This window comes from Mytilus galloprovincialis, chromosome 14 (genome assembly GCF_965363235.1).
Source record: "Mytilus galloprovincialis chromosome 14, xbMytGall1.hap1.1, whole genome shotgun sequence".
Taxonomy (NCBI): Eukaryota; Metazoa; Mollusca; class Bivalvia; order Mytilida; family Mytilidae; genus Mytilus; species Mytilus galloprovincialis.
The window spans coordinates 22,077,576-22,149,664 of record NC_134851.1 but is presented as its reverse complement, the minus strand read 5'-3'; the positions used below and the strand labels follow the sequence as shown (position 1 = coordinate 22,149,664).

At 31.6% G+C, this 72,089-nt stretch overlaps 3 protein-coding genes across 3 annotated transcripts; all 3 read right to left on the bottom strand.

The window, feature by feature from the left end:
• Positions 1 to 13,472: 13,472 nt before the first annotated feature.
• On the bottom strand, positions 13,473 to 19,186 carry LOC143059727 (uncharacterized). Its single transcript, XM_076233273.1, has 4 exons — positions 19,036 to 19,186; positions 18,318 to 18,562; positions 15,746 to 15,871; positions 13,473 to 13,905 (listed from the first exon to the last, which is right to left on the bottom strand). Exons 1-4 carry the CDS (start codon positions 19,104 to 19,106, stop codon positions 13,736 to 13,738), a joined length of 612 nt encoding a protein of 203 aa, XP_076089388.1. The 5' UTR covers positions 19,107 to 19,186; the 3' UTR covers positions 13,473 to 13,735.
• A 24,230-nt stretch (positions 19,187 to 43,416) lies between these two features.
• LOC143059505 (uncharacterized) lies at positions 43,417 to 44,244 on the bottom strand. The gene has a single exon (XM_076233015.1). The coding sequence runs from the start codon at positions 44,122 to 44,124 to the stop codon at positions 43,417 to 43,419; it is 708 nt and encodes a 235-aa protein (XP_076089130.1). The 5' UTR covers positions 44,125 to 44,244.
• LOC143059504 (uncharacterized) lies at positions 44,240 to 64,823 on the bottom strand. Its single transcript, XM_076233013.1, has 16 exons — positions 64,768 to 64,823; positions 62,831 to 62,986; positions 61,216 to 61,624; positions 58,144 to 59,534; positions 55,946 to 56,048; positions 54,972 to 55,078; positions 54,300 to 54,376; positions 53,594 to 53,705; positions 52,652 to 52,805; positions 50,982 to 51,348; positions 49,333 to 49,533; positions 47,490 to 47,887; positions 47,166 to 47,330; positions 46,373 to 46,587; positions 45,359 to 45,423; positions 44,240 to 44,412 (listed from the first exon to the last, which is right to left on the bottom strand). The coding sequence occupies exons 2-16, from the start codon at positions 62,893 to 62,895 to the stop codon at positions 44,240 to 44,242; spliced, it is 4,002 nt and encodes a 1,333-aa protein (XP_076089128.1). The 5' UTR covers positions 62,896 to 62,986; positions 64,768 to 64,823.
• Between the last annotated feature and the right edge of the window lie 7,266 nt (positions 64,824 to 72,089).

The following is a 72,089-nucleotide window of genomic DNA, read 5'->3' as shown; positions in this document are numbered from 1 at the left end:
TGGACCACGTGTTATTATGAATGATAAGTTTTATTGAGTAATACAATTGCGTGAAGAATAACACGTGATGTGTAGTTAGCCAATCAGAATAAAGTATCATAATGAAACATACATCTAATGTAATTATATGTATATACATAAAGATTGATACAAGGAGAGTTATCTTCAGATGCATGGCATTTATTGAACATGTTTTTGGTTTTTTTTTTTGTAAAGCATTATATTAATCTTTTTCTTTTTCTTTTTTTTTTAACTTTAAATGACAATACATGTATTTAACTAGTGTTGAAAAATAAGATTTATAAATGTCTATGGATAACATTAACTTATACAGGAAAATAACATTCATTGGTGGTAAACTATCTCAAATAATGTTTAGACAATTACACAATCATTTGTCTTTTTATTGCATAATTTGTAATAAATGTTCCTCAGCTATATTTGAAATGATATAATTGTTTTGCTTTATGTTCAATCGTTAAGATTATTACATTGGATCTAGATTTATCATGTTTATATTGGCTTTCATTGGCTTTCGTTTTTTTGTAAGGTCAGAATTGATGGCTTTTAGTATTTTCTTGATGAATGCATCAGGAAATGGAAGCAAATATTCTGACAGATGATTAGTGAATGTACTGTCATATTTCAGGCCGACTTTAATACAACCACTTTGGCTTGATTAAAAACCCATAAGATATCCAGCAGAGATACAAAATCATGAATAGATATCAGTAGCATGTTGAATCATTTGTAATTGATCATACCATGAAAAAATACAATGTAGTTAATATACATACATTTGAAAACTAAAGTGTTGTCATAGCATTTTCATTATTTTAATTCTTTTTACGACATGTTTTTAGAATGTATGCTGAGATTTGTAGTCAAAAAATCGTTTGTTACGAGTTATTTAAGTTTTAACATGATTTTTATAAGAAATGTAAAATCTCAAATCTAAATTTGAAGTATTAAACATGCATCATGTATCACTTTTCATATCTGACTATGGGGTATGAGTTTTGTTCATTTTTATGGCCATATGGTTGCACATGACTGTTAAAATCAGTGATATGTTGTCTCCTATGAATAGAGAGTTGTCTCCTTGGAAGTTATACCACAACTTCTTTCTTATTATAATCCCCACGGATGTTTGTTTAGCTCGTGCTGCTACGTCTTTAGTTTCGTCAATAAAGTGGTTTACACTGTTGGTTGCATTTTGGTATATGTTGCCATGGTATTTTCGGTTTTCTTCGAAAAATTATTTTGTATTATACCTTTCTTGTCTTCTCCTATTTCAAAATGTTAAGAAGATTTCGTATTTATTAAGCCTCGAAAATTTTTGAAGTAAAATGTAAGATTTGTGACATAATTGCCCTCATATTGTTATCAATATTAATATTTAAGAAATATTTTTCTATATATTGCATGTGATCTAAAACCCATTTTGCATAACTATTGTCATAAAACTTTCTTGCCGGCCAACATTTAAACATTATGCACAAATAAACGAGCGTACTTATTTAGGGGGATTTTACTGTCTGATGGAAGCTACTAGTGAATATATATCTGTGCCAAAAACATTATGTTAGGTAAAAAAAAAACATAACAGTGAACAAGTCAATACACAACAACCCAACAATAAAATGCAAACACAAGATGTCTCTCGTTATATCAATATTTTAATGGTGTCTAAGAAGACACAATGGTTGTTTCTCTCTTTCTTTAAATCAATATTTTAATATTTCGTTCTTATGTTGTACTGTTATACAAATGCCCCAGGTAAGTGGAGGGGTGGGATCCCTCTAACATGTTAAACCCCGCCACATTATGTATGTATGTGCCTGTCCTAAGTCTGTAGCCTGTAATTCAGTGGTTGTCGTTTGTTTATGTCGTCCTGAATATGCATGAAATATTTGCCACAGGACGTTAAGCAACCAACAATCAATCAATCGTTTGTTGATGTGTTACATATTTGTTTTTCGTTCATTTGTTGTACATAAATAAGGCCGTTAGTTTTCTCGTTTGAATTTTTTTACCTTGTTATTTCGAGGCCTTTTATAGCTGACTATTTGGAATGGGTTTTGCTCATTATTTAAGGCTGTTAAGTGACCTACATGTATAGTTGTTAATTTCTGGATCATTTTTGTCTCTTGTTGATAGTTGTCTCATTGGCAATCTTATCACATTTTCTTTTTTTATAAGAAAATTATTTCTTATTTGTTTGTGCATTACTTTTGAATTAATACATAGTGTTGTGCTTACACAGAAAAACATCAATCAGAAATACAATATCTTATACAAACACAAAACTCTCTAACTCTGCATGTCAATATTTTGAGAGTGTCTCCTTCTGATTTACAAATAGAAATAATTAATGTCGTAGCAACACAAGAGAACATTTATTAATTAATTAATTTGACAAAGTTTATCAATCTCTATTTGAATTCACCATCAGATATAAAAGCTTTTGTTGACATGTTCGATCTTTCCATTTTGTAACATCATAATCTTCTAAAAAATAAAGTATCGTTATTGGTTCTCAAAGTTAACAATGTTATAGTCGTTGTGCAGCTGAGAATAAGATGTATTTGTTAGAGTCGAGTACAGTTAAGTACAGTTTATTACTTCTGTAATCATGTCAGGTAAAATGTGAGTTCGTCCTTAGTGTTACATACAGTCTTTCATGTTGTAGTATAAATAATAAGCTAAACCTAAGTAGGATGTACACCAAAATATAAAACCGACATAGTAACAGGTATTTGAGTTAGATAAGTACATAACATGGTAGCTGGTTCATGTAAAGGTAACTTTTGTTTTGCAGGTCGGTACATCTCGGTTTTTTTTTTGTTATATTTCATAATGGAATAACCCCGTTAGCATTTTCTAATTGTTGATCATTGATTTTTATATCGGTCACATCCTCTTAACATAAAGTCAAATAAATATTGATCAAGTTTTGTTTATTGTCCATCAAACATTCAGGTTAACGTTGACATGTCTGATCTCTCCATTAAAGTTTGTCATAATGTATGTAAAACATATATATAATGTGCTGTATAATGTCTTTGTCTAAGTTAACAATCATGCTATCTCTGTTAATCACGGAATGTATTATAACTGCGTAGTTGATCTCACATAAAATGTATATACTTGAAACGCGTTTTGTATAATTTTATTTACAATATATGCGACATTATTTGTTGTAACTTTATTGTAATTCTATTATTTAATATCAATGGTTTCTTAGACGTTCAAAGTCATCCCTAAAATGTTTGCAATACAGCAGCTTAATATGTGTTTTGTCTTTTTTCCTATTGTTTGTGATGAATATAAACTCATCATAGATACCAGGACTAAAATTGTACATTTATGCCAGACGCGCGTTTCGTCTACAAAAGACTCATCAGTGACGCTGGAATCATAAAATGTTTAAAAATCCAAATTAATTACGCAGTTGAAGAGCATTGAGGACCAAAAATTCCTAAACGTTTTGCCAAATACTGCTTTTTGAAAGACTTTCAATGTTTTAACTCTCGATTATCTTCTCCAAAAAGCTTTTTCTTTAGTGTACCTTCAAGCCAGCTATATCATGTATATTTAAAAAACAAGTGATCGAAAGGAACAAAATACGAAATAAACCTTTTATTGAGATAGTGTAATAATTGTATTAACGCCTATAGAAAATTATGTTTCAAATTTTTTAAACGTAGAACTAAAAGTGCTACATGTACATGTATCATATTCAACAGCTAACTTAGAACTTGATATTCACACTAAATATATCTATTTCCGTTCAAGCTTTTATTACTTGCATTTTCCCTACAAGACACTTTATTAATGTTTATTGATTAGGTTAGGCTATTTCTATTGACAAAACATATGTCTGTAATTCTGTATTTTTTTCCCTTTTTATGCATCTGCATAGCTTTCTTGGTGACCAAAAAAAATCAACAAATACTGTTGGAAGACCGTTTTTAGATTGATTTGATTGATTTGATTGAATTTCAATAAAAAAAAATTCAGGTATTATAAGGTAATATTACGTATACGTCAAGTATTTTGTAAACGAAATCTTTCTTTTATATGCATTTTGTAAAATGGATTTTCGATCTACCATTGTCTTTAATTAGTTTTGTTTAATACTAATATCTTGTGGTTGTTAATAGTACACGTGCGAAATAAAATGAAAGGCATTCAATATCAGAATGAAAAATTTAACTATACTATATGTAAAGCAGGATCTGCTTAATCGTCCAGGGCACCTGAGATAATCCCATGGGGATTCATGTTGCTTTGTATTAAGGGAGTTCGTGTCTCGTTTTAAAAGTAATTAACTTTTGAAAACACTAGTTTATATTGATAGGGGATTCATAAAGGAATCCAAAAAGCAAAAAAATATATAGGTCACCGTGCTTGTTTTCAAGATATTAGCGATTGAAATTTTGGCGGTAAAATATTCTCTCTTGACTTTTCATAGCTTTATCATTTACAAGTTTAAGTTCTCAAAAACTATTAAAAAATAATTAAAATTTGATAAGACTTTTACAGATGCCTTATCATTATACATGTAAAAGATTTACAAATTGAAAAATGGGGGTCACCGGGCAAATTTTTTCAAGGCATTCAAATTGATAAAACCAGAGGATTCCGAAAATCTGACAAAAAATCCAAAACATGACAAGCCAGTTTCCTTAAGTTTTCTATGTTGTGTCTTGTAGACTATTATTTGTCTTTTTTTATTTTATCTTTAATTTTTAGCCATGGCGCTGTCAGTTTATTTTTACCCATCTTCTATATCAACTATGATTGTACTTTTTGACTGATTTTTACATTAACATAATCATCAAAATGATATGAAATTACAATAAAATATCAGTACTAATCGAATATACTTATTACAGTGATGAAATTTATATCTTTGGTTTCATAAGTTATGACATGTTTTACCCTTACGTTACTGTTCATTATTTGCATAGTGAAATGTACAGCATTTCAATACCTCGAAACACAGTTTCAAAATAAAAAGTTGCTGTTTTAACCAGACGAGATGGACTAACGTGTGTTTTTGTGCTAAAATATTTAAATGGTTCATTTAAACTATTTTCTTAATATGGGTATATTTTCATTGAACGACAGTATATTTTGTCTCTAGTGATTTTTCACAAAATCTCCCCAATACGACACGTTCATGGAAATGAATTTATCAAATGGTAACCGTAACCAAAACAAAACTGACATAAATCCAGTTTTTAACAATCTAATCACATCGATTTTTTGTAGGTAGAATTGTATCAGATACTGTTAAACTTTCAAACTGTGATGATTCGATAGTCATTCATGAGTTTCATGTAGGCTTAAAGTACGGCGTAGGTTGTCCTTAATTAGAATCATGGCATCTATGACTACCTTATGTTATATAACAGCATCGTATAAGCCTCAAAATGTTCTGTCGCTTTTATCATCACATATAAAAGTGATTTTAGCACGATTATGTAATATAGTAACTGATACATTTTCGCTACAGTCCATTATTGAAGTGAGATTTATATTATTAGAAGTGCGCTAAAAATAAATTAATCAAAATTACAGGATTGTACTATTAATAACATGTTATTACATCATTGAAATGATACCGTGTCAGAAACAACTGTCAGCAGAATATAACAGGAAGACAAATAAGAGTTAAAATCAAGACAAACAAAAGTGTATGAAGAAGTACATCAATTTTGACAATAGTTTAATGATGTTCAAAATAACATATTTATAAGTCGATAACCAATGTTTAGTTGACTAAATAGATACATGTAAATTGCATGCCAATGGTTCAAACCCTGTTTATGAAAATCATGTGCAAACAATTACACAAAAAAGGTTTTTTATTGCATATTCTATTATGAATGTTCCGAATTGAAATAGTATAAATGCTTTGCAATATGTTCAATCGTTAAAAGCATACTCCATTGGATCTGCATCTATATTGACTTTAATTCCTACTCACGGAACATATAACAGGTAAACAATTAAGAAAAATCAAATGAAACTAAGACGAAAATTGTAATATGTGGGAGTACATTTTTTAAGGGTATAAATTACCACAGAATCAAAACAAAGTAATTAGATAGAATGCGAGATAATTTTGTTTTCATAGTTATCAAAGGTACCAGGACTGTAATTTAGTACGCCAGACGCGCGTTTCGTCTACATTAACATTTGGTAAATCCATTATTATCTAACATTAAGCCTAATTATAAAACAATTTTATCGCATTATCCATGATATTAAATTAGTAACTTTTTTCACGAGTAACTGTGGGTTTAGAAGTAGCACTTCTTTTATCAACCTAAGTATTAAGTGTAGATTAAGTCCTTTCTTAACCAAAAAGTACTTGTAAAAACAAACAATATTAATGTGTGAGCAACAGAATTGTACTTGTATAAAATGGTCGACTAAATTTGGCGTACAATAGGATTGCAAAGCATTGGTATTTGAATTTCTGTGTCACATACTACTTAATTTACCATTAAAATGTTGAACTATTCGAATAACGGACTCGTCCCCCCCTCATAAAGCAAAAATTATTAATCTGAGACTTTTATCATTTCATCATGCAATAGTATCGATACATTTGACTGTTTTACTCTTTCTTTAAGTATTCCCGATTCCAAACTAAATAACCAACGTAAGTTCACATATTTTTTGTCTTAAGAGGGACAAATTATTCTTTGTAAAAAAACACCTCTGCTTTATACATGTATCTCGACTTACATCTTGAAATTTACAATAAGGATCGGTTAAAAACTAAACTTATGAAAAACGAGGTGATTGAGCCTCCCAATTATGATTTTTCTATTACCGAATTAGCAATGTTGACTGGTTTATACTCACATGTGCAATCAGACAGAAGTCACATGACGAGAAGGGTTTGCTTACCCTTTTGGAGTACCAGAGAGTACTCACATATTTTGATGGTGTTGTAGTTCTCTTATTTGATACGTTTTCCTCAGTTTTAGTTTTTAACCTGGATTTGTTTTTTCTCTATCGATTTGTGAATTTTGAACAGCGATATACTCCTGCTGTCTATATTTATGTTGATTAGTATTTAATTTTCTATGTTGTGTTTTGTGAATTTTTGTTTGCATAGTATTTATGTCTTCTTGTTTTGCCATGGCGATGTCAATTTATTTTTGACATGTTAGTTTAAATATTAACACGATGATAATATATGCGCTGTGGCTGTACCACAAATAAAACCACTAAAAATCAACGTTATCAATTGTATTTGAGTGACCGATACGACGGGTTTCAATAGTGAAAAAGAGATTTGCTGAACATACGTGATCCCTTAATTTTATCTCGATTTTAACTGATTCGGTAGGCTTAATATTAAAGTTACTTAAGGGTGCCACGAAATGCTGATCATTAATCCTATTATTGAATAAAGGTAGGAAGCATATGTATGATATTTAATTAGTTATCAAAGGTACTAGTATTATAAGTTAGTACGCCAGACGCGCGTTTCGTCTACATAAGACTCATCAGTAACGCTCAGATCAAAATATGTATAAAGCCAAATAAGTACAAAGTTGAAAGCATTGAGGATCCAATATTCCAAAAAGTTGTGCCAAATACGTTTAGATGATTAACTTTCAGATATTTCGACGTAATTTACAGTCATCAGCATAAAAAAAGAGAGTTTTAGTTTAGTAAATTGGATTCTCATATAATGTCTAATCAATAGAATATGTGTGATAAACCTTGACTCTTATACCGTATAATGGGGTGCAAATTTTCGCTTATTTTCACAAATATAACAAAATCGCCAAAATAAATTCCACCAATTATAAACGGAATATGCAAAGAAATTGATAAAAGTTTTGAATATCCACCAAAATAATAGCCGCCAAAATATTTCCCATACCTTATTCAATGAAAATCGCGACATTTTACTCCCGCGAAAATATCCCGATATACGGTATTACATGAATATCGAAATGAAATCAAATAAGATACAGTCTGACAATTCTTACAGAATTGCATTCAAGACTCAATAGTCTGATCTATATAATATGTGATAACCTTTGACTTTTATATTGCATGATTATCGAAATCAAATCAATTAATATACACTCTCATGCACTCTGTAAATGCTTACAGAATTGTATTCAAAATCCAATAGTCTGATCAATCGAATATGTGTGATGAACATTGACTCTTATATTGCGTGATTATCAAAATGATTTCAAATAAGACACAGTCTGCCAATTCTTTCAGAATTGCATTCTAGATTCAATAGTCTGATCAATATAATATGTGTGACCTTGACTCTTTTAGTTAATGATTATCGAAATAATATAAAGAAAAAAGATACAGTCTGGCAATTCATACATAATTCATTGCAGGATTCAATAGTCTGATGTCATAACCTCTAGACAAGGTGCAAGATTGTAGACTCCGTGTCATTTCAGTCTTGAAGTCTTGTGCAGACAGTGGAAGACTATTTTAACCTCAAAATGTCCTTTCTTTCAGTTTACTTTACGAGAGGATGTTGACATTGTAATAACTGTCGTCCAGGTATAGTCTCATTGACGGATATCCATACTTTTAGATAGAGAAAGTACACATTTGAGAGACCAATTTAAGTGCACTACAATACTGTTTCTTGCTTTATATTTGTGAGGTTCATCCAAGATTAACAAGTTTAGGTTGATGAGTACATATCCAAATATATACCATTGAGATGATGAAATCCAAAACAAACGCTTTAAAAACATTTTCAAAATTGTTAAAGAATACCGTAAATTAATTTTGATTATTACAGTAAAATATGTTAACCTCTTTTAAAAAGGGGGTTTATAAGATAAAAGATTAAAATTGAAATGTGTATATGTTCAGTTATTAAGCGATGAGTATACGTAGATCGTAACCTCATCAATTGTTCATCATTTCCACCCTATCAATGAAGTAGAATAATTTAAGAATATGGTTCTCCGTGCACCGCATAAAAATTTAAAATATAATGTTGGGCAATCGTCATACGCTTCACTTCATTTGAGAGAGGGAGAACTATAACCAAAATTAAGTTCGGACTACATGTTTGATAAAGCAAAGGCATACAACGAGAAAGAGTTTAAAAGGACCCAAATGGTACATGTAAACGCGTTTATGGTCAGCTGTGCATCAGTGACAATCTTAGTTTTCTTTTATGCAAGTGTATTGTCTTTTACAATGAAATTTGATAAGTTTTATAAAGTAAAAAAGCAGCAAAGTATATTTTATATCGATAAGAAACTGACATGCAATGGCATTAAAAGACCAATATATAAATAATGTCCAAAAATGCCTGCATCTTAATAGAAAACTTGAGACCAACACTTATCAAATAAACAACTAGGAATGAATCCTCTTGATACTGAAATTGTTATCAAAGGTACCAGGATTATAATTTAGTACGCCAGACGCGCGTTTCGTCTACATAAGACTCATCAGTGACGCTCATATCAAAATATTTATAAAGCCAAACAAGTACAAAGTTGAAGAACATTGAGGATCCAAAATTCCCAAAAGTTGTGCCAAATACGTCTAAGGTAATCTATTCCTGAAATAAGAAAATCCTTAGTTTTTTGAAAATTTTAAAGTTTTTTTAAATAGGAAGTTCATACAAATGACCACATTACTGATATTCATGTCAACACCGAAGTGTAAACTACTGGGTTGGTGATACCCTCGGGGACGAAACGTCCACCAGCAGTGGTATCGACCCAGTGGTGTAAATAGGTATCAAAGATACACTTCTTATTTGGAGAAGAGTAAAGTTATGGAATTAATTAAGTGTAGGAATAGAAAATAGACGATTACACTGTAGTGTTTTATGATTGAATTGTTTTCGACTTGGAAGGTTTTATCATGGTTCTCATATCCTTGATAATTTAAATGTATGGAGTAAATGAAACACTCAGAACTGACTTATTTTATCACTCAAGATAAGTGCTGCTGAAAGTTGTTCGGAGACAAAATTTAATAGTACTTAAACAAATACTTTGAATATGGATACTGTACCAAAATAAATTGCAATATATATTTCATATACAGTAATGAATATAAGCATCAGCACTAAAATGTTTTCGGTACTAGATTTATTATGTAACACTGACATATGTAAATGTAATTATGGATTACGGAGTTCCAATGATAATATAAGATTTAGTTGTAGACCAACTGTCTCCAAATATGTTGCTGATACGCAAAAACCATCTTGCATCTAAGCTTAAAGTTAATAAATAATTAAGAATTTTTCTCTATGTCTTAATACGATTTTTGACGCATGTTCCCTAGGTGTCATGTTCTGTTTTAAATTCAATACCTACTCCAGTGTAATTACACCTACAACGAAGCTGCTTGTCATTGAGTTGTCAGTTATTGTCTCCAAGTAATACTTATAACAAATTTAAGAGACATATGTAATACTTGTTATTGGGATAATAGTTGATTTTGCTAATTAGAATTGTGTCATTAAAGAGTAACATTTCAATCTAGCAGTCGTGAAAATACTATTTTGATGGAAAGGTTATTTCCTTAAGCCGTTAAATCGATAAGAATTAAATTGTCAATGTATTTTTAGAACCTTTATGCTTTGCCTGTAGCAACTAATATCCTGAAATTAGACTCAACAGAAATAACTTTTGTAGATTCCACAAAATTACAAAAAAAATAAATGACTCTTTCAACGGGAAACATCGACTTTATATTTGATAGACAAATTCACTAAAAGAGCATTTTTTGCAAAATAATAAAACAACAAATCAACTATATAAATTGTAATACAGAATAATCTATTAAATACTTCAATGGGATAGCTTACGAGACATTTTTTAGTGGGATTATCTTACTTTTGTGTTTTGTTCAATGTTTTATGTCAAAACGTTCTATTTTTGGTAAAGGCGTCGTCGACTTAAACTCATGGGTTTAAATATGGTTTTGAAAAATATTGCCTCTCTTTTGCACAGTTTTGAAAGAAGTATTTGACAAACTTTTCGTCAAAATTAACGTTGAGGTACACGACACATGTTTGGGAGATTTGAGGTGTTGTTCTTGAGTTGCAATGGAGTTTACAATTGTTTTAGGTTCAATATTTTGCAATTGGTTTTGATAATGAACACCAAGAATAGATTGACATTTTTGTTGGGTTTTTTTTTTGCGTACAGGTATTTGGTGTCATCAATTAAAAAGAACTATATCATGTACTCCAATGTATCCAGCTTGTTACCAATCTAGAAGATTACTTGTTTAATAAAACAAAATCCTGTGGACTTTTTATAGCCTTAAATCAACATGGAACACTAGATAAAACAAGAAAAGTTATTTTTTCATTTATCTAGTAGAATTTATTACTGGTGAGAGGTTGAGCTATAAAACCAGGTTTAATCCATCATTTTCTACATAAGAAAATGTATGTACCAAGTCAGGAATATGACAGTTGTTATCCATTCGTTTGGTGTGTTTGCTCTTTTGGTTTTGTCATTTAGTTAGGGAATTTCCGTTTTGGATTTTCATGGTAGTTTCGTATTTTTTCGATGTTACTTTTTCCGATATAATTTTTAAATCTTCTTTATCATAAAGACCGACCGTGCGAGGGCTGAAAAGCCAGTCAAGGTCGTTAAACACTTCCATATATATTTATCATAAACGTAAAAAACAACATAAAAATATGCTTATTTTAACTTTCATTTTGAAACTGCTCTCAAAAAATATATTATTTTGCGGACATATATTTGGTCCACTGGGCAGTTGTGTTCTACCATAAAACATATCTTAAGTAAGCAAACACTTTCAAGTTTGATATTTGTATTTTGTCTCATACCTAGAGGTCCAAGTATGCATGCAAGTATTTTTACCATGCATTATGTTTATAGAGTTGTAAACGAAAAATTTACTTCATAATAATCACGAGCTTTTTTTAAAACATCACAGTAACAGGAATGTGTGCATATTGATGCCCCATCCTCACTATTATTTTCTCTGTTCAGTGGACCGTGAAATTGGGTTAACAACTGTAATTTGGAATATAATAAGTGATCATATCATAGGGAACATGTGTACTGAGTTTCAAGTTGATGAAACTTCATAAAAAACTACCTCGTCAAAAAACTTTAACCTGAAGCAGGACATACGGAAGAACAAAATCTACTAATTGTGTTTGACGAACTGTGCTTACAATTATTATTTTGTGTTGTATTAGATTGTTGAATCTTTAAAGAGGGACAAAAGATACCTGAGGGACAGTCAAATTCATAGATCAAAAATAAACTGATAACGCATGCATTGCTTTAAAACAAAAAATGACATCTCATGTCGTGTGTACATAAGGTTTTCTTGATATTGACACCTTTATTTTAAAAACACCGTTCATTCCTTAAAACTCAATGCTTTAATCAAGAAGTCAGCATTTAGAATTCTTGAATGTGATGCGCAGGTACAGTTAATGAATTGATAATAGTGCATTCAACTTTTAGACAAGGAAACATTTTTTATCGTTTCAGAGCTCAAAAGATATAAATCAAGGAAGAAATTTAAATGGCAAAATATAATGAACTTTTTGAAAACAGACACATTGTTATTTTATTTATTATTGTTTGTTTATTTGAAGTAAAAATAAAAATATACAGAAATAAGCAAAGTCAATGCATTTGAAGTCAGCTGCTTACTAACAACGAAAAACAAAACAAAAAGTTGTCAATTTCAAAGAAAAAAATATTTTATAATATACATGAACAGTATACAAAATATCAATTTTTCGCATTAGCAAACTTGCGATCAAGGACAACAATGCCCTACGGTTCGATAAAATGGGTTTGTTGTCGGCTAATGTTTCCATAACTTTATCATGTTTATAATTAATATTGTAGTAAGCCTTTATATATAAAGACCTTGCATTAATGATCCACATCTTGAGCTTATCACCGATTCTTTAGGCAATAAAACAAATAATATAGAACTTATCAGATGCATGGTTAGTATCTATTTTGGTTTTGCTATCCTTTCGTTTTTGTTTTCAAATTTATAACTCAACGTGTAGCCTATTTTTTCAGTTTTTATTCTGTAAAAAAATCGGGAAGATACGAGACTTTCTTTAAAATTAACCATCAATGATGAAGTAGAGCAAGATGTTTTGTTGATTCTTTTACTCTCGTTAATGTTCTTAAAATATTCGATATGAAAAGAAGGATAACTCATGTAAACATAGTGAAACTTAAATGATTGATTATTAATGCTGTGATAGCAAGGTGTAAGAATGCAAAGATGTTCTTTGTAAAATGCAAAGCCTTTTTTCCACATGAAATTAAAATATCAAGCAATTAATTATATCTTTTTAACTATAGAGTATATGTTCGTTCTATTCAAGACCTCATTGAAAACATATACAAAATTGTGATTATAAAAATATCACTTGGTGCCATTCATCTTAACGTTCCCAGAAAAATAGAAAATAAATTTAAGTACACCAGATATGCGCCTTTAATGTCTCTAGTTAAGCTTAGGGCAACATTTTTGGAATCCAAAAGCTTAAACAAACGCTGTATAGTTGCTCGAACTAATTACGAATAGCAAATAACACATATATTGACTAATGCATGTTTGCTTTTGTTCTTAGTACATTTGTATGTAAAAGGCGTAAATGTATATGGGTTTATCCCTTTTCTGAAAAGACATCTAGTGTTTTCAAAAATATAATATATTTTTAAGTGTAAAGAATACAAATTTGTTCGCTGACCACTATAACTTCATTACATTGAGCATGGGTTGTACATAAAACAATACAGTCTTGGAATGACGTCACTTCCTGTGCGTCTAATCGTTGTGTCAGAGCGTAGACTTTGTCATCCTTTGTAAACATCCCATTCGTTCCAGCTGAAAAAGGTATAAATAAACTCATCATAGATACCAGGATTAAAATGTGCATATTCTCCAGACGCGCTTTTCGTCTACAAAAGACTCATCAGTGACGCTCGAATCCAAAAAAAGACTCATCAGTGTCGCTCGAATCCAAAAAAAGTTTTAAAAAAAAAGCAAAATAAAGTACGATTGAAGAGCATTGAGGACCAAAATTCCTAACAGTTTTGTCAAATACAGCTAAGGTCATCTATTCCTGAGGTAGATAAGCCTTAGTACTTCAAAAATTCAAAAGTTTCCACAGAATAACCAGGCATAAATAAATACAGATTGTTTTAACATGTAAGACCATAATAAATTGGAGGTTACATTTTTTGGAATACATACATGGTCTAATTCAGTAAAGTCCAATCATTAAGTATACGTTCGATTGCAAACTGTTTTTACTACGCTTGATTTTATGTTTTACATGGGTAAATGTACTTTCATGATCTAACTGACATTCACATAAATTCTGAGGCCTTTAAAAAACAGGCTTACTTCATACAGGAACTTCGTGGGAAGAAAAAAAGAAATAAGCAATATCTTTAAACTCTACTTGATGATACTTTATCACTATGTTATTTCAAATTTGGTAACTATTACGAATCTATCCAAGCAAATTGAAATTCACAAGACAGCATATACATGTACATTAAAGTCTGCCTCATATCTTGACTTACGTCTATTACTTGACAGTAAGTGTCAGTTGAAAACTAAAATGTTACGACAACAGAAATGATTACAGTTTCCAATTGTGAAATTTTCATTTTTATTTTTATGTAGCAACATTCCATCCAACATACGAAGTACATGCATCCCCTATTGATACGATATTCCAGGGTTTGTATTTTCGATAATGATTTCCTCGATAGAGAAAGGCTGCTCATATGGAGACTATTAAACCAAATGTTCTAAATGGTGAAATTGAAATCATCCTTTCGGAGATTTTACGAACGCCATCACGAGTTGGTTGACCGTTTTGTAATATTTATTTCACAGATGGTAGTGGATTTGTTCTTGATGTTGTAACTACAATCTCGGTCCGTTTTAATGAATGTGACCTACCGGATTAGACTTGTTACCGGGTTTGTACAAATTTGAGCAAAACGACGGGTGCTACATGTGGAAAAGTATCTGCTTACTTTTCCGAAGCATCCGAGAACACCCAAGTTGTAGGTAGGGTTCGTGTTGCTGGGTCTTTATTTTTCTATTTTACGTGTTATGTATTACTGTTTGTCTGTTTGTTTGTTCCTTTTTTAGCCATGGCGTTGTCGGTTTATTTTTTTACTCATAAGTGTGAATGTCCCTCTGGTATCTATTGCATCCCCTTTATATTATATTACCTTCATTATTCTGTTAGATGTAACAATATAATTCATACCAAGAAAATATTTGAATGCTAGGTTCCCACTGGTGGTAAATTGATAAACGCTTGTAATTTCTTACTGGTTTTATAATACGTAATGTGTTTGTATAATATTTAACCTACGCTACCATTGGTGATACAATTTTACAGTCAATCGTCAAAATGTTGGCATGAATAGAAAAACGTTTTTTTTTTCTTAGATGTATGTTTTAAAAGCTAATGGAACAGTTACATGTTTTCAGAGTGTATCTTTTATCAAAAATTCGGTGGTAAATCAATACATACCGTCGTCTTGTTGGAAGACAAAAAGACACATTTACACATGTTACAATATCTCACTAAATGCAAAGATGACATGCTTGTCATATTCTGATTCAAGATCACAAGTGTAATTTTAAGTTGTATTATGTTTTATCTAAAATGTAAGTCTTCTAATAACTAATTGCTTACAATAAACAGAACCATTCCTTTTTACATTGCCACCTCTTGATAAATTTGAAGATCTGTATTTAAGTACTTCCGGACAGGACACGTGATTGTGGTGTCCCACATCAACAGCTTCTGTTACAGCTTCGTCTAAATAAAATACGGTTTACAGTGAATTCATTATAATTTGTTGAATACTAATTTTCGTGGGTTTCGTGGGTAGAGATGAACCACGAATTAAAATGTTCAACGAATAACATATTTTCAATAAGATTTGTATTCAGAGATTGGCAAAACCACGAAATAAAAATCTAGGAAAAATGCATGATGTCAGCAATCCACGAAAACTAATACCCACGAAAATAAATGAATCCACAGTATATGGCAATTATTATCCTTGTTCGTTTCTGTGTGTGTTGCATTGTCGTTTGGTTTTTGTTGCACCTAAGTGTTTCTGTTGTTTCCTTGTTTTCTTCTTATATTTAATGTGTTTTCCTCAGTTTAAGAAACCCGGATTTGTTTTCTCTCAATCGATTTATGACTTTCGAACAGTTGTATACTACTGTTGCCTTTATTTATATATAATTGACTATAGCTGTTTTGTTTTTGTTTAATTTAAAAAATGCAATCAGATAGACCTAATTGGTATTTTGATCAAGTTTCACAACGCTAGAAATAATTAATATTGATGTCGATTGTCTGCTATTATGCAATCAGGTAAATTTATAACAAGAAATATAAGGAATTGATCAATTATCAATATACCTCTTCAGTAAAGGGTTTCTCGTCCGGAATGATTCATAGACAAATTCCATATGTTAACCACCGCTTATATTCGTGTATTCACATAAAATATATTTTACGGATATTATAAATCGAGACCCTGGCATATGTACTTAGTTCATACTTGACCATAGCTATGGCTTTTTCATGTTTAGGGTTTGTCAATTTGTACGCCTGATGTACTCATTTTAACAATTCTAACCTAATTTAAATAATCATTAATCCTATAAAGGATAACACGTAATGTGTTAATGCGATACGTATCAATACTAACGTGTTTTACGTTTGACAATTAATACGTTCGATAGAATGTAATACAATCTGTTTCAATGTGTGGTGATTGCAATTTGATTGATTTGTTTAAAGGCCATGATGACCCGAGTAATTCAGTTCCACGCGAGTAATGAAGTCATGCATCGAAAAACAGCAAATTATAAGGATGCTTAACAATTTTATGTACATTAAGTTAATGTCCTATGATTTCAACATACACAACTATTATCAAACAGCATGTCAATAAGTTGATATTCACCTGAATATACCGTGATTACTGTCGGGCGATCGTCATAATCCTGACTTAATTACATGTTATCATTGAATTATTTGCATGGCGACATTAATGCTTATACTGTTAAATCGTAATTATAGAGAACTATCGCATTTCTTATTAAAATACTTTAAATATCAAGATTCGGCTCAATATTGCTACCCGTACTTCATAGCTTTGTGAAAATATAATAAGCTTAGATTTATTTTTGAAAATTGAACTATAACAATAACTGTGACAATGTTACATTGGACGTAAACATTCGACTTTAAAATGCGGAAGGATGCTAACCTCAAACAGGTTTAACTTTCACAATGTTATTATAATTTAAAGGTCTGTTGAGGATGTATTCTTCTGACGTTTCAGTCTCGTTAAAATCTCGTTCTAGAATCATTTCCAAAACATGGGATACGAGAGGAAAATATCATAATCAAACATCACTCTTGGAAAAAAATATGTATTTACAATTAATACTTTTTGAGTAATCCAGTTTTCAAATTTTACGACCAATCAAGTCAGTCTTTTTAGCCAAAATCTTTAGAAAATGGGTAAGGGGTACAAAAAATGATTATACAACAATCATGTACATCTCATATCATTTGTGTCTTTTCAAATTTCGTAGATATGTATTTTGTCAATCATTTATAACAAAAACAGTTGATATAATATGCATTTTGTTCTTAAAACTGAGAAAAATCACAAATTTGACAGCATTGTAAATTTGACACAAAAAAGCAACAAAATATGATAAAACTTTCTTATATTAACAACTACCTATAGTTTTTTTTAAGTAAAATTTATTCATATTGGACCACTTTATCTTTATTCAAAGTATGAAAAATAGTTTAATTGTGGAACTGTGATTTTTTTCACGATAATAGGCCAAAAAGAGGTAAAAATTGATGAAAATTGGAAAAATCATCAAAATTGGGTATTTTCAAAGGGTCGTAGCAAAAAAAGTGCACCACCTTATGATTTTGTCTTCATCAATGATTTTTTACAGTCATTAAAACCCAAAGATCAGGTGAAGAAAAAATGTTTAATTTTAGAAATGTTTGGCTCCTCAGAGGTGTACATTCTTAATGTGTTTCTTTAATTGTGTAATTTCAACAACTCGGCTGTAAACATCTTATTGATAGCATAGGATGACAATTCAACATTTACCTTTCATTGGTACAACAATGTATGTTCTGCCGATTGTAATCCTGTTTTCAATAAAAACAACGTCAACATATATTTAACCGGGTAAAGATATTGAATACGTACCAAAGGTTTGACAGACATAAGGGTGACGCTCGTCACAGTTTGTTACCACCCACTTTAAGGTCTGACTCAGATCTCCTGTTACACATACTGTTGAGTTAAATTGAACAGATCCATTGGTGCCATTATTCTCTAACGATAAACTAGACTCGTCCCAGTTTGACCACGTGTATACGTGCTTACTAGCATCATATATGTCTGTTGTAGAATCATCACTGAATACACCAATCCAAAATGTTCCAGATTCACTAAAAATAAGGGAAAATGTCAAATAAAAGGTTATTTTCTAGGACTCATACTATTAATTGTTGTAAATGATTTGTGTATCTGGAATAACAGAACGATATCACTAATGTAGTAGAAACTGATAATACCACCCTTTCGGTTGATCCTCGACTCCATGGAGCTTAATTTGTTCGTAATTATATGTAGCAAACAAACAAGAAAACGAACCTTAGTTTTCAATTTTTAATGATATAGAACTATCTTGAAAACTCATACAGATACAATTGAAAAATCTATTATTTGATAATAAAGCTTCATATTGAATTTTGCAGTTGGCTCATTCAGAGTTTGACCCATTCAGAGTATCAATACATTATACGATGAGAGCCTAATTGTTGTTATAGATAATAATTATATGTTCGTTTAAAATGGTATTAAGTGAATGTATAAGACCGAAAAGAAATTTCTACGTCTTTAAGTCCAAAATGAAACCTACCCTAAAACTGGAAGAAATTTGTCCTCCATCCACTTTTGTTCATTTTCATTCTTTACCGCCATTAAAGTCATTCCATGCTTGTGACAACAATGCTGTGCTTCGTTACGTTTTAGGAAAACATTGGTAAATGCCAATAGACTACCACTTACTTCTGTAAGTATGAGTAAAATGAGATACATGATAAACGTCAATATAAAAGAATGAAACATTCAACAATCTGATCTTTCGGTAAAAAGCCGGAATGTGTTTTTATCCTTATTATTCATTGGTTTTCTCAATCTTGTAAGTTTATGACACAAATTGTAAAAAAAACAGGAAACAGACTCGTGAGACAAAAATGAGTGCCATCCGTTCTGAGGTCATGAAATGGGTAAGACTTTGAAACAAACATACCATATTAAAAAAAACTAATTCATTTAACCTAGCAGGTTGTATCCATGATTAACCGGTATACCATAAATTCTGTTATAGAATTATTCACAATCTGTAATGATTTCAAAATGTCCAGGTTCAGATGGTGCATTCGAATGCATCGTCCTCTTAAGTACTCAGCGAGAGTATCAGATTTACAGTTTCCCCAATGATATCACGAGACGTTGTATATTGTATACAGTTGAGTGTTGTTTTGTTGTAAAATTGCTCCTACTTATTGGGGCTCAATGAGAGAATAACGCATTGATGATAAGCTATAAATATCCAATAATTATATATATATTTACTGATTCGTACTGAATAAAAAATTATTTTTTAGCGTTAACATATCTGATTAAAAATTAACGAATCCCTAATATTAATTAACAAAATATATCATGAGAAGCATACCTGCACATGTAAAGGTAATGTTCTTATGTCAATATAAAAAAGCAGATTTGTTATGATTGCCAATGAGACAACTCTCATCAAGACACCAAATGACACAGAAATCAACAAATATCGGTCACCGTACGGCCTGCGACAGTATATATAATTAATCAATTTTCCTAACTTTTAAAATGAATTACAAACTAAACATGAAAAGTGATGAGGCATCACAAAATAGCAGATTGGTCTATTATCTATCCTTTATAAGACATCACCAAATTCAGAAATAATCGTTCGTTAAATATTCATTATCTTAATCTTTGACTGAGAGTGAAACTTTTTTTTTTGCATGCAAAAGGCAGAAAAAAAGTTACAGGTATAAACATTACAGACTCTGCCGGCGTTTAAAAATTAAACAGCACAAAAAACAATACTAAAATCTATAGCAAGAGAAACCACAGCAAAGCTATGGTGGCTGAATATGCTAATAAACAGCATAAGATAAAATAAAAAGTAGCAATTAGCATTATCAGCACTTATCTAGCATTTGACTAGCAATATGTATTCGAAGTGGCTAATATAATGTATGAAACTTTAATATCTTCCATTATTTGTGTTGAGCGACAAATTAAAACGAAATACTTCGATCAAATAATAAAGCTTGTTAATTAATTGGTAAAATTGAATATTAAGTCTGAGAAAATTCCCCCCTTTTTGCCCCGAATCGAAGTATTGTCTAACTAAATTAAAACACTTACCATTTATGAATAACACACAAAAAATAAGTATATATCTTTGAAGCTGCATATTATTAATACATGTTTCCCTTTTGTGTATTATCTTATGTGAATGATGATATTCAATGTTCAGTAGCACTTTAAAACACGCGAAATCCCTTTTTGTTTAGCATCTGTATACAGTTGTGATACGATCTATATCATCCGAGGTTTGTAATATACTTTTACATTTTAAGCCTATTAAGTTTGGTGTTATAATTCTAATTAATCACATTGAAAATCCCTGTTTTGTACCTGATTCAAACCAATGAAGTTGAAATGTGCTTTCAATTTATCACTCATGCTTTTTTTTCTCTAACAACGCCAGACTACACGTCCATAGCTGCTTTATATAATAAAAATCGCCTGGTTTAGCAGACCAAGAACCGAAACAACATTTATGCAATGTATTATAAAAACATCTTTTAATTTCTTTATTAAATATGGATAGATCCTACTTATTATTCTGTAAATAGAAATTATGCATTGCTGGTAAAAGTATTTTCATGTATATTTCTAAAAATGACAGTCTGACTAATACCGTGTATCATGTATACATTTTTGTAACTGCCAAACCTTTTTACTGCAGATTATACATAAATTGTTGACTTTTCATGCATATCAGTGATACAAGTAAGCGAAGTACTACAGTGATGAAGTAAGTACATATTAATTAATAACTAGAATAACTTAAACAGGATTTAAATGTTATGTCGTTTTTGTATGATATAAACAATAAAATATTATAATTACAGTTTAAGAATCAGAGTACTGATGTCCTGAACATCGGAATACTGAAAGTGCTTTCGGATGGTCACAAACACTTTTTTCTCAGAAACATAATCACATTCCTATTCCTGAAAGTGAGGTTAATTATAAGGTACATAATTTGTTTTATATATATTATATTGATATTTGAATATAACAGATACATTTATATAGAATTTTCATCCATGTGTGTATCATTCTATTCTACTATTCTTATAATATTGCAGTGCAAGTGCATGATGGACACTTTAAGGAAAGTAATTTTGCGTTCGGTTATCACTCAAAAACGAAGTCACGTGGATAGAAATGTCTGTGGCAACAATACACCGGAGTGTCCTCATGGTCATCCGATGTAAAAATCATTACGAAACTATGGTTTATGGATTCCGCTGCACCCTTGTAGTCCCGACGGGTTCCATTAATAACGGAGGAATATACTAGTATATACACACATACATATATAATAGCTCCTTACGTGTTCACGTATTCGCCCGTTTTGTCTTTAGGGTAAGATAATGAATGACCTGTGCTTTCTACGACCACAAACTATTGAATGTAATTTTATTTTTTTAAAGTACCACTAACTATAGTTGTACTTACATTGCATTTGAAATAGTTATGTCTGAACGGTTGTCTATTTTTTTCCCCAAATTTCGATTATTTTTTTTCACCATTTTATGGAAGGGCAGACTAGAATTTTTCAGAGAATGGAAACGAGATAACATAGATAACACTAACAGAAATAATATTTTTAAAGTTTTGCAATTTATAATTCCAAAATAAAGTTTGTCGTCAAGTATATTTGATAAAGAATTAAGGGAGAGGGAGTGAATAAATGAATAAAAATAAAGTATGTCTTAATTTTAATTGAAAATGAGTGAAAAAAAGAGTGAACGGAAAAAAATACCAGACTAAGATATACACTGTTATTTAGATATTGGTAATATGACGACCTTTTTAAGTTTTTTTTTTTTTGTCTCAAACATACCGTCTCTGTAGCAATGACTCGTTACTAAGGTATTTCACTTCAACCATTTATTTCAATTTTTGGTACGTAAAGTTCTGTGATTTCTTAATATTATTATATTAACATGTAGCCTTTCAATATACTTAAAATAAATCGATTCTAAAGCCAGATATATGCATATTAAAAAAATCAAGAAGAATTTTCACCTACTGAAATCGGTTGTTTTGTTAAATGTGCCTTTAATTCAAAAACTTCTTGCTTCATATAAACAATTGAGTATAAACAAGTATATAAGATGCAGAAATATCTTAAATTATACACTTACATTTAACTTTTAAAAGCCATAAAAGAAAAAAAAATCAATCCAAATCTACACACTTTACAAAACTGGTATGACCACTGTCTGTTAAAATGTATTCGAGTTTTTGGTTTTTATCGCAAAAGTTCAAGCAGTTAGAGCAAAACTTACCGAGTGAAACATTAAAAATGTCAATGCCTATCTATCTTGCACTTTTCAGAAAATTCAGATCAGATAACGAAACTTGGTCCAACAACATTTATAAGCAATACAAGATTTTGACCCTCACTGTTTCCATTCAGCACAAATATTCTAGTTAATAATTTTAAAATGCAAAAATACCAGTTGCAGCCTTTAGTTTGTTTATTTATTATATATATGTACATATGAATATAATCATGAAAGAAAGCAGGGTCACCAGGGTGTCAAGTCCATGTCATCAGAATAAATCGACAGATAATCATTACATTAAAAAAAATCTCTTGTATTCGAAGTTTTTTGCAGTTTTCTTTGGCCTGAACAAATTGACACACACAATGAATATAGTATTGTGGAATTTTTTAAATAATCATGTGCAATTTACCGGTAACACCAGTAACCAGGATAATAATCCTGTAGAGTATGAATTTGGTAAAATGTAAATAATTTCAGAAAAGAAGATTGAAATGTGAAAGTTTACGTACGGTAGGTGCAACATGATACCGACAGCTTACATGGCTCGTCAGTGTGGAAGGTAAAAAGTGGATCAAAGTCCACGAAAATTGGATTTAAAACGTTTATTCGTTCCAACAAAGTTGTTGAGGATTTAACCATTAACGAATTTTTAGAATTTAATGCAAAGAAGGTTTAAATATATATAGAAAGATGTGGTATGAGATAACTCTCCATCCAAGTAATAATTTATAAAAGTAAACCAATATAGATCAAGGTACGGCCTTCAACACGGGGCACACCGAACAGCAAGCAATAAAGGGCCCCAAAAATTACTATTGTAAAACCATTCAAACAGGAAAACCAACGATCTAATATATAAAAAACGTGAAACGAGAAACACGTTGTATGAACTACATAAACAAACGACAATACGGGGCGCCGAATGGGACTCTTGTGGTTTTGTACAAAATTCAATTCTGTCATAACAAAACCATTTTTGTCTTACAAAACTATGTAATACAGACTTGTTTTATGAGAACTTCAATTTTGTGATGACAAAATTCATTTTTGACAAATGTCTATTTTGTCAAAGAGGTATGCAAATACTAATTTATTTGCATACAAAATTGACTTTTGTTACCTGATATTGAAATTACAACACAAAATTGACTTTTGTGAGACAAAATTGACTTTTGTGAGACAAAATTGACTTTTGTGAGACAAAATTCAATTTTGTGAGACAAAAGTCAATTTTGTGAGACAAAAGTCAATTTTGTCAGACAAAAGTCAATTTTGTCAGACAAAAGTCAATTTTGTCAGACAAAAGTAAATTTTGTCTCACAAAAGTAAATTTTGTATGCAAATTTGTTTAGTTTGGATTCTGTGAACTAATTTGCATACAAAATCGACTTTCCGACACAAAATTGACTTTTGTGCGACAAAATTGACTTTTGTGAGACAAAATTGACTTTTGTGAGACAAAATTGACTTTTGTGAGACAAAATTGACATTTGAGAGACAAAATTGACAAAATTGAATTTTGTAAATTCAACAGTCAATTTTGTCAAAAAGGTGTGCAAATATTAACTTATTTGCATACAAAATTGACTTTTGTTACCTGATATGGAAATAACTACACAAAATTGACTTTTGTGAGACAAAGTTGACTTTTGTGAGACAAAATTGACAAAATTGAATTTTGTAAATTTTGTCTCACAAAGGTCAATTTTGTCTCACAAATGTCAATTTTGTCTCACAAAAGTCAATTTTGTGTCACAAAAGTCGATTTTGTATGCAAATTAGTTAACAGAATCCAAACTAAACAAATTTGCATACAAAATTGACTTTTGTCGCCCAATTTTCAAATTAGGTAACAAAAGTAAAGTCTGTGTTACAAAAATGAATTTTGTCATGACAAAAGTAAACAGTAACTTTTGTCCACTGAAAGATAATTTTGTATGACAAAATTTTAAATTTGTAATATGCTACAAATTTTGTTAAACTGAACTCATTTTTGTTGAACAAAACTCACTTTTGTCCGTACAAAATCACAAGAGTCCCATTCGGCGCCCCGTAGACAACTATTGAATACAATTGAGAATGAAGTCTTCCGCCAAAAAATACTATCAATTTCTTTTTATGTTATGTTAACTTCCACGAAATCTCCATCCCTTCGTGATCATTATGAATTGAACTGTGAAATACTTCTTGGTATCTTCAAAATGCCTTTATAATGTCTGATGTATATATTTTTATGACAATAACTGTTGTTAACACCAGATTCACTGCACACTTTTAAAGTTCTGCTTTATCAAACATTAAAATGTGAACTGAAGTTTTGAGAATTTTTTTATCTGTTCGATTGAGATTTTTTTCTAAGCGAGCATGGTTTGTCTATTGGTTGAAAATCCGGCTTTGTACTACTGCAAAATCAGCGTTCAGTAGCTGCGAGTATTTGTTGTTCAATAATTTGTGTCTTTAAGTTATTATTGTATGTGCTAAATTGTTGTGTTGTTACATCACTATACCAATAAAGGAAGAAAGGTGGAGGGGTTGGTAGCGTGGAGGTGGTGAGGGGTGTGTGGAGCGCAAACATACATGTTAATGAGTATGCGGTATGGACTTTGTTCATTAGTGCAGGCCGAAGGGCGCCTATAATTGTTAATTTCTGTGTCATTTGGTCTTTTGTTGAGAATTGTCTTATTGGCAATCATACCACATCTTCTTTTTTATATGTTAAGCCCTGTCAAGAGTGACCAAAACAACTGTCAAGTGGTTGTCCATGGTTGCTTCTGTCATTGTTGTATTTTGTTCAAAGTTGTAGTTAAAATCAGGTCGAAGGTAATCATTTTTTAATCGTGTACATTTTTATAGTATTCGTTATAGTTTTTGCTCTTTGTTGAAGTTCATACTTTGAATTACAATTGTTTACATCTTGTTTCATTCTAGTTGGTTTTTATCAGTCATATTTGAAAAGCAAGTCAAGGTCGTTTTTTTTTTTATCCAGTCGAAATTTATTTGAGACAGTGTATTTATACAGGAAGAAAGTAGAGATACCAGTAGTTAAATTGTCTTACCTCGTATATTTAACATGTTTAACTGAAATAAACCATTTAAACCTAAAAAAAAAGTTTGTTGTCGTTATAAATGTCGGTTTACTTTAAGCACCTTTTAAAATTGTTTTAGTGAACATGTTATGTAGAAAATCATCAATTCAAGGGCATTTAATATCTTAAATAAAACTATATTCTAATTAGATATATATTTTCATCTGATATTGGACGGAAGACGTTGGCCTATATGTAATATAAGTTGCGATTATTTGAAAATGCTTATTAAACAGCCAAATGGATGCACAAAAGTAAAAATATGAGTCACAGATCCGATTGAATACAATTCTCTGTCCAATTTTATTGATTTAGTAACATTTGTTTCAGATATGACCAACTTTTTATCAAAAATCACCAGCACCGTATCAGGACCCATCAGCACAATGACAGGACCCACCAGCACAGTATCAGGACATGAATAAACTGCGAAAATGCAAAATTTTGATAAATTGTACGACTTTTTCACAAAATAAAATTGTCGTGTGGATGCGGGTATAGACAGCGGACTCCAGGAGCATTTTTGTTTAATTTTTTCAGTTCTAGATTTTCTGAAAATGAGCATTTTTGTGTTACGCTCACTGAAACAGTTTAGAGGGTCACATTTTTAATGGTTTGCTTATGAACCCATAAGAAACAAAATAAATAAAAAATCTCAACTGTTTCCTTCCATTCTTTATGAGAAAAAACGTCAAAAATCATAATTTTAGTCTTTGTTTACATATTTTCGCTGATCACCAGCACCCGTCAGGACCGAATCACCAGCACAGAACGTTCTCTCGCAGAACAATCTTACCCACCGTGTAAACTGTCCTAAAACAGTTCTACCTAGAACAGTTATACGGCTTGTATTGTCTTTATATGATTTGTTATTGAAATCGTAGTTAACAGGTATTGCCACTCATTTAAGATCACAATTACTGTATCGGTTTTTGGTGTTTTGTTTTGTTTTGGGGTTGGGTGTTTTTCTCTTTGCGGTGAGTATATGTGAAGTATACATTTTGTACCTCTATGAGACAGCAATCTAATCTAAAAAAAAAAAACAATGGACTAAATAGATGCCGAATTACAACTACACATTTACCTGAGTCTTGAAAAAGAAGGAATATATCAAGCAGAAATGCCTAAGTATCAGACATAAACACAGAGTTATTTATAGACAAAGCACATAAAACGATATAAGTATAAACAATAATCTTGACTTTGGCTAAGCACATGACCTAAATTTAAAAAAAAAGTGGATGCTCTTCTGCCTTGCTTTTTATGATTTTAAAAAACCAAAATACACGTATGTAGATTCAAGATTCAATATTTTATTAAAGTCTCACCACTTGTATAACATTATACATTCCAATAAACATATAAAACATGTATATATATGTATTAATAAAAAAACAAGTGTTTCAATCATATCAAAGATAATGGCTCAACTGAATGACCATTTGTCAAAATTACTTTCACAGTATTGAATATTACCTGATAAAACTTGCTATTCAATTACATCGGGTAGAATTAGTGAACACACCATATACACATTAGGATCGCTAAAACATGAGATGTAGTAGGATTGCCAATGTTACAACTATCTAGGAGATGGTATTGTACGCCATTCAACAATGAGCAAAATCCATACCATATAGTATTTAAAGACTTTCATGCTTAAGTATAAAGCTATCTAAACGAGAAAACTAACATCCTGATTTCTGTACAACTATTAACTACATATATGTTTCAAGTGAAGACAAATCAGAGTGAAACCCATAGATATAAAATCACAACAAAAAATTATGCGTTGACATGTATTTCCACACGTTAGTATGCTCTGCGTAACATATCAGTGTCCTATAACGTATGTTTGTATCTACTGCGACATCTTTGTGTCTCGTGCTACATGTACATGTATGTGTGTCGAGAAATATGTCTTCTATATACATGTATGTATACATACGTCATCCGAAATTAATATTCAGACTAAGTGGAAACTGTTACTACATTGAAAGATGACATTATCAAACTATATCATTCCGTTTTCTATTGATCTATGATCGGAATACGGGGCGCCGAATGGGACTTGAACTTTTTGTAATCAAAATCAATTTTGTATACACAAAATTCAATTCTGTCAGAACAAAATCATTTTTGTCTAAGACTTACAAAACTATGTGATACAAACTTGAGTTTTGTTAGACAGAAGTTAAAATTTAACACAAAATTGACTTTTGTGACAGAAGTCAATTTTGTCTACACACAAAAAAAAAAAAAATCATTTTTGTCATGACAAAATGACAAAAATGAATTTTGTGTTTTTTTTGTGTAGACAAAATTGACTTTTGTGACAAAAATGACTTTTGTAAAACAAAATTGACCTTTGTGACAAAAATTACTTTTGTGACACAAAATTGACTTTTGTGGCACAAAATTGACTTTTTGTCTTCACAAAAATAAACACAAAATTGAATTTTGTGACAAAATCTCAGTTTTGTATGCAAATTAGTTCACAGAATCCAAACTAAACTAATTTGCATACAAAATTTACTTTTGTCGCCCAATTTTCAAATTAGGTAACCAAAGTAAAGTCTGTGTTACAAAAATGAATTTGTCAAGATAATTTTGTATGACAAAATTTTAATTTGTAGTATGCTACAAATTTTGTTAAACTGAACTAATTTTTGTTGAACAAAACTCACTTTTGTCCGTACAAAATTGAATTTCGAGTACAAAACCACAAGAGTCCGATTCGGCGCCCCGTCCGAAACACATGCATCTTATGAGAGAAAATATATTTGTTTTTATATACAACTTCTCATTCAATCCGTTAAGTTAGGGCTACCCTAAACACTATGTCATGTCTATTTCAGTCGCTTTTCCACGGTTACTTGCTGTTTTATCAGGAACAGACCGTATAGTGTAAACATGCAGGACTGGTCATATTAAAGATCATAAATAGCAAACCACTATCAATGGTATTTTTTTAAATAGAATATTGGCAATAGAAGAACTCAAACTGTCGCATTTAACGTTGAAGTTTTTCATCTCGGTCAGATTACAGAAAATTTCAAATATGATACAAACCTTCTTGTTTGACATCATCCTACATGTTAAGTTCATACTAAAGGTAAGTTATTGAAGCAACTTGAGTGACAGGACAAGTACAATGTTAGGCATTAATTTGAACGGGAAGCTCAATAATTTGACAATACGTTGACATTAATTTTGTTTGTTCTCAGTAATTTATATAATTAATTTGGAGTCATCATAAAAAAAAACCCAGGTGTACAGAAAATAGTCATCAACATTACCAATACGTTATCCTCCGTTACAAATATGGAATGAAAACGTTATCCATGGGATATGAAAATAACAATTTCTTGAGAAACGTTTAACAAGAACAAAATATAATGAGTTTGTTTTAGCATTCGTTGTTACAAAAAAAGACTCTCAATATAGATGAACATGCACATTTACTAATAAAGCCTCGGTCACACCTTACCGGATAGCTCGAACGGACGGCTAACGGATTACTTTTTTTTCAATCCGTTCATGTCCGTTAGACGTCCGTTCTTATTCGTTAGACGTCCGTCCATATCCGTTGGAAAATTTTGAGCATGTTCAAAACTTTGAACGGACGTCCAATGTCCATTGAAAGTCCGTTTGGCTGGCGTCCGTTTTGTACGGTACTCGTCCGTTTCGTTTCCGTTTTGTATCCGTTACGTGTCCGTTATACATGCGTTGGAGGTCTGGAAGATAAATTCACCAATGGATTTCTACCGGACGTTTAACGGATAAAACGGATGTTGAACGGATGAGAAACGGACTTATAACGGATAAAACGGATGATGAACGGATCTGAAACGGATAAATGCCAATTGAAAACTTTGCGTCAGAAATGCCAATTATTGGTATGTCAAATTTCTTAAGGTTCATGAATTCTTATTATTCATAATCGATCTTAGAGTATAGGCAGTTCTTATTCAAGCCAGACACTGCCCTTTCGCGGAATTTTGAAGAACAAACCAAAACCAGGTACACAGAAACATTTTGATTATTTATGCGATTTACATGTGTTATTGTTGTCGCCTTTGATTTTTTCCGTATATCTTGTTCATCCATTTTATCCGGTACGCTTCCGTTAGATGTCCGTTTTATGCGATACTCGTCCGTTGGATGTACGTTCGACATCCGATATGTCCGGTACGTTTCTCGTACGTTGCATATCCGGTGTGTGTCCGTTATGCATTCGTAACACGTCCGTTTTATTCGGTCAGTACATCAACCACCGTGTATCATCGTACAGCGGATATAGGTACTAACGAAACGGGCGTGATCGATTTTGATCTTACACGGTAACGAAAATCTTTGTTTTGTTCACATAATATCAATTTGTACTTCAATCTAAACATAATTGCTGTTTTAAGAAATGATTTGGTCGTAGGTTGATGATTAGAGATGTCTCATTTTTATCCCAAAACAAAGAGGGATTACTAAAACATTGTAAAAGCATGTGCAAACACTTGTCAAAGAACTTGGCCATCGTCTCATCCGATATAATTCTATATTCATTGCAACTCTTTTTCTGATAGAAGGTCAATGTGTGCGTGTAATAAGTATAGCTGTTTCAATAATTGGCATTGAAATCTTTCATACACATGTTATTTTTCGATATGTTATCCCTAAAAAAGTGTTGTGTACGGTGTTTAGCTACGGCACGCCGTTATTATATTTATTCAATTTCGAGATATCTTATTTAGTTAAATAAGATATCTTATAAACTAATTGAGATATCTTAATAACAAAATGAGATATCTTATATATTAATTGAGATATCTGATTTATTAAATAAGATATCTTATATATTAAATAAGATATCTTATATATTAAATAAGATATCTTATCAAAATGTTTATAAAGATATCTTATTAAATATATAAGATATCTTATTTAAAATATAAGATATCTCTATTAATTTATAAGATATCTTTTTAACTATATAAGATATCTTTTGTATAGTTCATAATAGAGATATCTTATTTACTTAATAAGATATCTCCATAATTTGATAAGATATCTCTATTAGATTATAAGATATCTGTATTAGTTTAAAATATATCTCTATTGATTAATAAGATATCTTATAAAGTATGTATTTAAAAGATATCTTTATAAAGAAGTAAGATATCTTATATACTTTATAAGATATCTTATTAATTAATAGAGATATCTTATTAACTTATAGAGATATCTTATAAACTAATAGAGATATCTTATAAATTTTTAGAGATATCTTATTAACTTATAGAGATATCTAATAAACTAATAGAGATATCTTATAAACTAATAGAGATATCTTATAAACCAATAGAGATATCTTATAAACTAAAAGAGATATCTTATTTACTTTCAAATTAAATAAGATATCTTATAAATTTTTAGAGATATCTTATTAACTTATAGAGATATCTTATAAACTAATAGAGATATCTTATAAACTAATAGAGATATCTTATTTACTTTCAAATTAAATAAGATATCTTATAAAAATTAAAGATATCTTAATACTTTATAAGATATCTTGTTAAATAAATAAGATATTTTCAAATTTGAATAAATATAAAAACGGCGTGCCATATTTAGCTGACCACATAAATCCTTATGTACGGTGCATAGTTCAGTTGTTGTACTCCGTACACAAAAACATTATTTTTATACTCGTTTATTACCCAAAAAGTTTCAAGGAATGAGTAATCACAGGTAGGTTTTAGATTGGTGACAATTACTTTTCCCCTGTATTAGGTTTCTTTCAGATAAAACATGTAAATGTCTCAACAACTGTATCGAAATTGAAAGTTGGTGTTGAAATTCACAACTATTTCCGCATGTACAAGTTAATTGTTCTTATTAGAATATCAAATTTATTTTATAAGTAGGAAAAAATCGATGCGAAAATTATTTGGGAACAGGAATTTCAAATGTTGAGAAATGTACAGTGAATATTGATAAAGCAAAACAAAGATTTTCGTTACCGTGTAAGGTCAAAATCGATCATGCCCGCTTGGTTAGTACCTATATCTGGTGTACTGATGATACACGGTGGTTGATGTACTGACCGAATAAAACGGACGTGTTACGAATGCATAACGGACACACACCGGATATGCAACGTACGAGAAACGTACCGGACATATCGGATGTCGAACGTACATCCAACGGACGAGTATCGCATAAAACGGACATCTAACGGAAGCGGACTCCCAACGGATAACAATTTTGTCAACGGACAACTTTTATTTCCATCCGTAAGGCGTCCGTTCGTGCTATCCAGTAATGTGTGACCGAGGCTTAACAAAATAATGTAGAACACTATCATGATACTTTATTAGTCTAAGAGAAACATACGGTATTATAATGTTTTTGGGTTACAATGTTTTGTTTATCTCCGTACCGATCTACTTTGACCCATTCGCAACTGATGTTTTTAGTTTGATTATACACGTACATGTACATGTATGTTATGCTAACCAAAGTCAACAGCCTGTAATGTAATGTTTGTCGTTGGTTCATGCCTGTCATATTTCAATCGTTATGTATTAAGCTGTACTCTCTAGTTTAATTGTTTCACATTAATTTTTCGGGGACTTTTAAGCTGACTATAATTATGGTATGCCTTTTTTATTGAAGGTTGTTACTTAATCCTTTATTACTAACTGTAAAATCAGAAAAGTTACAAGGTTTTTATAAATGCCAATACTGCGACTTGGTCAATATTGCAATAATTAGAATTCGAATTCTGATATCTGATGTATTTTATATACATTATATGCATGAAAGTTTTCTTAAAATCTCAAATACTAGCCTCGCATTGTTGTCCGTTAAAAATCCCCAATATTTATAAATGCAAGCAATTACTTTTGAATATTCAAGCCTTCGAATTCATTTTAACCCTTAAATTGCATATTTACAATTTAGTTTTCTCATTTACAAGCATACCAACTCTCCTTATTTTTATATAAAATATTAGGCCTACATGATACAAAAATATAATCTAAAACATTCACACACCAGAATTGCAGTTGCAAAAGTATCTTTTCTGTTTTTCGTACATTATGAATTGTCTTATCAAATTGACTTCTGGATCTTGGCCTCTTTCTATCTTGCAAAAAAAACGATGTAAGTATACTTCTTAGCCTTTAGACATTAATTTCTGTTCTGTGAGGATAGAACTTTTAGATTCCGCCTTTTGTTCTGTAACCGTACTTAGTCCGGAATTGTACAGAATACAAATTTTGTCACTAATGAATTCCACTTCATTACATTTTGCATGGATTGTACACAAAACAATACAGTCCTGGAATGTCGTCACTTCGTGCGATTCTAACTTTACCGACGAAGCAGTTACTTGTTCTTCTTTCGTAAAAGTTCCATATGTTCCAGCTGAAAAGAGAAATTATTGTTTACAAGAAGATAATGAAAATGATTAAGATCGTGACCGATGGTATCACAAACTCAGCAATCAAATGTTTTGGGGCCAGCTGAAATCACTCCCAGGGGGCAGGATTTTTTCGCTGTGTTTGAAGGCCAATTGGTGGTCTTCAGTTGTTGGGGTTTTTTATACTCTTTGTGCGGGTTGTTGTCGCATTGACACATTCCTCATTTCCATTCTATATTTCATTAAATAAATCCTATTTTGAAATGAAAGATCGTTCATACGAACACAGTCTGTCTGACCGTCCGTCATTTAATGCATCCACTCGTCCTGCAAATATTGTCAGGATTCCTTTACTTTGTAGTATGTGCTGATGTAATTGAAACTCCTTTTTATCTGTTCCAAACCGAAATTATCATCCGATAACCTTTTTTGTTTTCTAATCAGTCAAATATGGACTTATCTTGATCAGTCACGCGACTTTTTTCGATTGTCTTCCATTTATATCGTTCTTTCTATATCGTGTACGCGAATGCCACTATTGAGTTATTTAAACAAACATTCTCGTCTGGCTCCATGTAACTAACATTTTAAGTCAGTTACATGTATCTCCAGTGACTTTTTATCTTCGATGCAAGATGTTTGAATGATGCATTGGTGGATGACCGAAAATGAGGATTTCATTTTTTTAACAAGTAAGCTTTTACTACTATTCAGGAAAAAAAAATAATTTCAAAATTAAATATATATATAAATGCATGAACAATAATACTTACAATATGTGGAACCATTTATATTTGAATTTCCACCTCTTATTACGTCTGCTGATCTATAGCTTAGGATATCTGGACAGATCACGTGACTTTGATCTCCTATATCGACAATATTGGCCTCAGGTTTTTCTATAATTGTAAATTATAATGAGATATACACCATAAAACCTCCTATAAAAAGACCTCTTTCGGATGAAAACATGCCACGTCCGGTTGCAGGATTTTCGAGCTGCGTCCCATTAAATGCCTTCGGTTGTTTTCTGCTCTTTGGTATGTTTGCTGTCTCTCTGATATATTCCACATTTATATTCTCAATTTTACTTTCTTTGCATTTTCTTCTCCATGTGTTGTGATACCTATATGCAATTTGAATTTCAACTCAAAGGTCGATTTTAATCTTAGGTAAGTTTTCACTTGCCATGATGCGGACTTTTATATACAGTTAAATTGAGAATGGAAGTAGGGAATGAGTCAAAAAAACAACAACCCGACAAAGGTACAGAAAACAGCCAAAGACTATCAATGGGTCTACAACACAGCGAGAAAATGCCGCATCTGGAATAAGTCAGCATTTAGTACTAAATTAAATCCTAAAACTTATTTGAATGAATGAGTTTGCGGAAAAACAGCACATTAATCAGAACATATATAATGAACTGTAGTATCATAGGATTTTTGTATGAATATTGGTGAATATTGTTCCGAGTAGATTATTGAAATGCAAGAGCGTGCGAGTATAACTTAAACATTTTGCGAGGGCGAATATGACCTTTGTTTTGATAGCATATTTTAAAAAAAAAACTCCATTAAAAATATGAGTATCAAGACTGAATTTGATAATTTAAATCGCTACTTGAACTATAATAGTAAAAAGTCGATAGAATATTGCATTCTGGTTTGTCGATACCATGGTTACAGGAAGAACTATGTTGCCAAAGAATAATATATCTAATAACTACAGCTGAGAGGGTATAGAGCAGATTATAAACAGAGTAAGCATTGACAAAGGGGATATACCAATCGACATGACCACCTGGAAGAATAAGCTACGATTTTTAAAGTATAACATTTTGTTAAGTTGAAATGACTTACATCGAAGAAAAAAATAGGAAAATGTGACATGAACTTCTATGAGACAACTGTTTACCAAAATCTAAAAATAGTGATACTTTATTACGATTAAATGCAATTATCATCAAATTTTTGTAATAATGATATGCGTTCGTAAGTAGTTATACATAACATTTGTGAGTCAGAGTCATTTCAGTAGACATGAAGTTCGCTACTAAATAAAAGCAGTTACATTATAAGTACACAATAATACGAATTGCAAAGGAGACTCGGTGTTCAATCAACATTTCATCTAGTAAATCTGTCGATAAAGAATATAAAAATCGGACAATCAAAGAAAAGTGTTTTCTCCTTATAGTAAATAAATTGTTCTTAAAAATCATCAATATTAACAGAATGAAGCTGGTTTATTGAAGCAGAATGTGTATTCGAGGACACACCATTCATCCGTGGAGCAATATTGATATCGTCGCTTTTTGGTCAATAAACATATTGTACAGGTTAATTGCATTTGCATGTTGTGGGTTGGTCAATAAGTAAGCTTGATTAATTAACGTTAACCAGATTAACTCAATTTTATAATTCGGAATAAATAAATTTCGCGGTAATGTTCATATAAAAATGGCGGAAAGTGTTTTAACGTGTATCTTGTCAATGCAGTCATGGTCTCCACGTGAAACTTTTAATAGAGAAACATTGTCGTAAAAACTAAATCAAATACTGTTTACGTTAATGTGTTATATGGCATCAAACATAGAGTAAATGTAAGGTGTACAATCCATGAAGGTTATCTAATTGATTTAAATTAAACACAACAAACAAAGGAGAGAAAAAACTCTGTTTTGCTATATGAAATAGTAAAAGACGGTTAGGAGACAGCAACCTAAACACATAAAGAAATTAGCCCAATGGTAATTTACTGTCAACACTAATAAAGTTTTAATGGCATATTCCAATTTCTACATGAATATCGTGTATAAAGATCACTTCAATACATGTACATGTATGGAAAATCCTCTAAACGACAAATAAATCTTTAAAAAGCAAACAAAAACATATTAAATTACATGGACAGCGAAAAAGAAAAATGTTGACAGGAGTAAGAAATATGGACACCCTCTAGCTTCTCTCATCCCTCGAAAAAAAAACAGGGCTGTCTTCATTTGTGTCCGTTTTTGCTGAACAGGATCGATATCGATATACACATTAATTTCTGATAGGAACACATTACGTTTAATCAAATGCTATATCTGTAGACGCGCTTTTTACGTTTAAGAACGACCGATCTTATTTGCGAAACCTACCTCATGTATTGATTGGTACTTTGAAAATGCTCACATTCTTAATGTCCGTGAAATATTTGTCACTGTACGCCAAAGCAAGCAAGCAAAACTCAATTAATAAAAAGTTTGATTTTCTTGAAATAATTTAAATGATTAAATTTACATACCCAAGGCCCATTAATTTATATGGAATATTTATGAAAGCCTTTTCCCTGAAATCTCTCTCAATTCAAATTTCCTTCATTTCAACCGAGAGGATGAAAAAGGTTGTTCTTCATTTTTTTTTAATTGTTATCTCTATCCTGCCTTTTTATTTTTCACTCTATTCGATCCTGCCTCTTTTTTTTTTTTATCCTGACATTTTTTTTACATAAATTGTCATCCTGTCTATTTTTTTTTTTTTTTTGGCAAAGAGTCTTATCTTGCCGTTTTGTTTACTGTTATGCCCTTTTTTCCTGCCCCATCCCTAAAAATCAAATGGTACTCCCTAAGAAGTTGATTATACGTACCGGAAGTTCGACAGACATATGGCAGGCGTTCTTCACATTTTGTTAACACCCATCTAAAGGTCTTACTTAAATCTCCTTTGGCGCATACATATGTCTTAAAATAATAAATTCCGTCTTTGCCAATATTATCTGAAGATAAACTAGACTCGTCCCAATTTGACCATGTATATATTTGCTTACTAGCATCATATATGTCTGCTGTTGTTTCATCACTAAATACACCAATCCAGAATTCGCCAGAATAACTAAAATGAAAACATATTTTTGAATTTTGAATAATGTTAATTTTTAATTTTTTGTATCTGTGTGCATTCGTTATTGCGCTAGCTACACATAGACGATATTATTGAGTGCGATTTAAGGATATGCTGCATTCAAACTATGTTTACTTATTAAAATTCAAAATACAAGTTTTTGTTTTGAACATCGTTCTCTCTTCATAACAGAAAAGCAAGACATAACAATTTTCAATTTTCGTGACCAAGTTCATCAGTCTTGTTACTCAATACTCCGCGTGTGCTATTTGTGTCATTTGACAAATTGGCAGCACTTGCATAAAAACAAACAGAATGTCAATTAAATTCAAAATTAAAGACAATTTAAAGCACAGAAATTTGTGCAAAATCTTGAAATGCGATCTATATCTGGGGACCAATATCTGGATGTGTTTCTCTTTTAACTTAAACACTGTTTGATCATCAAATTGAATGAAAATTTCCTTTAAAATCATATCGTGATCTACGCGAAATTGAAATATTCGTGGGAGAACCACCTGCACCTTTGCAGGAGAAATATTCACACCCTCGCGGCAGAAACACCGACACCTTATTCGGAGAAACACCAACACCTACGTGGGAGAAACACTCACAACTTCGTGGGAGTAACACTCACACATTCGTGAAAGAAACACCCACGCCTTCGTGGGTGACACACTCACACCTTTGTGGGAGAAACACTCCCATCTGCGTAGGAGAAACACCCACACCTTAGCGGGAGAAACAGCAACACCTTCGCGGGAGAACCACCAACGCATTCGCAGGAGAAACAGGAACACCTTCGCGGGAGAAACATGCACATCGTCTTGGGATAACACCCACACCTCCAAGGAGCAACATTCACACCTTCGTAGGAGAAACACTCACACCTTCGTGTGAGAAACACCTAAACATTCGTGGAGGAAACACCCACAAGTCTATTACAGTACATACATGCATGAACCTACCCAAATGCCGGAAGGAATTGCTTCTCCACCATGTATTGTTCTTTTTGGTTCTTCACCGTCATCAACGTCATTCCGTGCTTCATACAACAGTGTTGAGCCTCGTTACGGGTTAACTTAATATTTGTAAATGCCAAATAACTGCTACTCACTCCTGGAAATATATGGATTAGGGAAATGTTGTATACTTCATTGAGACAGAAACCGATGACAAAAAAAAACATCTGGAAAACGTATTATATAAGTATAACTTAAATTATTTTGAAATCACTTTTCACATACTTTTAGGCAGATGAATATAATGTATAATTGCTTACTTGATCCATATTGACCTAACTTGTATACACAATTATTTAGGGACCAGCAGCAGTCCGCCTCCGGGTGCGGGATTTTCTCGTTGTGGACGCATCGGTTACATTAGGCCGTTTTCTGCTCTTTGGTCGGGTTGTTGTCTCCTGAAAACATTCTTCTTTTCTATTCTAAATTTTATTTATGAATGCTGTCATAAATCAAATTTAATCTTTTGGGTTTTTTTCAACTTGAAGACAGTATTGAAATCGTAACTTTACAATGGCTTCCGTGTGTTATAATCATTATGCCTCTTTTAAATGAGAAAAAAGCAGAAACAGAAGCATGTATTGAGGTTTTTTCTATACGAATACTTGGACATAATTTTATTGTCTAAATGGGAGACTATGAGTGGCCGTTCGTGTCATTGGCGGTATGAACATAACGAAGAAATTTTCAGCGGTTGGTTTCTACTTTGTAACAAACATTTTGATTGGTTGACAAAAGTGCAAAACGTAAGGTAGTATGGAAGGAAAAACTTCGGTATGGAATTGAAAACTAACGCGTTGGGTTTTCATATCGTGTGGATTATGATTCAACGCGTTGAAAGTAATAACCAACACGTTGAAAGTAATAAACAACACGTTGAAAGTAATAACCAAAGCGTTGAAAGTGAAAACCAACGCGTTGAAAACTTCATACGATATGTTCTTACCGCCAATGACACAAACGGCCACTCACTGGTGACAGCGTAGTATTAGTGAAACAACTGGTATCTATCTTTCAAGCAACTAAACACTTACCGTTGAAACATAATACAAATGACGCTGTAATATATCTTTGAAACCTCATGTTTTCGACACCTATGTGGTTTATCATTCAATATATTACGGTGAAGTGGTTCTTTTTTTATGACTGAGAGCTGGAAAAACTAAACCGTAGAAGTATTTCTACCATCCAGTTAACTTGTACACAAATGTATCTCGATCTGTTTACATCCAATTTTTGTCATACAACGTAGCTTTACAATAAACAAAATATCACTTTTAATATGGCTCTTGTTACTTAACACTCATTAAAAGAATCCCTGAATCAAATATCAATTCAAACCAGTGGCGCATTAATGTGCTGTCATACTTTTTTTACTTTACTAGCTATTTATATAGTAGCAATGTGAAGTATCAATGGCATCGTTAAGCAATCCCAAGGACTGAAGCAACATATATTTACCTTTCAAATACTGAATGAATAAATATATCATGCTGAATACGAAAATTAATGAATATATCAAAAGGTTACTTATTAATCTAGAAAAATATAATGCAGTTAAAAATCATTTTCATGTATATTTCTAGAAATTTCATTATAAAAATGAGTGTAACGAATGCAGTGGATCATGCATACTTTTTGACAAGTGTTTTAATTAAGTTGTTAATGTTAGAAAACAAATTTTCTGAAAGGTTCAATATTTATATCAATTATGAAATACGTTCTTACAAATAATACAGATCAATTTGCAGGTCATTGTATCTTTATCAATTTTTATTCAAGGTTATAGGAATCAGGGTACGTAAGTGCATATTGCCAGTTTTTATAATGATATAGTTTACAGGAATTACAAAACATTGTCGAAAAACATTCGCTGACTTAACCATTATAATTTGAAGTTTTCCTCATCCTGAGTTAAAAATGGTAAGCATTTCATTTCTGCGTGGCTGGTAATGCGAAAAATTTCTAGATAAAATAGCAGTAACACGAACGACTTGCAAATACTAGATTGGTTCGCAGGTGCTCTTGAGCAGGATAAGCAGTCGAGCAAGGTTAGCAGATCCTGCTCCACATCTGACACCACTCAAAAATCTAGTATTAATAGCTTCCTAGTAATCAGCAACCTTCTTTAAAGAAAATCATCATAAGAAATAAAAGCTCTGGAATATTGTGTCAATTGGGAGATATATACACCGTATGCAGACGCTTCCGGAATATTGTTACATTCGTTTTGCTGTCTGCGTAAATTTGGGTTGTATAAATTCAAACATCTTAATTCTGGACTCATTTTGAGGATATCATTTTCGACAAATATTGGTTTACTTTTGGATTTATAGTACGAAACGGTAAATGCAAATGTAAACAATCAACTTCGAAAGTCTTTCCCGTAATAAACATGTCACGCTAGATATAAAACTAAAACATGCTAGTTTTTCGTTTATTGTTAAGCACAAATCAGTACGTTGCTTTTTCGTTTGAAGCGTTTTAAGTTTTCCCTGGCGTTTCATGAAATATAGATATTCAGGTTTCATGAAATATAGATAATCATGTTTCCTTCACATTGATACTTGTTGAAATGCTGCAATTTTGCGCCAGTACCAAGTTAAGAGCCTCTGGTCTTCGCTAGATTTGTATGATTTTTAATTTTAGTTTATTTCTATATTTCGGAGTTTATTATGACGTTCATTATCACTGAACTAGTATACATTTTTGTTTAGGGTCCAGCTGAAGCACGATTCCGGGTGCGATACTTTCTCGCTGCATTGATGACCCAGTGATGGCCTTCGGCTGTTGTCTGCTTTTTTGTCGGATTGTTGTCTCTTTGACGCATTCCCCATTTTAATTCTAAATTTTACAACACAAAAACGTATTTCCTGCAGTATTTTTTAGAAAACTAAACACATTTTGTTGGTTTGTTTAGTTTTTGTTTTGGGTGGGGTTGGGTGGGGGGGCGTGCTTTTCACGTATCCAATAGTTATATTATAACTTTATTTACCCACAATGTAATTACTGATCTAACAAATAAAAGAAGTATTCTAAACAGTGTTAAAACAAAATGCTGATCAACAATTACACAGACAAAATCATTAATTTTGCGATCATTAGTTCTGTAAAACAAAGAGATGTTGTACTATTGATAGCGAGACAACAATCCAAAAAGTCCATATTTCGTAGGTGTAAGCAACTATACGCGTATGAACCCTTTTTTGCCCTTCAACAATGAACTACAGCATATTCTAAGTTTTACCAAAGAAATGATAAAACTTTACAGGAGGCCCGACATAACAAAATGAAAAAAAATTCAAACAAAACATACCAATGGCCTGATATAAAACTTACGAAAACAATAAACTGTATTTCATTCTGTAGTGGGTATTATGTTGCTTTCTTGTAGACTTATATCGTCTAATCCGTTATTATTATTACTGTTGCTCATATCAATATCAAAACATTGGTGTTAATCTACAGTTTGTTTACTTGGAGGATGAGGATCATTGGTAAAAACGTTTCAGTGGTATGTCCCTGATAGCTTGGGAATGAAACGTTTTGTTAGACCAATCAAAGAGACAAAACAAGAACATATGTTTACTGTAAGCCTACATCAATAAACAATATATACTATTGGAAAGATTGATTTGAAACCAGTGCAATATGCAGAGTACGATTAAAACTCTACTAAAACTTGTTTTATATCATATGTATAGCGTATAGGCTAATAAAAACCCGTCTCACGAAATAAATAAAAAAAGATTGCATAATAGTTTTTGTTTTTCTTTTTTATTGTGTTTTTTTTTTTTTTTTTGGGGGGGGGGGGGGGGGGGGGGAGGGTCATTTGTCTCTTTTTCTTTATATACAATAATTCATTATGATATCTAAAAAGCTCTTATTTTTTTTAAATTGACTTAAACATGTTAAACATGGGAAACCTTTCTTACTTTCGGACTTTAAAATTCATTGCATTTACGGTGCGTGCGGTTTACGTTAAATTCTGACATCAGGAATGTGCTTGACAAAATTAAAGCTACTTTTCTCAATTTGGGATAGTTGAGTAAATTTACAACAAACAATAAAATCTTCTCATAAATATTGTTCATATATATATTTTGTTACAAATTATTTTAAACGTTAGCACACGGGTATGCCATATGGCTACCGTCATCCGTTACAAATTACCAAAATTCTTGAAACATGAAAACATTAAACGACTTAACTGACTAAAACACTAAGATGAATATCTCAAACGCTTTCCTTGACTTCCTAGACTTGAAATGGGAGACAATAAACGATTCTTCTATGGAAGAGAAACACATTAGTGCTGTTTTGAGCAACCATTTTAATTCTTCTTTTAGAATTCCCCAATAAAATGTAATATGTAAGATGAGGTTAATGAATTTCTCTCCAGTATTCTCTAATTTTAAGGAACATTTACCCGCTTACAGCTAGCTGCAGTAAAGAGATACCTTATGCATTCTTCAAGTTTGCGGGGATGCTCTAGTCGATTCACTTGTTGTCTGATCTCAAAATTTTAAAAATCATACCACATCATCTTGTTTTAATATTGTTTCATTATATTGTATTCAAACGGCTACTGATGATATGAGACAAATAGATTTAAAGCAATGTATCAACCGTATGCGTGTTTACAACGCAGTTCTGCTTTAACAAAATAGCTGTTCAGTTAAAAAAACTGTGAATCTTTAAAAAAAAAATGTTTTACCAGTTCTGATCATATGCAGTTACTCACTACGGCAGCCAATTAGCTGCTATCAATGCTATGCAATGTGAGAAACTTTTATTTGTAAACAAAAATGATTAAACAAATATCTCCCCATTTCTGATAACGATAAATAGTATCAAAACACTCATTTTATTACATTATAAACATTAAACTCAAATACATAACAAAAAATAAAAAATAAAAACACACTCATTTATAATACCGTTTCAACTAATCTTGTTAGTTAGACAAATACATGATAGTATTTGAGATGATGATCAGCGAGTCCGTTACCTGACATTAATAAAGTAAACCCAACAAAACGTCATCTGCCATCTAGTCATGCGTGTTGAATATTAAAATTATTAAAAAGTAACAAAATAAAATCACATAAACGATGGATTATAATAAAAAGAGTTCTACGTTTTTCTTAGTTAAAAAAATCATTTGAGTATACCATGTTCAAACATTGCTGTCAATGTTAACTGCGCCATTACAAGTCGGTTCCGATGAATCATTCGTTGACACGGGACACACTTGGTTTGTCTTTGGTTCCGCAGTTGAAGACCGTTTCTCTACCTCTTTCGCCTTTTCCTTTTCCTTTTGCATTGCCTTATTGACAACATCTGCAAATGTTGATTCTGACTTTTCATTTGTTTTACCATTTTGTTCACCATTTAGTTTCTTGACAAATCGTTGCCATTTTGCTTTAACCTTATTATCTATTGACCCATCTTGTAAATTACTTGATTCATTGATGGTAATGAAGTTTTTTAACTTATCTTTATTTTTTATTATTAATTGTCTAAAATTATTACACGGTGTATTTTTTGCCTCTAGAACAGATCTATTCCCGTCCAAAACTTGTCTACACTTGTCTGATACATCTTTCGTTCTATTCCTACTTCGTTGTATAGCATGTTTAATAATGTTATTCATTATTTCAGCAATATGTTCATCTTCTGTACTACGTAAATCAGTATTGGCAGTGATATGAACGAGAGTAGAAAATCTATGGTACAGCATACATGAGAACTGTATTAGAAGAAGAAATCCAAATACAGCACTGAATAATATTGCTATGGGAACGATCGAAATGTTTTCTCCGCCACATTCAAACCCAGCCGTTAATGAGCTTTTGAACGCATTGACTTGTGTTAATCCAAACATGACTGTTACAAGAACGGCATTGGAAAGATAAACAAATAGACAGACGGTATTCCTTAATTCAACTAATTCGTGTTTAAGTTTTTTCTCTTGTTCATTTGTAAACTTGTCCTCCTCATTATGTGGCTTCAAATATTGCTCTATCTTTTTTTTCCCAAAATGTGGTTTCCTTTTCGCTGATATTGGGTACATTTTCATCGACAATATAATCAAAGGTGTCTTCCATGTTCGTCCTCCCGTGCATTCCGTTATTTAAACTTGATTTTTTATTAGTGTCATCCACTTTTGGCGCTAAAAGAAATAAATGATAAACGATTACATAATGTTTTTATAGGCAGTTTCATAGTTTTATTTGGAACAGTTTTATAAGTCGTCTTAGTTTTAGAAACATCAATTTAAAAATGCATATATTTTTTATAACAAAATCGATAGTTTTCATTATTAATTAAACGTATATACATATACTTTTTTTCTGAAGAAAATTCTTTAGTTTTTCCACATTTACATGATTTAGAAGAAGTTTACTTTTTTTTGACTGCCTGCATATTTTCCGTATGCAAAGTTACCTTAGCTTGAACCTCCTCGTAAAATCAGGTGATCGCAATACGCTTGAATTTGTTACTGAAATAAACTATTATCTGATTGTACATGTTAAACACGTGCTCAATATCCATGCGGGGGACTTAGATTAACATAGGAACCTATGGGTAATACATACAAATGTCTTCTTTTAGAGAACCACTGAATGGAATGAAACCAAACATAGCATGACTGTTCCTTATGAGATGCAAACAAAGTGTTGTTACTGTTTCGCCGATCCAACACCCATGATGCCCACCAGCAGGGGGAAGGAGGACCCTATGGGAAATGCAGACAAAAGTCTTCTTCAAGAGAACCACTGAATTGAATGAAACCAAACATAGCATGAATATTTCTTTTTTTATGAGGTGGCTGGCCAAGTGATGTTAGTTTGTAGTCAAATTATATCTTTGTTTATATGATTTCAAAAACCCAAGTAGTCAGGTGAGCGATACAGGCTCTCGAGAGCCTCTTGTTTTCTAGTGAGTGTACAGTTTGATGAAATAACGCAATTTAAAACTTTTAAGCGACTACAAAACTGAAAAACAAAAATAATGAGTTAAAACCGCATAACTACAGTAACTGTATATAATGCACAGAAATTTGATATAATAATAGAAGCCATTAATTAAGTACTGTTTATATTGCATGTACATACTTTGTGGTTGTTCTTCATTTGTACGTTCATCGTTGGTGCTATCTTTCGAATTGGATATCGCACAACTGTAAAATAAACAAGAATGTGTCCATAGTACACAGATGTTCCACTCGCACTATCATTTGCTATGTTAAGTGGACCGTAAAATATGAATCAAAACTGTTTGACAAAACTTTCATTAATGATTGAACAGAAAATATGATATTTTAGATTTGTCAATGTCAAGTGCCTAGTGAATTAAAAAAAAAATCACCTGATCATTACTACATTTTATTCTTATGTTGTAGTGTAACATCATTGTCCCAGGTTTTTGAACAGTTGAGCGCTTACACTTATTATGTTTAATTCCGCCCCTTAGTCGATACCCAAGCTAGTGAACTGTCAGTCCTCGAGGGTATCAGCAGCTTAGAAGTCAGTACTTCGGTTCTGATGCGATTTATACATGTTACAATCCCTTCTAAAATGTTCGTTTATAAACACATAGATTATTAAAAAAAACTAAGGTTTCAACTCACTCAGTAAAAATTGGCCTTGATGAATTCAGATATTTTTAGGTTCATTTTTGTCATATACTTTCAATTGATACGTTTCTTATAAATCCGTGGACTTCAAATATTCGGCGTTTATTATTCTTGTGAAATGTAAATCGAGAAAAGCGCTTCGAACGCATGACATTTATTTTACATGTTGTTTTCATTATTTTGTGTCTCTCCTCAATTAAGAGCCGGTTATTCAGTCGTTGTCGTTGTTTAATGTGTGCCACATTTGTTTTTCATAAATCGTTTTGTTATACATTATACCGATCCATATTAGACCGTAAGTTTTTTTTCTTCGATTTTCTACTTTTATAGCTGACTTTTCTCATTGTACGGTAGCCTATAGTTGCTTGCATCCAATTAAATTGAAATATTTTGGATAGTTTGTCTTATACTACATCTACTTATTTGTATATTAATGTTAATCATATGGAAAAAAGAAAGAAATGACACGAAATTATTTTTTTTAATCACCAACCATACAAGCTTTCCAAACGAACAAAGATATCCAGCGTCCTGTTTATCTTTTATCTGATCTGTGTTTCCTTTATCGTCCGACTTCTTTTTCGTTTCGGTGTCTCGTGTTCCCCATGACGTGACATGAAGATTACCAATTGAAAACAGAAACATCAACATAGACATTGAAGGTATGGCCAAAAAATATAGTACTCCAGGAAGTATGCATAGGATCTCCTACAACGATTTCATACAAAAAGCTTTGCAGTTATTGAAAAACTATATAGTCGAATACAGAACAAAAATGGGCAACAATAAAATAAAAATGAACTTTGTTTAAACTACATTTAACGATAACAAGGTTCAGTGTACCAATACCATTCTTTAATGTTCATTTACAAAATTACAATAAAAAACATTTTTTGTTTACTCTTTCATTCGAGCGTCACTGGTGAGTGTTAAACAATATATTTGATTAGAGCATCACTGAGGATTTTTTTTATGTAGACGATATGCGCGTCTGGCGTTTATAATTATAGCCCAGTATCTTTGGTGAGTTTTTTTAAACAAAGTTTGAGCACCATTTGAACTCGTATTTTATTGACTCTAGTATATATAAAGGCTATTACAAACAGAAGCATTTATATATTATTAATTATTTGTTTGGTATATCTTTCCTGGTAGAAAGTCCATCATGTATCAGTTATTTTTACATAAAGTATACATGTAATGTTCTTTGATTAGTTCCATCAAACCATGTACATGGCTCAATTGTAACAACACATATTTTAAACAAGATATCTCCAAGCATTTACCTTTGGGTGAAGAATAGCTGATATGACAAACACTCCAGCCACAAAAATGATAAAAATGGTTGTCGTTGAGCACAAGCCCTCAAGTATGGCGTCTCGCACAACTCCGATCATAACAACAACCATTACAATCACGTATATGCAAGATAAAACGGCGGCCATTTGCAACTGAAAAATATTAAGGTAGTAATACATAGAAGTAAGATTAATCTCGTAAATCTGTGAAAAAACATTAAGTACAATTTTAAATGATTAAATTGAGAACGTATTGAATTTTCCTCGGAGTTCAGTATTTTTTGTGATTTTACTTTATATATATATACATACCTGGCGTTCAGTTGAGGTATACAGACACATCAATATAAACACTATTACTGGAATCAGGTTTAATATAAGTGCCAACCATGGCGGAATGGTCTCGAATCCAACAATTAACGCTCCCAATATAATCATGAATATTGTTCCTGGTGTTAGTATTGTGGAAACAAACAAAATGAATTGATACACAATGTATAGAAAGGATATATTTTCATTGTTTTTTGTTACATTTTTCCAGTCTTGAATAATTTCTAAAATGTTGGCCATAGTTGATGGTGTCCAACGTCTACGTTGGGTGTAAAATTCATTGAACGATTCGGGAGCAAATGTATGCGAATCAGATTCAGCACAATATTCAATTTTCCATCCTTTTTGAAGAAGAAGCGTGCATAACCATCGATCTTCGCCTGTGAAAAAAGTTGAGATCAAGTGTTATGTACAACAAAAATTTTTTGCTTAGTTTCTGTTGTTACCTATTCTGACATTGGACTCTAACTTCCTTTAAGCTGCGATTTACTGTGCGTATTGTTGTGAATTTTTTTACTCTACATTGGCTGGAGGTGCATGTATAGGGAGAGTGTTGATATCTAACTAAACATGCTCAGCTGCCGCATTTTGGCGCCTGTCCCAAATCAAGAACCTCTTACCTTTGTTAGCTTTGCGTGGGTATGAGAGGTTTTTTTAAGTCTTGTATGTTGTTTTGATTAAAGAGATTAGTATGGCTTCCCTCGTCACTGAGCTATAACTAAATGTTGTGTAAGGGCCATCTGAAGCCTCCGGGGCTATCTCGCTGTGTTAAAGACCAAGAAGTGGCTTTCGGTAGTTTTTCTTTACACTTTTGTCGGATTATTGTCTCTTTGAAACATTTCTTATTTATATTCTCTATCGTAATTATCTATCTGATTACTATATATAAAAATAAAAATTGATATGTGAGAGTTTGTTTTACAAATATATGTATTGCATTACTTTGCCGGTTTATAATATATTTGTTTGCATTGCATTTTATCATAATAAAGATATTTGATACATATGTCAGTGTGCGAAACATGTGTTTCTAGAACTGGTACGATATTTTTAAAACCAAAAAAAGGCATTTAAATACATCTGCATGATGTAGAGCTGTTTACATCTTATGTGGTAAACTTTACATGCCGGATAATTTTCAATTTTTTACCCCAAAAATGATTTTCATGACAGTCGACTGCTCATATGAAAGTAAACAAAGGCAACTGTAATAAACCGCTGTTCAACGTCAAAATTTCATTAAGAAACACAAAACCTTAAACAAACTAAATAAAGGCAACAGTAGTATATACCGCGGTTCAAAACACAGAAACGGACCAAGCATCAGACAAAATCCCACGAGAATAACAAATATAACATCAAAACCAAATATATGAATTTGGGATAGACAAGTACCGTGACACGTCTTATCGCAATGTGAATTTACACCCAAAAATAAGAGAAAACAAACGACGCAACGTTAAAATGTAACGCACACAGAAACGAACAATAATATAACAATGGCCATATTGGTACAGGTATTTCTAAATCCGAGGGAAACACATCAACTTAATTCATGAGGAAAACAACGAAACAATAAAACACTGGACTACAACAAAGGCAACCCTTCATTAACTACAAACTTAAGAAAAGAAAAATTAGGTGATTAAAAAATTGAAAAATGAAAAAAATCACATTTACATTTTAAATCAACAAAGTTATTTCTAAAAAAACGTCTTAATTATGCCGATCTGGTATTGAAAGCGTTTCATTAAGCCATATTCATTGACGTGACATTTTATAATATAATATTCTTATTTCAAGACATTGTGCTTAAGATTCTTACCTTGATCATACTGCAAACACTGTCTAGCTTCTTGTGCAACTGAGGTATATGTCTCCAGAACTTCGTGTTGTAATATTGCTGAACCACGAAACAAACTGAAACAACCAGGACTACATAACACACAACCAATCACGTGTTCAGTTGCTTTCTGAAGCCAATGACTTATAGCATACTCAAACTGTTGATACCAAACCATAGGACCTGTTAATAAAACATGATAAGTCCTTAATCAAGTTTTTGGGATAAATAATGTAATTAAAATGACAAATTCGTTCCTTTTCTTTAAAGTTATTTATCGGCGTAAAAGCTACTGTCGTTGTAATATCAATAGTCTCCAAGACAGCAGTAAACACATTCATTTCGATAAAAGTACTAGTAGAATGCTTGACAGGACATTTGCATACTCAGTTGAAATATTTGTCGTCATTTTCTCTGGAATTTCTGTCCTATTCGTAACAGTTATCGAACTTCGGTCAGTTTTGGGTTTTGAAAATATCCTAACTTTTAAACGCCACACAGCAGAAACCAACTAACAACACAATTAATTATTGTAATGATGTGCAATAAACCATGCTGTACATGTACACCAATTTTATACTTTTACATTATGTCAGATCTCATTCCACAACTAAAGGAAAATTTAGCTCTGAAATTTGTGGAAGATCAGGCTGTTCTTCTCTTTTAATTCGTCATATGTCTTAGTCTTTAATGACTTATAGTCATGTAATCACCTACACATTCAAAATTTGTTCACATGAATTTCACATGAATCTCTCAAGAAATTCACGTGAACAATTTCACGTAAAATTCATCTCAAACGAATTTCACATGAACTTTTACCCAAAAAAAAAATTAGATACTTTTCATGATTTTAATCAGATTTTAAAAATTATTCGAATAATGTTATTTCACAAATTCACGTGAATTACATATGATTTTTTTATGTGATTTTAAGGTGAAATTCAAATAATTTTCACATGAAACTCACACGAAACTCACATGAACTGATCTTACGTGCGTTTCAAGCATAAGCTAGTTTGAAGTGAAATTCATGTGAAGTTCACGTGAGATTCACATGAATTTTAATTCACTTGAAGTTGATGTGAACGAAATTTACCTGTGTATGATCTATACCAATTAGTATGCCGATAAAGAAGAAGACTGCAAATTTCAATAAAAAGGCTATATAATCATTTAAATATTCCTAAGTAGGAAACACTTGTACACAATTACTACATTTATTTTTTCTAATCTGAAAGGAAAACAAGTATATAAATAATCCCCAAAAAAAAGTGGTGAGACGAAATCTAAAATGATGCACAGTTGAGGAGTTTGATAAACTCAATTGATACACCCTTGGAAACAATTTTAAATGAAAGTGTTAAATCATGGTGTTTTGTTCTGAGCGTCACTGATGAGTCGTATGTAGTCGAAACGAGTGGCTGGCGTATTAGATAATAATCCTGGTACCTTTGATAAATAATTATATTATCAACATGGCGTAAGAAAATAGTATAATTAGATTTCTGCAAAATAAATCTGAATTTTTACATTTTCTCTTTTTCAGTGATATTTGAATTAATTTAGTCGTTAGTAATGTAGGTGCGTTAAGTTTTTTTTTTAATTTCTACAACTTGTCTATAACATACCATTCCCAATGGGATGAATTCTGCCACATGCTGCCCCTACTTTATTGTTCTTTTCCATTCGTCTCATTAAACTTAGTACAGCCTCTGGTTCGAAGTCAACATCTCCATCGAGAGCTAGTAGGAAAGTATTTTCAGCTATTTCCTGGATTTGTTTCTTCTTCTCTAACTTTTTTATCTTCTTCTTTTCTAACAATTCCGTTTTTTCTAACTCGCTCTTTTTTTCTAACTTCTCTTTCTTTTTATCTAACTTTTCTTTCTTTTTATGTAACCTTTCTTTCTTGCTTTTGGTTTTTGAACTGTTGTAGCCTTTTTCGGGATTTAGAATCTGTGGTATTTTCCATTTTAAAATGTACAGCATATACATAACCTAAATTATATAAATACATTTTTCTGTAATGCCTAGTAACACAAGTGACACTTCTCTTCTAAACTTTAACCTGGAATGACTCCTTTTAAATTGATGATCGTTTTCAAAACCTAATTAGTTGGACATATTTTGAGATTTTAAAGCATGAGGGTTCAACTTATCATGGTTTTACCACAAGATGGCCATTTATGCTAAAAGAAACTTTCCCACAAAACGACAACGTTGGAGGGAATATAAGCTTAAGGGAGCAACCAGCAGAAAATCAAAATTTTCATGCCCAAATGAATTATGTCTTTTCTAAAAGGACAAAAAATTTCTATTTGATCGAAGAGCTCTATGAAAAGGGTAATTTTCGCTGTTCCGGAAATTGAACACTCTATTGACATTGACGTAAATACCATGGACAATTAAAAAAGTACACTCTTAATCGATATGCAATAACAAACTAGATTTAAATGAGTCTATTTGACTATCTTCATTTCATTTAAGTAGGTATTTATCATTGTTTATTAATCAATTTATGTTTTGAAGATTTTCAGTTTTCCATTCGTGCATTTCCCAATACGATCTTTACATTCTAAAGACAGGTTTATCATTTTTAGAAATCATATGAAAAATGCGTAGGGCCAAACAAAGCATGCCACGGATAATTAGCTTACATATGAATACATTATTTTTAACAGAGGTGTTTAATCTAAGAGTTTGAAAACGTCATATTAGAAGTTTTGTAATAAATAGAATTGTTAGTTCAATGTAAACAAAAGCCGTTATAATATCTTAGTATAGAGCTAAAATATATAAAATATCTTTTAAATCAAAAACAAATGGTCATAAAAAAATCGTGTTACTAGAAGTTGGAAGGAAAGTTTATGGATCAAGTAAATAAACTCATCATAGATACAACATTCTTGTTATGTAATCTATTTGCATAACAAAATAGTGTATTCTAAAATAACTGTGTGCAACGAAAATGCTATAATCTAAACTTCATTTTATGCCCGTTAAAGATTATCTGATTTTCATCGACACTTTGTCAGACAATAATTTTGCTAGATTAACTGTCTTTTTCTTTAGAATAAAAAAATGGATTGAATTACTGTCAATTACTTTAATGAATCATGCGTATCATGTTTACATAATGTCACACATTTTTATTTTCGATATCTTCTGTCAAAACCCAAAATATAAAATAAACATCAAAACTGTCATGACTGTTATACAAAAGTATGTTCTTTATATTAATTACAGATTATTGTTGGAGGAAAATAATTTATAAAAATATAAATATCATGGTCTAATATACCTGACTCCAGCGCTTCTTGTTTCGAACTTTTGTCTTGTCTTTTAAATGAATGAACATTCTATTCTCTCCAGGAAGTGTCCATTCAATTCTAGCACCATAAGGAGTTTTAAGCATACCGCCGTCTGGTAATTCAATTTGTTTTTCATAAAAGTCCCTGATTCAAAAAACAATGCATGTAAAGATTAAATACGGAGGAATTGTTACATAATAAAAGATATCAATGAAAGACGATATAATATATTTAAAAACTCGTCTTTCTTAAACTAAAAAGTAAAATCACAAAAATACTGAACTTAGAGGGAAATCCGATCGGAAAGTCCTTAATCACATGGCAAAATCAAATAACAAAACACATCAAAGACTAATGGGCAAGAACTGTCATATTCTTGACTTAGTACAGGCATTTTCAAATGCAGAAAATGGTGGATTAAACCTTGTTTTATAGCGCTAACCCTCTCCTGAAATGTTTATCTCATTAGATTCAAATAAGACTGTTCATTTGTAGTTTCAAAATTCGATTCAATAAATACGTTTTAGAAGTAGAATGACGGAAGACCATGACATCAGTTTTGCACACTGATGTCAACGATATGAAACTCTTAGCGACATTTAAACGCAAAACTACAAGGGTTAAAATATGCAGTAAATCCTGATCTATCTCATACAGAAATAAAAAAAAAATCAAACGATCGTTTTTGGTTAACTTTTATATTTTGTCTATACGATGTGTTTTAATAACCTTGTCGCGTTCCTTCATACTGATTGCTCAATGTTCATTATGTATCTTGCTTTTCTCTATTATGAAAATCGTATGTATATAACCTTCCATTATTATCTAAAATGTATAGCTGTGAAACCTGATTATTCCATCTTAAAAGCATTGAAATTTAGATTTAATTTAATAAGCATTTTAATCAATTAGGTTCTTTTAAGTGAACTTACCAGGTAGCAAAACTCAATTCTCGTATGAAGGTTTTAACATGTATATTCATTTCTCTTCTTTGACTGTGTGTGTCCGTTGTGGGTTCAAATGCATCATCAAAAAATACATGTGCTGAAAATTCAAATTTTGTTATATTGTATAGCCATATTTTATTCCCACATTCTTCCATAATCACGTCTTTTTAATTAATTGGTCAGATTTGTACAGATAAGTATGTGGTTTTTTGAAACAAAAATGTCTATTCATAGGTTGAGATTAGTCTACAGACAAAATTTCATTGGTTGCTACAACTCCAGGATTGGTACTATATTTAGTCTTTTTTTAAATGTATATGCTGTTCTGATAATAACGACCAAATGAGTCAGCCTTCGTCAGACCAAATTATTCCATTTGGTCTTTTCTTCTGTGTTCATATTACTTTCTACCCAAGAAGTAGTTTAAGCTCTCTAAAATATATCTCTGACTTTTTTGTATGTTTTCCCAACTCATGAGCTGTATACAAGTAGTTGTCTTTTCTTACTAGATGACATATCTAATTGTCTTTCATTTTGTGGAATAAATCATAGAAGCGTTCTATCACGAATTATTTCAAACACTTTAATATAAGTGCTTTATCGTTGTTGGATTTTTTACCTTGACGTTTTATTTTTGTTTTGTCTTGATGTAGTCTTTTAATTTAAAAAAGTACAATCTAATAAACAGTACCTTCTAAATCAAATGTCTCGACATCTTCCTTTAAGTCTTCTTCAATGAATTTGTTTATACTTTGTCGCATGTCTAACCTAATTTAACACATACGACTTTTGATCAAATGTTTTAATATAAAAATAGAAGTCATGAATTATAGAACCTTATTCTAAGCATTAGTAAAGGGTTTTAAAAGTATAATTCGTATAGCAGTTCATATCAAATAGACTATTTGTATGTATGTTCAACAGTTTGCGATTGGTTTGCTTGCGCGTCAGTGTTTCTATTTTTCCTATGTTTTCCTTTTATAATTGATGTGTTTCCCTAAGTTTTACATGTTTTAGTTTGGAACCTAGATTTGTTTTTTTCTTTATCGATTTAAGACTTTTGAACAGCGGTATTCTACTATTGCCTGTATTCAATAAGAAAAAAAGACTATCTGAAATAATTGACATGTGTTTTTTCGTACATTTTAAAATCATATTTCACAAAATGTAAAAAGACCAATCTGTACGTAATCTGAGAATGACGGAATACAAAATATCAATATGCATTAGTGATCTGTATATATATAAAACGTTGATCAGTTTATCTGTACATTTCTGGTACATTTATTTACACCTAAAGTCTCTAAAACCGCAATTGTTACGCTGAACCGGGAGGGTTTGACAGTAAAATGAAGTTCGTTACCTTAAAATAGATGTTACCAACTGTCTCATTTCAGTCGCAGTTTCATGCCACAGTGTAGCACAACAGGCATAGAGCATTCTCCTTTTCTTTGGATCTTGACTTGATTTCTGTAGTAAGAACAAATGTTATTCTAGTGAAATTAAATTGTTAAAAGTGATAAAAGTGATAAGACGAATTCAATATTGAAAATACAAACACATTTGACGTAAAAAAAAAACAATGAATTTGATATAGTAATCTACCATTGTTGTCATTTGATATAAGTTACATGTATAAACAAATAATGATATCGAGTTCAATTTTGTATGAACCAAAAACAACATTGTATGTTTGAAAATCGCATGCTCCATTCATGCTATTATTGTATATTGCTATTCACTGACAAACTAATTCACTGTTTATAAATGCCTTACTCCCTTTTTAACACTTCGACTTTTGTCATTTGATAGATTATGAAGTCTTAATTCAATTTTCCTTTCTCAATCACGAACCGTCTCGTTGACAGTATTTAATTAAAATTCATATTGATTTGGTTAACATTCAAATATATTGTGCAAAGCTTGACATTTTGTTTTTATTCTTTGACTTTGCTAATTAAACTAGGAATGCGGAAAATATTATACAGAAATGGACATCTTTTGCATACAAATGACCGAACAGGATACAAACAATTGAATAAACTTATTTTTGTGTTAAATGATATTGTTCTTTAATTTTATTAGGATTAGTGTACTGATAAACGTGTTCTGGGAATATGTTTGTATTACACACAAAATGTAGTATAGATTTATTCATTGTTGAAGGCCGTACGGTGACCTGTAGGGGTAAACGTATATTCCATTTTGTCTCTGGTGGAGAAGTTGATAATCATACATTTATTTTATTCAATACGAAAATAAAACATATCACAAAATTAACTAAATTTATTTTGTGTATGAACTATATCTAAAGGCTAAGTATATATTAGAACACACCTTCTCTCGGTGAACAATGTCATATTCATCATCATCTCTCCTCCGATTCAGTAACAATGATAACTCAGTAAATATTCCACAGTAAAATGGTGAAACGAATATCCTGGGAAAAGGATAAAGATGGTTTGTATATTTACCAAAGTATGCTCTGACGATGTCATCATAATGGGAATGATGTTTATGATTTGGAAAGATATGTAATTGAATTATGTTTTCTAGAAAAATGACAAATAAATTCGACATGGATTTTCAAAGATCAGTCAAATCAAATGTCCAAACATACATTTTACAATTTGAAATTGTGTGGTTAGTCAAGTTTTGTCAACTGAATGTAAATGTATGTACAACAAATAGAGAGTCTAAAATATAAAAAAAAAAATAAGAATCATATATCTAATCAAGACAAACTGTTTTCAAAGTAAACTCTACATTTAATCTGTAGATGCATTTGACGTAGGCCTATTAGAAAAAAAGATTGTCCGTTTTCCTTTTTGCTTTATTACAAATGGTTGATTCACAATAAGATCGCTTCAAGTTATGAAATATGATGCTTTTATTATGTTATTGTCATAAGTGTATAATTGCACTACAATGCTAACACATACCAATCTGTATCATTGTGAACAAACTTTCATCACAAAAGTACCAGATACCTATTTTACGCTTTGACAGATATAGTTCGAATGATTAAATGAAGCTACAACGTGGAAAAACATACCAACTACTAGTATTAAACTTTACAAAAGTAACCAGAAATCATAACGTAGAAGTCAAATAATGACATTTCACTACAAACCAGTAAAAGTCTGAAATGGCCTATATCTGTACATGCTGTACTCGACTGTACTGATTTTTACTCGACCAGTCTGAATTGGTCTGACTTGTACTTGAAATTACTCGCCCCCAGTTTGAACCATACTCGATTGTACTGAATCGTACTTGACCCTTATCTTTGCCATTGAAAATAGTCTGAACTATTACTCGACCAGTCTGAAACAGTCTTAACCCATTCTCGATCTGTACTCGACCTATTTTTCCAGTCCTAACCATACTAAACCAAAGGTCTGAACAATACTCGACCAGTCTGAACCATACTGAACCAAATAACCTCTACTTCTTTTAACTGTTAAAATAAGTTTTTTTTAACTGCCATATATAAAAACAGCCAACAAAATCATTGAATTGTTTAACCTTTAATATAAGAAATATATCTATTATAATTTTTATATTATATTTATAAATTTATATCAAAAAGCGATAGAATTACAGAAATTAATAAAATTGTTCTTCTGATTAGTGGTGAAGTATAAAGTATTACCTCTGCTTGGGGCAAACTCATTGATAAGATCAAACCTGGTCAGAGGTATTAAATTCTAAATAACATTTATTCAAAATTGCAACGTCCTGTTTAACTTAAATAACAAGGCCTTTCAAATATACTAGATAAGTAATACACGAGTTTAAGAAAACAGGGCTTTCTTTTTACCTGTAAAACACACATGTACCGATTCGGAAGTGATTAAACCATATTAAAGTGCTTTTTGTATGCCATGTCTTTAATTTGACACAAAAATACATAATAGGCTTAGGTTAATAGTGAAAATAGTCCAGTTACCATAAAATACTTCTGAAACACTTAAAATTTTTGAATAACATTGAAAATATTAGTCGAAATTAATTTTTTGAGATTATTTGATCATCTTGTTTTATCTATATTTTAAAGTTGATATACTATGTAAGTGTTGAAGTTATATTATGATTGATTATTGTGAAATTTTAATTTCAATACTATATTCAATACATTTTTTAATTTCAACTTTTTGTTCAAATCTCATTTTTTTTTTTAAACATTTTCTAAATTGATAAAATTCAGTTGATGGATACAAAGAATGGGTCTAAGTTGGTGAAGACTTGGTCGAGTTTGGTTCAGACTAGGTCGAGTATGGTTCACTCTAGGTCGCGTATGGTTCAGACTAGGTCAAGCATGGTTCAGACTCGCATAAAATGTTACAGTACAAGTTCAGACTATTAAGCATGGTTCAGACTACAGTCGAGTAGTATCAAGTAAATTTAAGACCAATTCAGACTGGTCGAGTAAAAATCAGTACAATCAAGTACAGATAAAGGCCATTTCAGACTTTTACTGGTTTTCAGTGTTTATTAAAGTTACAAATTTACAAGCTCTGAAAAATATTTACCTTGCAGTTTCTCCATTTTTTCTTCCATTTGTTTTCCAGATATGTCTTGTAATGAAAAGAATAGATAAAAACAGCAGAATAAATGCTGCAAGTAATTCCGAACAATTTTTAGATAATCGACTGCTATCTATGATACACCAATCAGAAAATAGTAGATCACATGAATCTAGTTTTAACACGTCCGGTTGATTCATCAGGCCTCCCATTACAATAGTAACCACAGGAAGTAACATGACTATCGGTAGACTGAAGCAAAATCGTTGGCAGTTGATAACACATACGGTTTTCGATGCTTTATAACAAAGATAGTTACACATGATACAAATAAAAGCCGTTAAAAATGGCACATTCGTTTGACAAACCGGATTAAATCCAAATTGTTGTTCCCCAAAGACGGTATTCATTATCGTTGTTCCATTGTTAAATAAGGCTTTCAATGTGGCCATTGAATCGCTTCCCCTACTGACAAATACCACGATGACTGCACAAAACGTAATAAGTATTTTCCAAAAACTTAATATACATGATGTCTTAGTTCTTCTTGTATGTAGTTCTCGTTTCAAGCGGCAAGCAAATTTTGATTCGTGTGTCCCCATTGATATAAAGTTTTCCCAGTATTTAATTGAAATAAGTAATACTGAAAGCAAAAATAAAGCAATCATTGTCCCAATGTTAATGTAAATCATTATAAGTATAATGCCTGCAACATGCAGTATTAAACCTGCGAATGGTAATGCAAAGGACAACTTTGATGTTTCATTACATATAATAAATGCAGAATGGGAATTATCTTCTTTACTTGCAGTTCCTTCCCTTGAAATTTCACCGGTTTTATTTTCATTTTTCAGGTTATTCCCGGCTGTAGTCTGTTGACGGATTGTCTCATTTTCCGTTCTAGATGATGGCTGGTTTTTCGTTTCATCTGAAGGATTTTGACGTTTTGATTCTGAACTGGTGCCATTTGTAGTCTGTTCATTCCTTTTCGTTGTATCTGTTGCCTCTTTATCCGTTCCGTATGATGTTTGTTCTTCCGTTTTATCTGAAGGATTTTGACGATTTGATTCTGAACTGGTGCCATTTGTAGTCTGTTCATTCGTTTTCGTTGTATCCGCTGCCTTACTATCTGTTTCTTGTGATGGTTGTTCTTTCGTTTTATCTGAAGGATTTTGACAATTTGATTCTGAATTCGTTCCTTTTGAAGTCTGTTGATTCAATGTTTTAGATGATTTTCGCTTTAGTTGAATGACCATCTTATCAATGAGATCTAATATCGGCAATATCCCACAAACTGCCAAATAAACGACTGACGCAGAAGCTGGATCAAATGCAGGTAACACAAGAAATCCCATTATGGAGAGACCAACTGAATGAAGGGTTTCAATACCGATTAGCTAAAATTCAGAACATAGTAGAATTAATGCAACTGCAGTGAGCAAAACACAACAAAGCAAAGTAATACACGTACCCCACCAAACACGGAAGTGCTCCATAAATACGACAAAGCTGAAAATTTGATGATTCGGTAAAAGTTTGATAGACATATGACCTTGAAAGATACCAACTGAAAGTGACATTTTGAAAAGAGGAAGTCATTTAAAAGAAGAACGAAAGATACCAAAGAGACAGTCAAACTCAAAAATCGAAAATAAACTGAAGACGCCATGGCTAAAAATGAAAAAGACAAACAGACAAACAATAGTACACATGACACAACATAGAAAACTAAAGAATAAATAACACGAATCCCACCAAAAACTAGGGGTGATCTCAGGTGCTCCGAAAGGGTAAGCAGATCCTGCTCCACATGAGGCACCCGTCGTGTTGCTTATGTGATTACAAATCCGGTAAATAGTCTAATTCGGTAGGTCACATTCATGAAAGGAAAGGAGTTTGTAGTTACGACGTAAGGAATATATCCGATATCATTTGTCAAACGGTTATTCCATAACGATCAACCAACTCGTGATGGCCTCCATAAAATTTACGAAGTAATGATTTCAACTTCATCATTTGGAACTCTTGCTTTAATAGCTTCCTTGTGAGCAGCAACCCTCTATCAAGGACATCATGATAGGAAATACAAACACAGGAATATCTTATCAATTGGGAGATATATACCCCGTGCTGCTGGAATGTTGCTACTTAGAAATGGAAAGTTCACAATTGGAAAGCTGAAATCATCTCTTTTGTCGTAAAGTTTTGTTTTCAACCGACCAACATTGTCAATTTCTAGATGTTAGTCAAGATATTAGGCCGACTTAACTGTATCTGTAGTATCCTTTATCTCTAGTTCGATAGGATAGATGCGTTGAACATAGTTATCAAATTTTGAATTATTTAGTGAAAGAGCATCATCTATATAGCAAAAAGTAGAGTTAAAGGATGTTTCTAACTTCTTATCTTTATTATATAAGTTCCGGTAAAAGGTCAGCCTCATAATAATAAAGAAACAAGTCGGCAAGAAGAGGGGCACAATTTGTTCCCATTGGAATGCCGACAGTCTGTTGAAAAACATGTCCTCCAAACGTATCAAATATACTTTTTGAAAATTTAAATACAACATTATTTTTACAGAATCGTGATTCAGTAGTCATGAAGTGACACATATATGTAAGACTAGAAAAGCGAATGTCTGTTCAGAGAAAGTATACCGCATTTATATTATCAGCGTAAATGTGAGCTATCTAACGATATCGGTAGTAAACCGAAAGAGCCAAATGTGGTCACACATTTCACAGAAAACTCTCTAATAACCATAATTTGTTCTGGTAAAACATTTATCATATAACATTGTATTTTAATTTTGCAATCATTAGTAATTAATAAATTCCTATACTTCAAATAAATGTACACATGAACCATATGTTTTTGAAATCAGCGTGTACCTGTTTTTCCGTATATCTAGTGTTTATCTATATTTTGTTTTATCTTTCTCAAAAACAATTAGTCTCATCTAATGTTAAAATACTTTCAATTGCTGTTGTTTTTTTTGTTTTTTTTTTTATTCTGATTTGTATGTTTGACAAAATTATGAAAAAATCACCGATACACTACTTCCTCTAATTTACTTACTACCATGAGTACCCTCCAGTCTAATTCTTTATTTGATTTGAAGCAGATTCTAGAAAAGGTAGACATAAACGTCAAACAATATGGTGCAATTACAACCAGGAACAGTGCCCAGATCCACGATTCGTCAACAGCAGTATTATGAGTAGTTCCTATGCATGGTGTTCCGTTGATACATGCGCAGTTTGGTTCCAGTATTCCTCCAAGAGTATTTATAGTTGAGACACCGGATTCTTTTGGTGGATTGATATGCCATATAAGTATATGCAATGTTATCCTTCCTATGAATCCACTTGCAAAAGTCAGGAAAAACAGAAAAATTGCAAAGGCAACTTTCAAAATCTTCTCTGCTTGTGGGCATACAGATCCCGTTAGTTTCGAATTATTCTGTTCTTCGGTACTTTCGGCATCTCTGCAAATATCAAATGACATTTGAATACCAAATATACAAGTTATGTTTTGGTGCATAACAAGTTAATAAATAATGACCAGATTTTTACAATACTAATATATACATAGTGTATTATACCGCACTGAATTTTGGTTGGTCAGTGGTTGTTGTTTGTTGATGTGGTTCATACGTAATTCTCGTTTCTCATCTTTAATATAGATCAGACATTGGTTGACCTGTGTGAATGTTTGCACAGTAGTATTTTGAGGCCCTTCATAGCTTGCTGTTCGGTGTGAGCCAAGGCTACGCGTTAAAGACCGTACTTTGACCTTTAATAGTTTACTTTTACAAAATGTGACGTGGATCGAGTGTTGTCTTATTGACACGCATATCACATCTTCGAGCGTCACTGATGAGACTTTTGGAGACAAAAAGCGCGTCTGGCGAAAATATAAAATTTTAATCCTGGTATCTATGATGAGTTTATTATACCTATATAACTAGCAGTGCAAACATGTCAGACGGTTCACAAACATAGACCGTCAGAAACAAAGAAAAAGCGATACATTAATTCATTAAGCTTTGACAAAAAAGCCATCACTAAAAGAGGCGATAAAATATGTCCCGTGTAAACTGATAAGAAATCATACCAATACCAACTGCAGAAAGATTGATTTGGGTTTCTAGATAGCTAATTCATGTACAAAGGAAACTGATTTCATTTATTTCAGGTGATGCGTACTAATACGTATGCTTTTCTTTACTTTCGTCGCTATTCCAAAAATAAAGTTGAAACCTACATTGGCAGCTAAATAGACAAAAAGGATCATCGCTAAACAGAATATCAAACAAGGAACATACACGATATACACAATGTACATGTTTTATGCTTCCTATTTCTTCAAATGGTATTCATTGTCATCAATTCAGTTTAGAAGTAAAACAAATTCTTTTCAGTGAAAACGGTGTTTAGTTAATTGACAAAAAAAGTTAACAATAACAATATAGAGATCTGATTCTTTATTAATCTTTTTTTGTTATTGCTGACAGCAATTACAAAAAAAAAAGGAATAACATATCTATATTTCTAGTTTTGATTATCGTCAGAAAAGAAAAAAATGCATCAGTATTTTATTATCTCGTCATGTTTACATTGATTAAAAACGAGGCTAAAGATATGAAAGGTAGTAAATGTAATACAGATTGAAGATATGTATTTAAACTTACTTATTTGATGTCTCTTTGTTGCTTTTATTTGAAGTTCCTGCTGTTGGTTCTGCCATGTTGGACATGATGTCAAAATCGTATAAATACTGAAAACCATACGCACATTGTGTATGTTGTCAATTTTCACATTGATGTTACAATAGTAGAAAAAGCGACCTGCAAAGATCATGAATAAATACATGAGAAAATTCTTCAAGCTTTTGGAACTATCATCTAAAAATATACCGTTCTTTTACACTTTCATCACACCTTTCCTTCTATACATGTATGTACTTTTTTAATGTAAGTATCATCATTAAATATTTCAGGAACCTGATGTAAAGTGGTGGTCGTTTGTTATCAGTGTTTCTCGCTTTGTTGTCTTCCTGTTTTATATATACTTAATGTCGATTAAATCGTTGGTTTTTCTGTTTGAATGGTTTTATACTATTCACCTTTGGGGGCCGTTTTGGCTTACTATTCAGTGTCAGTTAATGCTCTGTATTGAAGCCCCTACTTTGACCTATGATGATTTACTTTTACAAATTGTGACTTAAATGGAGAGTACTCTCAATGGCACTCATACCACATCTTCTGACACCTATTCATATAAATTTCATAGTGTATGTCGAGTTTTTGATTACAGGGTATCATCAATAAAAATTAATACGTAAATGTTGTAAAACAAGACTTACATGTACACAATCTAGAATGATATTTGACAAAGGGCATTGTGTTGACCCTTATAAACATGCAATCAATACAATCGAAATTTCGTATGAAATATTACAAATATTTGTTTGAATAGTTTTCGATTGTCATTTTGATTAATAAGTAATACAATAAGTAAGAATATATTAATCATATAACAATGTAACGAACATGCATAACAGATAGTTTTTATAATTGTACTTAGTTTATTACAAATACGATATGGATTTCAATTACAGTTAATTAAAATGAAAGACCGACCGAGCTTGACTTAATAATGCTTCTACTTGTCGTTTAGGAAGTTCTGCGGCGGTATTAAACAATTAAGAATTTAAAAATTGTTTCTACAAGTTGGAAGAGTTTTAGTTTAGGAACAAAATAAGCTAAAATATTGATACGTTATGGAGCTTCTTTCGAGATATTTGATTTTTTAATTGACGGTCCCCCTTATTAGCAAACATGCTAGCTGTGGATTTGTGCTGACGCAGTTTACTCTCTTAACACGTGTACCCCTATCTTTTGTGGCAACACCTCATTTTACACTCTTTGATGCTCTCGCGATTATCTGATTTAACAATTATAAAAACAATGTATCCAATAGTCGATCTCCTTTTTTAGTCGCTTTGTTACGGCTTTAACATATATAACATTTAAAAAAAAAACAATACGTCGGAGTCGCTCTGGTCGCTAACTATAGTTCAAGTGGTCTTCGAATAAAAGATAACCTATTATTTATTCTAATCTGCTAGTTTTTCCTTACATGTGTACGATCATTTTTGTTACAAATAAAATATAGTTGCTACATATTTCATATTCTTAAACAAATGTTAATTTTCATTTAGAATAATTTCTTGTTGCTCAATATTTGTTTTATGATTACGACAACCTGTTTATTCTTTTTGAAATATTACTCTATCCTTCATTTTCTGAAATTTATGCAATCAAATATACATCAGTTAATAAGTCAAGGATATTTTAATTGTAAGTTTATGAATTTTCGCCAAATCTGTATTTCTGTCAGACGTCCCTCACTTATTAAATTCAAAGGTAGGGGTAGTATAGAATTTTAGTATAAGTTTAAATTCTTAGAAGTTCGGTACATATAAAGTTTTAAAGTGCACCACACAACCATATAGTTTAACCATGGAAAACTATAGTAGTGCATATGAGCTTTCCCTTCAAGGATATAGAGATTTTCCAAAACCTTATATATATGATCAATTAAATTATTTCAATTCTGTACTTACAATTAAATTATAACGATCTTCCATTAAATGTTGCCAAAGTGTTAGCAACAATATAAAATCACACAATGATAATAGTCCAGGAATGGGACAGCTGAATGCTTAGTTACCTTGTGTCTATAATATGCTGATTATTTTTTTTTTTTCTTTCTACGTAATTAGCGAACTTTTAACCCTTGTTTGCAACAATGAATTAATTATAAAAGTTAAATCGTTACTTAATCATTTTTACGTAGAAACAATACTGTCATGTGGCTTTCACTATATACATATATATGAGTATCTGTTTATTTTATTTGCATATTCGAATTATAAGACTGGAGAAGATTTCAATTTGTTGTTAGATTGTACCTTAAAATGAAACCTGCATAGACAAATTGTCCTTTTAGAAACCTACTTATATATAAGTATACAATTTCAATTAATTTCAACTGAATGTAACTTGATCCTTGCTTACTTAACTAAAACATTAGAAGAAATTTTCAATGAATCGCTGAACAAAGGTTGCACTTTGTAAATACAGCTGTTTCACTAGCCGCACCTCTTTGAGGGAGAAATGTAATATTCACAGATATTTCATGCTGTTTACGTAAACTGAATTTGCTATTATTTTAGTTGTTCTTTTTGCTTGTGCTAATCTTATGAGCAAACCATTTTTTACTGATTTATACACTTTGTTCTGCTGATGTTATAGTGCTATTCAATCACTCTTATATGTAGGGATGATGTTAACACCTTAAGGAAAGTAATGCTGCATTATATGTATACCTGTCCAAGGACAAGGTCCTTGAAGTCAGTAGCTTTCATTGGTTGCTGACTATGATACTTGTTTTTCATCTCTTGTTTTGTCATAAATCACAACATAGGTTTTTTAGAATTTCTAATTGTGTCAACCTTCTATAGCTAAATATATCATATCAGTTGTGCTCGTTGTTGCAAATCGTACGATGTCTTGAATTAGCCCACATCCACATCATTTGTCTTACTAGCTTATAATTAGAAAATATGTAAAATTGCACCATTAAAAACTCAATCCAAATTTTATGTTCTATTTGTTGATTCCACTTGTGATAATATAAACGTTGAACAAAAAAACGTAAAATTTTGGCAGGTGTCCGTTGTTACTCGGTGGTTTACATGTAATGTAATTATAATAATAATTAAAGTATTCTTTCTTTCTATTCTGAATGTTATTGCGTTTATTTTATGCTGTATTCCTTTCACTGAATGATGTTATACTAATAAGGGGTTATTTTTAACATTGACATACAAACGAAGGATTTGACTAGCCATAAAACTAGGTTCAACCCAACTATTTTTTTTTCAAAATGTTCACTTCCAAGTCACAAATATGGCAGTTGTTTTCAAAAAGTCCGTTTCTATGTATGTTTACGCTGTTTTTTTTTTTTTTTTTTTGTAGCTGTTTAGTGTTTCTGTTGTTCTGTTGTTTTCCTCTTGTAGTTTATGTGTTTTCCTCGGTTGTTGGTCGTGACCCGGATTTGATTTCGCTGAATTGATTTTTGAACATATTTAACAGTGCCTTTATCATGTTTATTGTGCTACTTTGAAAAAAACCTTGTTTTATATATTTCGAATCCGCATTTTTTCTAATTTGAACTCTTGAAGATTCTGAATTAAATATTGCCTATGTTTCTACTGTAATCGGATTGACATTGAGAGATCTCTGCACACTATAAAGAACATATTCATAATTTGTACGTTTTTCATTTGTAAAAACAACTTTGTTAAAGACTAACACGCGTCATTAGTTTACTTTGATATAGAAGTAAGCGACACTACATAATTGATATCATTGAAACGACCTTATATACAGATGGGTGCAGTCCTAACCTGTACAGCAAGTTAACTTGATAACCAGTCATTTGGACTGGTCAAAGTTAACCTGTGACCAAATTTAGGACTGCTCTGACCAGTCCTAGGACCAAAATCTAGTTAACTTGAAAAGCGGACTTGGTCCTAGGACTGTTTTTATGTCTGCCAAAAAGTTAACTTCGAAACAGGTCCGCTATTGATATAAGTTAACTTCTAACCAGTCCTGCCGTAAAGTTAACATAAGTTAACTTCGAAACCTGTCCTCCCATAAAGTTAACATAAGTTAACTTCGAGACCAGTCCTGCCATAAAGTTAACTTTTGCTTTGACAAATCCTATCGAAACCAGACCTGTTCCCAAGTTAACTTTTGCCCTGGTCTGCTCAACACTAAGTTAACTTGTAACCAGGACCGCTCTACGTCGATTTTTTAAAAATATTTTTTAATATCTTTGTTTCGTAGTATAAACATCGAAAATAAAGTCAAACTAATACTTCCGTTATATAAACAGGATTTAATACAAATATTTGAAAATAAAGTTCGCATAAAACGTTGCTTGAAACACAAATTTATCTGAGATCTGCCAATCTATAAATTAAAAAACGATCTTGGTTACAATGATAACGGGCACAGTCACGGAATATATATTCCAATACCTATCAAATTCAACCATATTTGCACTTTATTTATATGTATATCTATGAAAGGACGTATTTTAGAGGAAAGCATCATTTTAACACATGACTACAAATTTTTGTTCGCATAAATTTAGGGTGCCAGCATGTCCTCCTTTTATTCAAAATATTGATGCATAAAAAAATTTAGTTACGTTTTGATACCTCATGCTGACTTGTACAACACAATTATTTGACCGCGTTGACCAAATCTATATACCCGCATAGTAAATCAGCCATATTTTTTCAAATTTTTGTTCGCATAAATTTAGGGTACCAGCATGTCCTCCTTTTATTCAAAATTTCAGTAGTTTTGATACCTCATACTGACTTGTACGACAAAATTATTTGACTGCATCAACTAAAACTGACCATATATGCACTTTAATTTGTAAATCTATATACCAGCATAGTAAATCAGCCATATTTGTTATGTCAGGATTCAATGTATATTACAATGGACAGCAATATTGCTATACAATAACAACAATTTTTTGTTTGCATAAATTTAGGGTGCCAGCATATGTCCTCCTTTTATTCAAAATATTGATACGTAACAAAATTTCAGTAGTTTTGATACCTCTTGCTGACTTGTGCAACAAAATTATTTGACCGTGTTGACCAAAACTGACCATGTGTGCACTTTTTTTTAAATCTATATACCCGCATAGTAAATCAGCCATATTTTTTCAAATTTTTGTTCGCATAAATTTAGGGTACCAGCATGTCCTCCTTTTATTCAAAATTTTGATACGTGACAAAATTTCAGTAGTTTTGATACCTCATACTGACTTGTACGACAAAATTATTTGACTGCATCAACTAAAACTGACCATATGTGCACTTTAATTTGTAAATCTATATACCAGCATAGTAAATCAGCCATATTTGTTATGTCAGGATTCAATGTATATTACAATGGACAGCAATATTGCTATACAATAACAACAATTTTTTGTTTGCATAAATTTAGGGTGCCAGCATATGTCCTCCTTTTATTCAAAATATTGATACGTAACAAAATTTCAGTAGTTTTGATACATGTACCTCTTGCTGACTTGTGCAACAAAATTATTTGACCGTGTTGACCAAAACTGACCATGTGTGCACTTTTTTTTATAAATCTATATACCCGCATAGTAAATCAACCATATTTTTTCAAATTTTTGTTCGCATAAATTTAGGGTGCCAGCATGTCCTCCTTTTATTCAAAATTTTGATACGTAACAAAATTTCAGTAGTTTTGATACCTCATATTGACTTGTACAACAAAATTATTTGACTGCATCAACTAAAACTGACCATATGTGCACTTTAATTTGTAAATCTATATACCAGCATAGTAAATCAGCCATATTTGTTATGTCAGGATTCAATGTATATTACAATGGACAACAATATTGCTGTACAATAACAACAATTTTTTGTTCGCATAAATTTAGGGTGCCAGCATATGTCCTCCTTTTATTCAAAATATTGATACGCAACAAAATTTCAGTAGTTTTGATACCTCTAGCTGACTTGTGCAACAAAATTATTTGACTGTGTTGACCATAACTGACCATGTGAGCACTTTTATTCATAAATCTATATACCAGCATACTAAATCAGCAATTTTTTTCAAATTTTTGTTTGCATAAATTTAGGTTGCCTTCATGTCCTCCTTTTATTCAAAATTTTGATACATAACAAAATTTCAGTAGTTTTGATACCTCATGCTGACTTGTACAACAAAATTATTTGACTGCATCAACTAAAACTGACAATTTGTGCACTTTAATTTCTAAATCTATAAACCAGCATAGTTATTCAGCCATATTGTTTATGTCAGGATTCAATGTATAATACAATGGACAGCAATATTGTAATACAATAACAACAAATTTTTGTTCGCATAAATTAAGGGTGACAGCATGTCATCCTTTTATTCAAAATATTAATACGTAACAAAATTACAGTAGTTTTGATACCTCATGCTGACTTGTCCGGCAAAATTATTTGACCGCATCAACTTAAACTGACCATATGTGCACTTTAATTTGTAAATCTATATACCCGCATAGTAAATCAGCCATATTTTTTATGTCAGGATTCAATGTATAATACAATGGACAGCAATATTGCAATACAATAACAACAAATTTGTGTTCGCATAAATTTAGGGTGCCAGCATGTCCTCCTTTAATTCAAAATATTGATACGTAACAAAATTTCAGTAGTTTTGATACCTCATGCTGACCATGCTGACTTGTACAACAAAATTATTTGACCGCATCAACTAAAACTGACCATATGTACACTTTAATTTGTAAAGTTATATACCTGTATAGTAAATCAGCCATATTTTTTGTGTTAGGATTCAATGTACAATACAATGGACAGCAATATTGCAATACAATAACAACAAATTTGTGTTCATAACATTTAGGGTGCTAGAATGACCTCTTTTTATTCAAAATATTGATACGTATCAAAATTACAGTGTTTTGATACCTCATGCTGACTTGTACAACAAAATATTGAGCGCTTCCACCAAAACTGACCATATGTGCACTTAAATTTGTAAATCTATATACCATATATACCCGCATAGTAATTCAGCCATATTTTTTATGTCAGGATTCAATGAATAATACAATGGATTGCAATATTGCAATACAACATGTACAATAACCAGCTGATAACAACAAATTTTTGTTTCGCATAAATTTGAGTGCCAGCATGTTCTCCTTATATTCAAAATATTGATACGTAACAAAATTTCAATAGTTTTGATACCTCATGCTGACTTGTACAATGAAATAATTTGACTGCATTGACCAAGACCAAAACTGACCATATGTGCACTCTAATTTGTTAATCTATATGCCAGCATAGTAAATCAGCCATATTTTTTTATGTCACGATTCAATGTATAATACAACGGACAGCTATATTGCCATACAATAACAACATGAACAACAAATTTTTATCGCATAAATTTAGGGTGCCAGCATGTCCTCCTTTTATTCAAAATATTGATACGTAACAAAATTTCAGTAGTTTTGATACCTCATGCTGACTTGTACAACAAAATGATTTGACAGCATTGACCAAAACTGACCATATGTGCACTTTAATTTGTAAATCTATATACCATGCATACCCGCATAGTAAATAAGCCATATTTTTTATGCCAGGATTCAATGTATAATACAATGGACAGTAATATTGCAATATAATAACAACAAATTTTTGTTCGCATTAATTTTGGATGTCAACATGTCCTCCTTTTATTCAAAATATTGATACGTAACAAAATTTGAGTAGATTTGATACCTCATGCTGACTTATACAACAAAATTATTTGACTGCATCGAACAAAAACTGACCTGCATATGTGCACTTTAATTTAAAAATCTATATTTATCCACATAGTAAATCAGCCGTATTTTTGATGTCTGGATTCAATGTATAAAATAAATGACCGCTGTTGGGATGGTGCCTAATTATGTCTTCTCCTGGCACTCCTTTGAACATGTTAGTAGGACGGCAAATGTAAGCAATAAGGAAAACAATTAATGCAATTTTTTTTCCGCATACATTGAGAATGTCAGCGTTTCATCTCTGTATTCATAATATTGAACAGTCACTAGGGTGTGTAAAACGAAACTATTAGGCTGCATCATCCAAGTACATGTACCAACACTGACATGACTGAATTCATTTGTGATATTTAATAAAAAATGTATTTGAGGTTCTCTTCTGGTAATAGTATACTGTTAATCTATTATGTCGGTTGATTGATTTTGTTTGTAGTTAAACGTCAAGTGACAACTATTTCATTCATGTGTACAAATCTCTCGACAAAACTGACGAATTTGGCGAGATTGTTGGTAGTTTTACCACATCGTACATATCCGGACACTGTACAACTGTACAATTTTCGTAAGAATATTCTGCGGAAAAAGAATAGTAAATCCAATCCAAATAAGTAGAATAACAATGAAATATCCATGCATGTATAAATGCGTAAAGTAAAAATTATGAAGGGACAGGTAAATCACGGGGAACGAAGTAACGTCGACAAAGATGTTGATATCCCATGATATATGAATGTCGTTCCGATGCGTTGGATAACCCTAATTTCTATCCGCCTTCCAATTAAAAAAATATGATAGCTCTATGTAATTGACTAATGTTTAGAAGAATATAAATAAAAATTAAAAAAAGAAAGAATTGTGTTGTTATTAATAATGTCTATAGTAGAGTATAGCGAGTAAAGAAATTTGCTATCAGAGGCCTTCTTGGGAAGAACAATGCGAATGTTGTTTATACATATTTTAATAAAGCTCAAGTCTGATATGAAAAGTCGCAAAAACGATAACATTTCATAAGCAGACATGTCCCCAGGTCTGGTCAATAGCAGACTTGTCCACAGGTCTGGTCAGAAGCAGACCTGTCCACAGGTCTGGTCAGAAGCAGACCTGTCCACAGGTCTGGTCAGGAGCAGACCTGTCCACATGTCTGGTCTGGGGCAGACCTGTCCTCAGGACTGGTCATAAGCAGACTTGTCCACAGGTCTGGTCTGGAACAGACCCGTCGATAGGTCTGCAGCAGTCATAAAAAAGCGGACCGTAGGTCTGGTCCACCGTAGACGAAGTTAACTTGCTGGTCTGCTTAAAAATTCTCAAGTTAACTTAAAAAGCAGTCAACAAGTTAACTCTAAGTTAACTTTTGTCAAGGTTAGGACCGCACCCATCTGTATATTATAACACTTGTACTAAATGTCCTTCCTAGTTGCACATAAAAAACAGAGAATGATATCTCTCCTTTATATT

Bases quoted from the DNA above. Each gene is read 5' to 3' on its own strand.
- LOC143059727 (XM_076233273.1), bottom strand. From the start codon at position 19,106: ATGACTTTAATGGCGGTAAAGAATGAAAATGAACAAAAGTGGATGGAG. The intron at 18,563-19,035 runs GTAGGTTTCATT...CCTTATTTTTAG, and splicing joins AAATTTCTTCCAGTTTTAGG to TGAATCTGGAACATTTTGGA. The intron at 15,872-18,317 runs GTACGTATTCAA...TATTTTATTTAG, and splicing joins TTATGTCTGTCAAACCTTTG to ACGAAGCTGTAACAGAAGCT.
- LOC143059505 (XM_076233015.1), bottom strand. From the start codon at position 44,124: ATGTTTGGATTAACACAAGTCAATGCGTTCAAAAGCTCATTAACGGCT.
- LOC143059504 (XM_076233013.1), bottom strand. From the start codon at position 62,895: ATGTCCAACATGGCAGAACCAACAGCAGGAACTTCAAATAAAAGCAAC. The intron at 61,625-62,830 runs GTAAGTTTAAAT...TGATATTTGCAG, and splicing joins AACAAAGAGACATCAAATAA to AGATGCCGAAAGTACCGAAG. The intron at 47,888-49,332 runs GTAAGAATCTTA...CTTTTTTCACAG, and splicing joins GTGTTTGCAGTATGATCAAG to GCGAAGATCGATGGTTATGC.